We start from the raw sequence: 59,211 nt of genomic DNA on the forward strand, positions 1-59,211 counted from the left end.
CTGATGTCACTGAGGGATGACGCCCCCGCACCTTCTCTATACTGGCAGCTTGCCTGGGCTCTGCTGCAGAAGTGGTGTGGAGAGGTAGCGATTATGCGTTTCAGAACTGCTCAGATAGATGACACTGTGTTTCTCTGCAGCTTACTGACTTTTCAATAATATGAGATACAGACAAAACACCAAAAAAGCTTTAGAAGTTAAAAAAGACTAGTTTTCATTTAAAATAGATTGAATTTTAACTATGGAGTTTTCTTCTTAAATTTCTTCTATTTGTTAAGTGGAAGGACATATAGATGGAACTCTTTTCCTGAAGAACTCCTTATATATTCCTTATGAATTCTGAAAGAGTTGTCTTCTTTCAAAGGTCCTTATCTTTCGAAAGTGGTATCTTTTAGTAGTTTATATAAAGAAATATTTTTGTTTCACAGTGAAGCCTTTGCTTATTTTTATAGGGTATTCTTAGTGGACTAAATATTATAACTGTGACAAGTCGTGGTCTAGGTGTCAATATTACATCATAAAACTTCAGAGAATGTGAGAGTACGGTCTAGCAGTAAACAAGAATATCAGCCTTTTATAATTTGGATTTCACCTAAATCTTAAACGTCTTAAAATATGCTATCAAGTTATTATAATATAAAGAGTCTGGGGCCGGCCCCGAGGCTTAGCAGTTAAGGGCGCGCACTCTGCTGCCGGCGGTCCAGGTTCGGATCCCGGGCGCGCACCGACGCACCGCTTCTCCCGCCATGCTGAGGCCGCGTCCCACATACAGCAACTAGAAGGATGTGCAGCTATGACATACAACTATCTACTGGGGCTTTGGGGGAAAAATAAATAAATAAATTATAAAAAAAAAAAAAAAGAGTAATGAGTTCTTAAAAAACATTGTTTAAAAGACATGGTGTAGTAATGGGTATAAAATGACTTTAAGTATGGTGCAATCCCAGATTCTTAGATTTACTGATTTTTAAATATAAGTGCCAACATCCAAATATTAATTTTGGAGTATTAATTTTGGAGTAGTATCAATCAACAAAAAGAACTGAGCATATTCCAAGCCCTACAATCTTAAATCAGTCTGTCTTATATTATCACACTCTTCTGATACTTTTTTGTTGTATTCCTTGAAAATCAGTGGCAAGGTATGGCAGAAATAATAGACTAGAATTTTTTCAAACAAATTTCCTTACTTTTATGGTCACATTTCCATTTTTCTGTTATGCACCCTTAATGCAAGAATGGTAAAAAGCAACAGCACACCAAGTCAGACAACTCCTGCTACTAATATAAACGCACACTCAGGAAACCACCTCAACTCACTCGGCAATGAGAGTCACAAGAAAGCACATGAATGCTGTACAGGTGGGCCCACTGGCTTTCAAGTAAATGGAAGACATCAGTTGTCGCAATCCCACGTGACTCTGAGGTTGAATCTCCTGAGCAGTGAGCAACAGGGATGCTGCCAAGTCACCACCTTCAGTTCTGGGAGCATGAATTTACATGTTTCCAACATGGCACAAGTCTCATGCGAAAACAATCCAATGAATCAACAGACACTTGGGAAATATTAATAATGAAGTTTTTATGAACTATTACTACAAAGAACTTCAGCAAGAGGGGAGATAAAGTTTCGTGATCTTTTAGTAAACATTTTTAGCCTAACAGTCTTTGCGACCAAATATTTTAAAAAACCAAGCTTATAAACACCATTGGTTCTGTATTCAACTGGTGTACACTAAAAATAGGATGAATGGAAATACGTGTTCTTATAGCATTTCCACAGGAAATGTTCATAGTTTTCATGACGTTCTAAATCATTTAGCAGTTACATATGCTACATTAACTAAAACACAGGTATTTTTTTATTGCACATTTCAAAGTCGGAAGGAGGCTCTAGCTTATGAGGTGGTTTCTATTTAGGGGGGAAAATGATATTTTTTAATATTTTGGCTCAAAAATGCACACTGCCAGGGCAGCTTAGTTCTAAAAACAAACCTTCGAAAATAAACTTTTGGATTTTGAAGCCAATAAAATCCTTTACTGTAACGAATAGTGCACAGTCCACTTTCTCTCAGACTAAACGTCAGACGTCATAGTTAGGGGCTCTGTTTTAAAGCCGGCGAGGAGTCCTGGCTACTGCTCTGAGAGGCGGGTGGGGGCTCATCTCGAGAGCCGGAAGGCAGTAAGTCTCTCGCAGCAGGTGAAGGCGGATAATCCTGGGGGCCGTGGGCTGGGGGTGGTAATCGGGTGCCAGGAATAAAGTACTCTCTTGGGACAAAAGAGCCTAAAGGTCTAAAAGGTGCATGTCCTGGTAAAAACTCTCGAGGGTCGACAGGCAGGTCCCGCTTTCCAGGTGGAACGCCTGGTGCATATTCTCTGATGCCTAGTGGTGGACGCGGACCAGGACCTGGAAAAATAAAAATTAAGTCATGTAAATACATATGAACATATCTAAATTTAGACGATTCCAGGTATGTTCAACTCCTCACAACCCTAGGAATCAGGCGGTGGCATCCCCACTTTATAGATGACGCAAACTCAGGCTCAGCAGGTTTAAGTCACGTGCCCACGGCCAGCCAGTCATGGAGCAACACAGGCAGGATTGAAACATGGCTCTACCTAGCTTATGTATTTTCTACTACACAACTCTGCCATCTTTATCTCACAAGAGCTTGGTTCTTGGAAGTATATATATCATACCAAGATGACACATTATGAAATAAGGGCTTCACTGCAACAAAGAAATTTTGACAAAGGAAATTCCATTGTCTACTGTGTATCAATTAAAAATTCATGCAGTAGCTCAGCATGGACCTAACACATGCCACCAAAATCAAGGTGCCTGCCTGGCTGGGAGAGGCCCTCCAGCTCCACCCAATGACATTCACTCATTAGGTAGCTAATAAATTCCACCTTCTCTTTCACACTTCCTTCCCGTTTATCCCCAAGGTGGGGGGGTGAGGGTTTAATCCTTCCCTCTTCTATACTCTCTGACCCACTGCGTATGCATCCATTATGGTCATTACAAGCTTTATGTTGTGTAGTGTATGTATCTGTGCCCTAGAGGACACTGTAAGCTCTTGGAGTCAGGAGAGTGAGTGAGTTCTATCCATTACAGAGCCTGGTACGTAGCCACAGACGTTCAATACACATGCGCAGAAGGAGTATTTCTAGCTTTCTATAAACAGTCCCTTTCTCCTGTCTACAGAGATACCTACCGTCCATCTCAGTAGAGGGACGTTATGCAGTACCCCATGTATCTCAAGAAACTTGAGGAAAAGTTAAAATGTACTCAGCCAGCTTTACCCTTTCACTGACTAGCCCTGCAACAGCAGCTGTTAACATTTTAGCAAGAAACAGGAAAGATGAATACACTTTACAAGTCAGTCACCACTGTCCAATCATCATACCAAACTGTGGAGGAAGTGGCCGAGGCCTGAAAGGCCCGCAGAGCTGGGGAGGTGGTCCATACTGAACGGGTGGAGGAGGCCCGACGAGCTGGGGAGGTGGTCCGTACCGAATGGGTGGTGGCAGAGGGCCTCCCACAGGGGAGTTCATGAGGGGCACCCCTGGGAATCGAGGGGGTCCTTTTGCAGCCACATTAACCTGCAGAGCAGAAGCAATTACAGTTCTGAAATACTTTGGTATGACAGACAAAAGCACCAACACCAGTGGAAGCTGAAACCAGTGAAGCAGACGTCAGGTCCCGTCCAAAGAGCAGAACCAGTGCAAGGCAACCTTACTCCCGTTTGTGCCCACCGACAGACAGCTCAGGCAGGGGCAAGGATGGCACGGGAGTGAAGAGTTTCACCACAGTCATGTTATGCTTGGATATGCAAGTGGAAGGGAAAGCAAGAGGACTGCAAAGGTTATTAATGGAGGTGATTCCCGACTAATACAAAAAAAATCATACATACACGGTGTCGTCTATTTCTAGGGCAACCTCTCCTTTCCCATAACCCCCCATCACCACAACAGCTCATTATTTCCATACTGAGAATGGAGAGAATGAAAAACCCATTCTCTACAGATGTAATGATAGCTACTATTCAGAGTACCTTCAATATCCTTTCACATATTGCCTCTAATTCTCAGATCTCTAAATCTCTAAGTATGATGAGCTTGTTTTACACATAAGGGAACAGAGACACAGAGAACATCAGATGATGTGCTGATGTCACACAGCACGTAAGAGGCCAAGCCGGAATTCAATATCAGGTGTGATCCACACCATGCTCTTCCCACCTCTGCCTCCCCCTCTAACAAAGGCGGCTCAAGTCTTCTATTTCAAAGGGGGCTTGGGTCTTAACCCAGCTGCCCCTGAATAAAAAGATCTCTCAAGAGAGGTGTATTCCTGGAGTCCTGCACCTAAACGTGTAAGTACTTTCCAACAGAAACAATGTTAAATATTCGAGTTAGGCAGGCAGAGCTCTACTATTTACCTTCACTCACCGGTAGTACTGTACCGTGTATTACAAGATACTGACTAATCCTTTCCTACAGGAAATTGTGTTGGAAACTCTAAATAATTAAAATTCACATATTTTGATTTCAACATAGAGAAGCACTGTGAGGTATGATCAGAGGACTTACCAGCGACAACAGCTACACAAGTTACAAGAGAATACGCTTACGTGAACATAATTGAAGGTTACTGCTGGGAACTGGCGTAACAGGTAATTACAGATTTTCACTACTCAGTATTTTACCTCCAGCAAACATTCTCCTGTTACCAATCTGTAATTTTAGATGATTCAAAATAGGGTTTGTCCAGTATACAACTGGAAATATTCTTAAATAGCATGCTTCCAAACAAATATATAATAATGATGAATTATGCAATATATCATGAATTTACTTTGCCTTACAGCCCTTAACACTGAAGCACACAATATAAAGTTGGGGTGACAACTTTTCATATTTTTCAGTTAATTACAACAGATGTTCTAAATAGGTTAATCAGCTAACCAAAACAGGCAAGAGGAGAAGACAACCAACCAACCAGTCCGACTTCAGCAACCCAGCAACACATCCAAGTCAAAGCCAACAGTAAGATCCATAATGCCACGCAGGTTAAAGCAAAGCAGATTCGTGCCATGCTCTTCACATCCGTTCCAGAAATACACCAAGTGACCAGTCCAGTCCTCAACCTCTAAGTACTTACTGCTACTGGATGCTCAGCCAAGGATGTACTGTTGGGAACTGAAGGGCCTTCAGGCTCTTGGGGAACAGTTTGCTTTTTTAAAAAATAAATGAGATAGTACAGATATAACAGAACACACAAACCAGAGATAGATGAGGGAAAGAAGACGGTGTTGCAGAAAAAGTTAAATGTTTCCTGAAATACCTAATTACAACCCAAAGGGACTGCAGAATTTACCTTGCCCTCATCCCTCATCTTGGTAGGGGAAGAACTTCTTGAGCTGCTGTTCATTGTGGAAGGTGCACCAGATCCGGGATCTGCTGAAGGCCAGAGAACTGATTTAGACTCATTCTGACTTAGATACTCTTCCAGGAAGAATAAGAAATCCTCTACCCACTTCCTCCACGATTCAGACTCTGTGAACACACTCAGGTCCCTTACCAGAGGCAGAGGGTTTCCCAGATGCCTCAGATGACCACCGAGGACGAGGGAGCGGCCCATCCACTGACCCTTGAGAAAGACATAACAGAGCCTTTGCACGGATCTTTCAGAAGAAATAGAACAAGTCTGGACAGGTCAGGGGTCAACTCTACCTCGAAAACAACATTAAAAACGGGTCGCCCAATACATACGAGGGGAAATCACAATTTATGCACAAACTTAAAGAATTAAAATAAAATGGATTGAAAGAACGGCAATAAAACCTACACATTGATATAACTGGTCAGGTACTTTAAGCCACAGGCTTGACACAACTGTATAGGCTGATTTCTTTCAGTCTATATGTAAACTTTCATGTCTTATCAAGTATTACAGATGTATTTATGATTAGAGATAGACTTACAGCATTTCATATCATAATACTGAGAAATCGACGTATGCTGCATAAATTATAAAGTCTTAAGGCTTCTTTTATAATATTTAAGAGAGAAACTCCACAGAAATTTAAGGATAAAGCCTTATACTTTGCAGTAAGAAATTAAGAAGAAGGCGCCGGCACTGTGGCATAGCGGTTAATTGCTCGGTCTCCGCTGCTGGCGGCCCAGGTTCGGATCCCGGGTGCGCACCGATGCACCGCTTGTCGGGCCATGCTGTGGCAGCGGCCCACATAAAGAGGAGGAAGATCGGCCCAGATGTTAGCTTAGGGCCGGTCTTCCTCAGCAAAAAGAGGAGGATTGGCATGGATGTTAGCTCAGGGCTGATCTTCCTCACAAAAAAAATAAACAAATTAATAAAAAATAAAAAAAAGAAATTAAAAAGAAGCAAAAACAATAATAAATATTTATATATATACTCATATATACATTTTATTTGTATATATTTATATATAAGTAATAATACTACTAAATAAATAAATGCTTTCTGTTCTAAAGCAGATCTTACAGTAGACTATTTATTCACCAAGACCAATTAAGACATTTTCTTCTCTATACAGGACAGACCCAAATTCTAAAATGTTGTTTACATTTGAGTTCTCAAATAAAAGAGAAAAAGAACTCTTGAGACAGTTTAGTGCACGGTAACATGTGGATGCTCACCGAATTCACTTCTTGGCATCTCTCTTCGACTGAGCGTGGCAGAGAGAGGTCTTGCCGGTGCCGGGGGGTCTGCTGTCGGTGGAGGGGAGCACTCTCCACCACTCACAGGAGATGGGCCAAAGGAGCCGTTCTGGCTCAGAGGACCTGAGGACCACAGTCAACTGTCACCGCTTCAAGGCAACCTTTGTTTTCTTTAGTAAGTTCCTAGCATTATTTCTAGGGCATCATAATGATTAACTGCAGAAATGAAAAGTCATTCATATACATTTTGCACTAAAAAATAGACTGCTGCCCTTTAAAGGTGCCCCTACCTCTCCGGGGAGGGTTTTGAATGCTGGGTCTTCCTGGCATTGGTTTTACAATCACAGGCTCTTCTTGCAGCATTGCCATCTTTTGGGTTATTTCCAATAATCTTGAATACAGAGAAAGAATGGACTTAAATATGAGACAGAAAATCAATTCCTTATTCGATACCATGCAGCACAGCTTAAAAGACTTTCAAATGCACTGACAAAACACGTATTGAAATCCCATACTTGTGCCTCAAGTTGGCAGCTTCCCGTTTCTCTTCAGCTATGGCTCTTTCTGCAGCACGAGCTTTGAGCTATTGGAGGAAAAAACATCCCAATTCAGTTGTGGTAGACTACGCACAAAATAAAGGAAAGAAAAAAAATCTTACCCAGTTATCGTGCGCTTTCTTCTCATGAGTAGCAATCTGAAGAAGACAACACATCAAAATATATGTTTAGGGCTTCATTATAATAGCCATTATTATAATAGTCTGTATGAGATACCAAAGAATTGTGCAGCTGAAGGGCAGCATAATCATTACCTGGTTTTTAAATGAGCGCTCTGTTTTCTGTAATTCATCCTCCATTTCTTCAATTCTCCGCCTAGGAATTACACTTGTTTTTATCAATCAAAGCACAACTGAATAAAATTTTAAAAAATCTCACCACATTACGTTTACTCTAACAACTGTACCCTTACAGACTTCATCCATACATATAAAACATATTTTACCTGGTTATAAGAGTACAATATGATCAAAACTAATACCACATAATTTTCTTTTTATTTAATGGCTGAAGAATCGAAGTTGGTACGTTATAATTCCTGAACAGTTCTTCAGCAAATTCTCAAATAATCCTCCTATGAATATCTTCCTCCATAAGGCTTTTTCTTCCTTTAATTACATCTACAGAAAATTTCCCAGAGCTATGACATCTGGGTCTCTCAAATGGTACTATCATTTTAATGGTTTTTGATACACCACACAGCAAACTGCGTTCCTAAAAGAATTACTCCAATATATAAAACCACTAAGACCTCACGGTATGAACCAAGTTCCCTTCTAGTCTTGGGTGTAAGGAAATTTTTGTCAATTTAACATTTTTTCTTTTGTTAACTTAAAATTTATTTTCTGTTGTGTGAATTAAGTGTATTCATGCCCTTTGACCATTTATTTATACTTCTGTGCTATTTTGTTCTACACAATGTAAAAAGTGTTTTTTAAAAAAAGCCAACAGCTGTTTCATCACCCGCTGAGAAGCTCTTCAAAAGCTGAGCTCACTTGTAAGTTTTCACTTCCTCGGCCGCCAGAATCGCCTTCTCGTCCGCCGCCGACAGCCGCTGCTCTCTTTCCTGCCGCTCATACTCTTCTTGACTCAGCTTCCTAAGATAAAATCAGTTGTCAAGTGAAAGCGTCTCTCTCTCTGCCCGGCAGTCTGTCTGAACACCTTTATTCAAACGTCACTTCCCATCCTCTCTAAAAGCACGGACACACACAGTCAGAAAGGAACTCAAATCTGCCATGTAGGGGAAAAAACCAATCTCTGACCTATTGGCAGATCACCTGCATTTTCTAACTTCTCATAATTCTCTACTAACTAGTAAATAAAACAAATAAATGTAAAAATGCTATGTGCTCCATGGGCAAGTTTCTTGTGTTTGAGATGATGAAAGCTTTTTTTAACTGAGGTAACAGTGGTTTATAACATTATGTAAATTTCAGGTGTACAACATTATACTTCTATTTCTGTGTAGATTACATCATGTTCACCACCCAATGACTAATTACCATCCGTCACCACACACATATGGTTGATCTCCCCTTTCACCCTCCCCTCTCCCCACTTGCCCTCTGGTAACCACCAATCCAATCTCTGTCTCTGTGTGTGTGTGTGTTGTTTTTATCTTCTACTTATGAGTGAGATCATAACAGTATTTGACTTGCTCCCTCTGACTTATTTCGCTTGAAAGCTCATTTTACTTCAATGTGGAAAGCCAGGGCCAACCAACGTAACACAATTAAGCTCATTTGGATAAAGAGGGGATAATTATTTCTACCATGGAAAGACCTGTAATTACTTCTGTTAGTTCTCTCATGGAAGGAATGTTTCCCAATCCAAGACTCGTACCGTGATAAAGACAGTCAACCCAGTAAAGAGCTTTCAGAACATACTCCTAACTTACATACGCTGCCTGTAACTGTGTGTCTGTATATAACTCTATATAACTGTACATATGCTGCCTGTAACTGTGTGCCTGTATATAACTCTAGATAACTGTATATACCTTCTGACCTTGCAATCACCCACAGAACATTTCCACACTTCAGATACAGAGCTCCTACTACCTATTCTCAGTGGAACTATGATTAAGGAAAAAGAAAAATCTTAGAATTGGCAAAGGCCTATTGAACAGAAAAAGAATCTGAACTGTCTCATATTCAGGGGGGACCTAATAACCTTCAAGCTCAAGATTTCAATTTACTGTAACACAGACTGCAATGGTAGCAACATTTAATGGTTTAAAAATGCTCTTTTCTTGTTACCCTTGTACTTCTTTGCTCATAGGTCTGATTCAAAAGATACTTAAAACTTAATTTTCTATGAATCAGAAACAAAATGAGAAGAGCTACAGTAAAAGGAGTTAATAGCACCAAAGAGAAAAAAGTTTACATATTCTTTTATAACTGCCCATTCAATACTTTAGCAAATATTTTTATGGGTGGCTATAATATGCTGGGTACCCAGTAAGATGCTAAGATAAAAGTATGGGCAAAGCACTCTCCCTGCACTAACAGAGTTCACAGTTTAATGTAGAAACGACGCACTTTAACAACAGAACAATCCCTGACTCTAGCCTGGGGAAGAGATGTGAGAAAACTGAGTTCTGAAGAAAGATCAGAGAGAATCCTGCTTCCAGTATTGGATGAGTTAGTCTGAGAACACCGAGAACAACTAGAACACTGGACAAAAATATAAAGAATGTGCTTGAAGGCATCAGAGAGCTGATATATTAGCTAACAAGTTAATATATGAGGCCAAGATCCAGTCGAAAAAGGAATTCCAAAATTACAAGTGAGCCTGGCATCTGAAGCCACTTTTCCCTAGGTTCATTGATGCATTGAGACGTAAGGAGGCTGAGCAGAGCTTTCAAGAGACCATGGGTTCAAAGAAAAGTGAAGTGGAGTTCAAGGCTGCCAATGAGGGGGACCCCTATAAAAGCCCTAGGCTTTGGGTTGAGACTAGAAAGAGCTGTGCACTTGACATACCAAACAGGCAATATACTGTGCTTTAAAGGGACAAAGCCATTTCTGAATGATCTTAATTGCTGACTGGATTAAAGTTAAGGCCACATGCTAGAAATAAACTCAAAACTTTTCTGTAGGAAAATATCACCCTAGGCCTCTAATGTCCTCTACAATTATCACATACAATGTTCGCCACTCAATCAAAACTGACCAGGCACTCTGCAAGACACTGTGATCAACAGCTAAAAGACAAGAGAAATGGACCCATCAGGCATCCACCTAATGCAATTATCACACAAACTTTAAAAAAATTGTGCTTTATATATTCAAGGAAATAAAAGTCAAAATTACGAATTTTAGTACAGAAATAGAAACTACAGAACTGAAATTAAGAACTCAATGAATGATTTTAGCAGCAGATGTGACAACAGACGTGAATTTTAGCACACGAGAAGATAGGTCAGAAAAAAAAAATCCAGAATGAAGCAAATACACACACGAATGTAGGAGACACAGGGGAAATAATAAAAAAATGTTTAAATGGGATTCTACAAAGGAAAAGAGAGAATGAGGCAGAATCGATATATGAAGAAAGACCCCAAAATTCAAGAGATGCTGATGACCCCAAGCAGCATAAATGCGAAAGGGATATTGAGGAGGAGGGGAAGAGAAAAAATAAAAACACCCACACCAAGGCACCTCCCAATAAAACTGCTGAAAAACCAAAAAGAATGACTACAGGCAGCAAGGGCAGGAGTGAGACAACTGAACAGGGAAAATAAGAGTAACACTGGATTTCTCAAAGAAACTTTAAAATCAGGAAGTAATTATCTTTAAAGTGCTGAAATTAAGAAAACTGTGAAATATAGCCAGCAGAAAGATCCTTAAAAAATGGAGTCAAAATAAATGTTTTCACACAAAGATAAACTGATCAAATCTGTTACTAAAGGATGCTCTTCAAGTGGAATGAAAGTGATTCCACAAGGAAGACTGAAGATGGAGAAGAGAATGAAGAACTACAGGAACTAGAAATATGTGTGTCAATCGAATGAATATTGGCCAGAAAGCACTGTAAGAGACGATAAAAATAGCTTGTGGAGTTCAAGTACACAGAGAATTATAATACATTACCACAACAGCGTCTAAGGCAGGAGGGAGCTAAAGCCCAGAAAGACGTAAATCTATTACTTCATGTCAGACTTGAATAAGTCCAGGGAAGACATGTGGTCTTCAGGGTAATTACACGAAGACAAGTAAAGCAACCTCTAACTACCAAGCTTAAACAGGGGAAAAGCAGTATTAAAAATATTCAAACAATCCAAAAGACAGAAGAAGGAAGAAACAAAGGAACACAGAACAGGCCATCAAACAGAAAGCAAATACCAAAAGGCAGCTGTACCCCTAAATCTATATTTAGGAGTCAGAAGAAAAAAAATGAGTACTCACCCAATCTCTATGGCTACCTATTTATTTATTTATGCCACAACTCACTCCGGGAAGATTAAAGGACCATAAACATTTGAGTAGGCAGGAGACTGCCAGGAGGACGTAACGTAAAAGGACCCCTTCACCGCAGAGAAGGCAGCGTACACAATGACAAAGAGGCTCAGAGTGGCCTGAGGAACTGCGTTCAGTGGGCTGCAGATCAGGAGGCAGCAGAAGGAACTACAGACAATGCACCTGGAAAGGCAGCTCAGGACGACAGAGGGGAAGTGCCTCAAGCACCGCTGAAGAGTCTGGGGTTGACCCTGAAGGGAGTGAAGAATCCTGGGTAGATTTTAAGCACATGACATGGAAGAGACTTGTATTTTAGAGAGTTCACTTGAGCAGCTGCAGAGAAAAGTAACTAGAGTTTGGAAGAAAGGGTATAAGAGAGGGAAAGTAGAGAGAGGTGATTAGTCAGGGATGGCAGAAAAGACGACATGGGCCTGAACTAACGCAGTGGCTTCGGGGAGGGAGGGCAGGGTACTAACCAGCCATGGTGACTGAGTGCATGTGGAGGAACTGAATAAAATAGTGCCACAACGACTGCATCACGAAGACAAATAAATGCCATTTCGGTAATTCAGCTTACTATGGTGGCAGAGACGTGCTCTTTAAAAAAAAAAAAGGTAATGAAATGAGAAATACTTCTTCAAAGCAGGCTAGGCATTTAGAGCTTGCCTGAACAAAATTTGGAAAATCTAAACTGATTGTGTGGTGAGCGAAGAATTAAGAGAAAAAGTTAGAGGTATGGTTTCAATGTTGAATGGCATCAGACAATAGCAGCCTAAGCATTTTAAAAAGATTAAATTTGCTTAGCTAGATAAGCCTCCTCACAGACTGCCAGACATGCCAAAGAGTAAAGTACAGGGGCAAGTACAAACAGCAACTGCCACTGACAACCTATTTTTAGAGAATGCAGGTACTTTTGTGGAGAAAAAAACTTAAAATATTCTACAAAAGTGCATCTTTCAAAAGGTACCTAACTCCAAATTTGAGATGTATATTTCAGAAGATTAATACCTAAATATACACACCAAACGGGTGTTTCTGTATCTAAAATTCCCAACACCCTTGCTGCAATTACATTATGTAATGTTTAGTCTGAGTGTCTGATTGTATTAAGGCCCAAACTCGATCACTTCAATATCTAAATATTCCTTTTGAAGTATTTATTCTGCTAAAAACCGTCATACAAATGACTGAGGATTTTTAAAGGCTATATTAAAAACTAGTAGAACACATGCAAGACAAGTCAGAATTACATAACTGACCACAAAGAAAGAAAAGTGAAAGTGGTTGAGCCATAAGTGGCTATGAATCCTCCAAGAAAAGCCCTGCCACAGTAACTCTTAGTACCAGTAAACCACTCCCCTCTCAAATAAATTACAGGCGACAATTTCTGACAACTGGTTACAATGGAAAGAAAAATGCAAGTTACAGGAAACAAAGCAGAAAGGAAGAAAGACAAATCTACACTAATTATAGATGGAAAAAACTGTAAATCATCTTAAAAAAAAAGACACAATTATCTATAGTAGTACACACATTTAGGTATATGACAATATTGTTAACAATCAACCATGAAAATCTTACTTTTGCAGAGCCATCTCCTTCTGCTGATAGAGTTCATTCAGAATCTCCACTTTCTGCCTCAAGGTTTTGCACTCATCTTCCAGTCCAGCCTTGGCAGACTGCAGTGAATTGCGATCATCTTCTAATTTCTTTATTTGGTCTGTGAGGATAAAACATTTGAGCTTCGTGTGTGTGCACAAGGACTTAAGAACATGTGGGTGAGAAACATGAGAACAGGAAGCCATTCTTGATCTTCCCAGCACAATACTGTATCTTTCCAATATACGGCAATTTCTTCTCAAGAAGCAACCTACCTTCCAGGTTACATTTAGTGGACATCGAGGCTCTAAGCTTAACTTGTAAAAGTTTTAGATCCTCTTCAACTACCGATATTGCGGTTTGTGTCTAAAAATTGCAGGAGAGAGAGAAGTATTCTTAAAAGTGAGGCACAGTAAGAATTCACAGGCACTTATGGTACTCTATAGAAAGGATTATACCCGAGAAACGTCCATCATCTGCTTAATCTGGTTTTTCATCCTCTCACTCCGGTCACCTAAAAGATAAAAGGTTTTAATTACTTTTTCCTCTCTTGCTTTTTAACTATATTTTCTTGACTTCCCCAAAATTAAACAATTACCATGTTCAAAGATTCAAAGTAAAAAGAAATGAACCAACAGAACTGATTAGGCTACTTGACCTTTAAGAGAATTACAAACTTAGATTAAAACGTGAATTCCCAGTTCGTGCAATAAAAATGTTACCCATGTGGTTCTTCAGCAAGAAGGGATATGTGAGGTAAAACTCTTTCTTCTCTCCCAGATCTACCTCCCCGTGGTCAAGTATCTTATTTAGAAAGACTCCCCACTCTGTTCTTCCCTTGAGTCTGATACCAGGTGTGGTTTACAACCCCCACTATGCAAGCACTATCCAACTTGGGAACTACTGTCTAGAAACATTTCCCTCACCAGTAAACCCTGCTACCCTTTAGCCTCCGCTCTCACGGCCTTAGTTAATGGCTCCCACCACCTCAGGACTCTCAAAATTGGCTGTGGGCCTTAAAGCCACAGAGCTACAGAGATGATGAGCATTCAACTCAAATGTCATCTCCAACAAGTTTCTCCTATTGAATAGCATTCCGTACTCAGAGGTATAAGACACGACTAATGTTGCTCTAGCTTCAGTGAATACATCTAGTTCTCAATGGGAGGAAAAGCAAAGTCAGTTCTCACTGCATGCCTATTACTATACCACAACCCAGCGACCCACCTCAACCCAGTGCACAGAGATGAATATACAAGTCCAGTGATATGCGTCTACAACTCTAATGCCTATGAGGAAATTCAGTCAGCCAAAAAGGAGCATCAGTGTACTTAATTAAAGAAAGGAAGGCAAAAAGAGGTCCAACTTCCCTGAAACCAATCTTACCTCCCACTTCTCCGTTTGCTAATTCATCTGACTCATTTCCTCCTTTATTCTGACCCTTAGATTCAGACTCACAATCTAACCGATTCAACTGTGTAATGCAATTAGTCAAAGCCTAGAAAAGAAGCAAAAGGGTATTAGAAAGAGCCTCTCAATTTTAACTAAGCAGATTTCACGAGACTTAAACATGTATTCAAGAGAATGAACTTACATTAATATTATCATCTTTGTGAGTGAGAGCTACCTCCAAATCCTTCTGAGACTTCTCAAATGACCTGATTTGCTCACTGAGCTCAGCATGTGATTTACTCCAGTCTTTGATTTCCTGCTGCAACTGAAAAGTTAAAACACATGAATTTCCAAAGGTTAGGGCTTTGGCGCTAGAGACATCAGCACCATGTGAATGAGACAAGGAAGAAGGGAGCCATGGTCCTCTTTGGCCTGTCACTATAGGCTAAGGCCTTGGTTAAGGTAGAGGGGAGAGGGGCTCCAATCCTCAAAACTGCAGTGAGATTATAGAAAGAAATCAATGATGACATAAAGAAATGGAAAAATATCCCATGTACATGGATTGGAAGAATAAACATAGTTAAAATGTCTATATTACCTAAAGCAATCTACAAATTCAATGCAATCCCAATCAGAATCCCAATGACATTCTTCACGGAAATAGAAAAAAGAATACTAAAATTCATATGGGGCAACAAAAGACCCCGAATAGCTAAAGCAATCCTAAGAAAAAAAACAAAGCTGGAGGCATCACAATCCCTGACTTCAAAACACACTACAAAGCAATAGTAATCAAAACAGCATGGTACTGGTACAAAAACAGACACAGAGATCAATGCAACAGAATTGAAAGCCCAGAAATAAAACCACACATATACGGACAGCTAATTTTCGACAAAGGAGCTAAGAACACAGAATGGAGAAAGAAAGTCGCTTCGATAAATGGTGTTGGGAAAACTGGACAGCCACATGCAAAAGAATGAAAGTGGACGATCTGCTATCGCCATTCACAAAAATTAACTCAAAATGGATCAAAGACCTGAAGGTGAGACCTGAAACTATAAAACTCATAGAAGAAAATATAGGCAACACACTATTTGACATTGGTCATAAAGGAATCTTTTCAGATGCCATGCCTACTCAGACTAGGGAAACTAAAGAAAAAATAAGCACATGGGACTTTATCAGATTAAAGAGCTTCTACAAGACAAACGAAACCAGAATCAAGATGAACAGACAACCCACCAGCTGGGAGAAAATATTTGCAAAACATATATCTGACAAGGGGTTAATCTCCATAACATATAAAGAACTCACACACTGAACAACAAAAAAACAAACAACTCGGTCAAAAAATGGGCAGAGGAAGTGAACAGACACTTTTCCAAAGAAGATACACAGATGGCCAATAAGCGCATGAAAAGATGTTCAATATCACTAATCATCAAGGAAATGCAAATCAAAACAACACTAAGATATCACCTCACGCTCGTTAGAATGGCTATAATCACCAAGACAAAAAACAACAAATGTTGGAGAGGATGTGGAGACACAGGAACCCTCATACACAGCTGGTGGGAATGCAAACTGCTGCAGGCTCTATGGATAATGGTATGGAGATTCCTCAAAGAATTAAAAATAGAAATACCCTATGCTCCAGCTATCCCACTACTGGGAATCTATCCAACGAACCTGAAATCAACAATCCTAAGAGGCTCATGCACCCCTGTGTTCACTGCAGCACTATTCACTATAACCAAGAAGTGGAAGCAACCCAAGTGTCCCTCGACTGATGACTGGATCAATAAGATGTGGTATATATATACAATGGAATACTACTCAGCCATAAAAAGACAAAATGGTCCCATCTGCAACAACATGGGTGCAACATAATACCCCTCCATGTATTTGCAACATAATACCCCTCCAGGGTATTATGTTAAGTGAAATAAGCCAGAAAGAGAAAGACAAACACAGTATGATCTCCCTCATATGTGGAATATAAACCAACACATGGACAGAGAAAACCACAGTGTGGTTACCAGGGGCAATGGGGGTAGGGGGCAGGCACAAGGGGTGAAGGGAGACATGTATATGGTGATGGACAAACAAAAATGTACAACCCAAAATTTCAATGTTATAAACTATTTAAACTATTAAAACATCAATTAAAAAAAAATTGCAGTGAGAATATAAGAGCTGTCAAGGAAGTTGATCCAGTTTATTGTATCCTTCAGAAAATTACAGCCTATTCAAATAATCCACTTCCAGTAGGAAAAAAAGGCACATGTCATTGTCTCCCGAGTCCAGACTCCAGAGCATGTAATGCTCCCTTGGTCAGCAAGGCAGTAACTGCTCAAAGGACAGTTATAAATACCTAATTCTTCAGTCTAAGAAGCAATCCATCGCCCACTTAAGGCTATTCAAGTTAATTGGCGTTTGACAAGACAAAGACTAAACAACACTCTGATAGCTACAAGAAACTGTACAGAAGAACAGAAAATCCAGAACAGATGGAGAATGTACACAAGCACTCAATTTAGGGAGCATGGTTTAAATTTTGCATATCTAAGAACAGAATCCTGCACACACATTTCATTTCCTTAAAAACAGATCTGAGAAAAGATATTCACGAGGTAACGATATTCGGTTCTCCAGTTTACATAATCTATGATGTTAACTTTTCTTTACCTGCTCCTTCTTCTTCTTAAGTCTAGCATTTTCTTCTTGAACCCGAAGGCATTCAGACTTCACCTTCTCTTCACTAAGTTTAGCCTCATTAAGGGCAATTTGAACCTAAGGCAAAACACTCCTATTAGTGAATTAACTCCAACGAAAAACAAAAAAAAGTTAAACTTTTCCAATTACACATCATATGGTTTTCATTTTTTGCATATTCTAGCACACGTCAAATGTTCGCTCCTCAACAAAACTAAGACATCATATTAATATTTTGCAGGAATTGTAGGTTTTACCTCTGAAAATTCTGAAGCATTCATTGAAATAACATCCTTTAACTTCTCTATAGATTTCTTGTTTTCCAATATCTGTCATGTGGAAAAAGGACAAAAAAACGTATTAGCATTTCAGTAGAAACACTGCGATATAAGCCAACAAGAAGAAACATTAACAAAACATATCCCAGAGCCAGCCCCTACATATCAGGTAAAAGCAGATGATCCAGTTTTAGCCTAAAAGTCAAGAATGGAAAGAGATGAGGAAAGAAGAAAACTGGAGGCATAAATATTTCATGCTACCCACAACTTTCCTAGCTATGAGATAATGTGGCCGATGACCAGACAAAAAGGTGAAAGCAAAGAAAATGACAAAACTTTCAAGTAAACCAGTTCAAATCAATGGTTTTCCTTAGCGGTAGAGAAAAAGAAAATCCCAAAGTCACTTTAAAAATTCTCTTGCCTAAACTAAAAACGGTTGGACTTGAGGGAGAATGGACAAATCTCACATTTAGAAGAACTCCAAATAATTTATGAAAATACTGCCTCCTCAAGGAGGTGGAGCATACTCTTCACTCCTTCACTGTGGGTTGTGCACAGTAACTTCCTTCCAAAGAGTACAGTGTGCAAAGATGGAAAAGGAGTGGTTTTACAGTGGAGAAACGAGGCAAATACAACCTCACCAGGTGATCAAGCTTAACTGGCTGTGTGACATATGGGAACCCTGTCTCCTACTGTTGCAACTCTTATATAATTCTAAACTGTTCTAAAATTAAAAGTTTATGAAAAAAAAGAACCGTGCACAACAAAACAAAACAAAGTACTAGAACTGTTCAACTGGGTTACAGCTTCTTATTGTTCTACATGTTTCAGAGGGCAGAACGAAGCAATATGAAAATTACCCAGGGCTGAGGACAAAAATACTTCCTAGGATCATAAAAAATAATAACTTGGGGCCGGCCCCGTGGCTTGGCGGTTAAGTGTTCGCGCTCCACTGCTGGCAGCCCGGGTTCGGATCCCAGGCACACACCAACGCACCGCTTCTCCGGCCATGCTGAGGCCACGTCCCACATACAGCAACTACAGGGATGTGCAGCTATGACATACAGCTATCTACTGGGGCTTTGGTGGGAAAAAAATAAATAAAATCTTTAAAAAAAATAATAATAATAGTAATATTATTATTGTATTGCTTGTATTATTAGCATTTAAAATTCCCTAAAAATGGACAAAAGTAGTTTCAACTTCCCTGACTCCCAATCTTACTCTAGTTACAGCATGGGAAAATGCAGAGTTCAACTCATCTAATCTACAAAAGAGTAGGAAAGCCAAATTACAGTAACACTTAGCAGCAAAACTCTTACCAAGTCCTGATTTTTGGCATTCTGTTCTCTCTCAGATTCTAACATAACATGCAGACTTTTAGCTGTCTCATCCAGAATTCCATTAGTTTCTTCAAGGTTCTTGATTTTATCCTATTAAAAAAATATATTAAGATTAATAATAATTACTCATTATTTTGTTTTTGTTTTTGTTTTTAGAATATAATCTCAAAGAGAGAAGGGATTTTTACCTTAAACTTAATTGCTTCATCTGAGAGAATCATATTTTGTTTCTTGGTTTCCTGAATATGCTTCTTTGATTCCTTGATCTATATAAAATAAAGCATTCAGAATTCAGAAATATAAATTATAGTGCTATCGAAACTTTATCTCTAGGTAGGTGACACATGAGAAAAGAAAGCAGTACTTCACATATATGATGACTGTTTCACATTTGGATGGTTTCTAGGAAATAATAAAATGAAAAAATATGATTTAAAAATACCATAATAACTCAACTAAAGACAAGAGGAAATAATTCAAGCTGGAACCATAGAGGAAAACACTAAAAGAATAATTATACCTTCTGTTCATAAGTTGACAATTTTTGTACAAGTTCTGTGTTTTCTTTCATGATATTCTTCAACTTCTCAGAAATTTGCTGTTCAGTGACTAAAAAAGGGGAGAAAATCCATAAGATTATTATGATCACTAAATAAAACTGAATTACCCAAGGTATTAGCAGCTAAGACACGTTATCTGGCACTATGAGGGAAAAGAACTTCTTAGTATAACTATTATGATTTTAAAAAGCAATCTCTAGTTAACAGCAATAACGGTGTAAAAATATTATTAAAATTTAAGAAAAATATAATAAGAACCTTATTTCAATGAGATTCCAATTTAAATTTATTTTAAAGATAGTAAATACAGTAAAATATTTTAGCTCGATATCCTTCCTTTCATGAAGCACTTTTCTCAGAAAATGTGATCACTTCAAATATATGTCATTTGCAAAGAGAAACACAAAACATAAGTATGTTGATTTACATCTCCAGTCCTCAAATTATCTACTTAAATAAATATATATTGTATTGGTTAAACTATTAGCTCAGGAACACTGTGTTCACATGTAAAAAATGTGCATTACATCAACATTCAAAGCCAGTCTGCCCAAAATTAAACTAATCACCTTCTGCCTACTTCCACAATTTGTTCTATCTCATCTCCTATTTCAGTTGGTAGCATCACCATCTACTCTTGTCATCCAAGCTAGCAACCTAGGATAGGTAAAATGCTCAGGGGTCAGTAAGTCAATCAGACATCATAAGTCGCTGTATCTACTTCTAGCTTACATAAAACTCATATCAAACACCAATACTGAGGAAATAGTATAAATAACACAATAAGCCTAAATATTTACCTTGATATACTCTATTCTTTACCTAAAAAAAGAGAAATAAAATTAAATTTGATGTCAAAACTTTTAAAATAGAAATAGTATAGTTTCTAATGCAACAAACTCTAACTAAATAAATTGTAACTAAATTGTAAATTTAATCAGTTTGGTTCAGCATAATGACCCATAGGATTAAAAAATAAGGTTTAAAAGCATTTCAAATGTAATTGGTGATACTTCACAAATAGTTTCTGATAGATAAAAGCACTAAGGTAAATACCTCATTTTACAACTAAAGATATGTTTATATATCTATTAAGTGAGCACCAATCTTATTAAAAAAGTGCTTAACTTTAATAAATGCATGTGAGGCCGGCCCTGTGGCCTAGTGGTTAAGTTCAGCTCACTCTGCTTCAGTGGCCTGGGTTCGCTTCCCAGGTGCGGACCTACACCACTCATTGGCAGGCATGCTGTGGCTGCAACCCACATACAAAATAGAGGAAGACTGGCATGGATGTTAGCTCAGGGTGAACCTTCCTCAAGCAAAAAGAGGAAGACTGGCAACAGACGTTAGCTTAGGGCAAATCTTCCTCAGCAAAAAAAAAAAAAAAAAGAAAAAGAAAATGGATAATATTTTCGTATTAAATATACTAATGCCTCATTTACCCAAAATTTATTTGACAACCCCAAATAGCCAGAACGATGTCTAGAAACAACGATTGTTCAAAAAGACTATGAGGAAACAAAATTAAAAGCATAATTTTTGTACTAAGATGTGCCTCTTTCTCTATAACCAGAAAACATCTCAGAAATCCTATTTAAAGTTGGCTATTGGCTGAATTTAGAAATCTACTAAGCTAGATCTTCTGGTTTTCCCCAAACCCTAAAAACAGTGGTCATCAACCTGGAAGGGAGAGGAGACTGCTAAAGGAAAATTCACAAGAAACAAGAGAAATGACAGCTAACACCTAAATCATCTCCTGAAGACAGCACTGAATTACAGGATAATAAAATCTAAGCAGTACTCCATTAACAAAAGTGTTTCTAAACGTCTTTGTAACCCAGAATTTACTTCCCCTTTCAAATATTATATATGGTGATGAGATACTCAGATCAGTCCACAAATCATCCATGACATCTCGATATCATTACAGTATCTAACACCACTTATAACAATGTTGTCATAGGAAAAATGCACTCCAAGTTCCCGCAGGGAAAGAAATGACTATTTCTCTAATGTCACAGCCTTGCTAATGAGAGAGTAAGCTTCCTTTGCCCTCCTTTCACGCAGGTCAACCAGAAGGCGAAAGCAGGAAGAAGCAAGAAGCAGGCAACTGAGAGTGGTGACCAGGGTTCTACACGCCAAGTGCTGAGGCTGAGAAGCAGCAGTCGTGACATAAAATCTGCACAACCTTGTGAAAATCTAAACAGGGGCCAGAGTTTTCCAGCTGGAGAAACAAGAGCAAGAAATGGAAAGCCTTCCCCTCCCACTCAGCCCTTCTAGTCTCCCTTTCCCTTTCACCTGAGGAAAAGCCCCATGAGCTTAGAGGAGTCTTCACGGGAATCCAGGCAAAAGACCCTTCTTTCTCAGTGATTTTACAATCACTTGTGCAAGAAAAGAAAGCTTACTAACAATGATATGTCTGATAAAATTAAGAAATCAGAAAAAGAACACTCACTTTTAGAAAAATATGCATCTAACACTACTGGCCACTTTGTTAAGCTTCAATCGAAACTGAAACCTTTTCATCTGCAAAGCTCATTTACAGTGAATAATTTTTTACTCAATTACGTTAACCATGAAACAAAATGACATATAATATAATCATAAGTATGAATATGTGAGTATACATACCTACATACGCACAAAAGAGAAATTCTGCACAAAACAGACTCTAAAGGATAAAAATTTTAATGGTGTGTCTTTGGATACTACATAATCTGTATTTCCAAATAAAAAGATATTTTCTGAGCACAACAGCACATGATCAAATTAGAAAATCCGTGAAACATATATGAAGAAAAAGACTGAAAAATTACCTCGTCACCTAGGTATTTTTACCATTTTGTTGTATTTTCTTGAAGCATTTTTTCTGTGTGTGTGTGTGTGTGTGTATATGTTTACATAACATACAGATTATCTATACTTTTAAAATCTTGGTTTCTACTTTTTTCCACTTAATATTAAATTGTGAGCATTTTCTGTGCCCCAATGTCTTTGAAATATATAAATTTTAAGAGTTGCCTAATATCCCATTATATGGATGTACAATGATATAACAATTTCTCTACTACGGATCATTTAGGTTGTACCAAGTTTTCACTCTAAAAAATAATGTTCCAATGAATGTCCTTTTACAAGATCTTTAACGCATGATTGGTTATTCCTTTAGAATAAATTACTAGACACAGTATATAATATATAAAAAGATACAAACATTTTTAAGACTTTTGATACATATTATTATACTGCTTTTCAGGAGGGCTGTAAGAGCTCCTAATTCTACTAACAGTTCCAAGTGGGCACATATATACTTAATCCTTAGGCTTTGATATAACAGATTTATATATTGAAGTTTTCCCCAAGATAACACACATGTCGTCTTGTTCACTTAAGTCTTTACCAACAAAGACTACCCTGAATATTTTCCAAGGTTAGCTTAGATTATAAGCATTAATTTGTGTTCACGTTATTAACTGAAAAAGAAACAACAAAAGGGCCAGCGATTAAAAAATATCCCTGTATTCTGAGTCAAGGTATAAGTTAATTTAATTTACTCACAACAAGGATAGTTCTCCAGAAGAAAACAGCAAATGAAACAATTCCCAAGAAGGCAGTGATAAGTACAGGCTTCCATGGCAAGCCATAAAAATCCGGCCCAGGCTGAACATCATCAGGCAATGTAGCAACCAGCTGAAACAGAAATATTTGAAATAATGGGAAACCATAAAGAAGTTTACAATAAAGCAGTCACAAAGAATCATCCAGAGAAATTCTCAATCAACCTCCATCAGATAACTGCTCCCTCAAAACTCTTCAATAGCTTCCACTGCTTCAATAAAGACATGATCCTGGCAGCCTCACATTTATTTGGCTTGAAGTGTTTTTAAACATTGACTCTAAATGTCTTTAAGTTGAACATATATTTCCAGTTTGCAGTAAGTCCTACCACATCATGTTGTCTAATACATGGCTAGAATCCCTCTGCATCATACTTTTAGTTGATTTTTATGGCTTAAAAAGGCACAAAAAACAGAAAACTGAAACATACTACAGAAGTAATCAACTTTTAGGACTGCAAGTAAAACCGAAACGACGATAACGAATAACACAAGTAATGTGCTTTTCCCCGAAGACTTTACATCTTAATACTATTCTACTCTTACAAAAAGACAAGTGCTGAGTAAATTCCGACATCTCCTGGTAACTAGCCTAGACCGCTCTGGATTTAACTGTGTTCTATAAAACTCAGTGCCTTAATTTTAAACGCCTCTTGGAAGACAGTGCATTGGACACCTGCCTCCTACCACGCTGTTTTCACTTCCCTCCGCAAGTACACAAGCAACGATCACACTGGCCCCATCCCCCATCAGTGCCGATCGCTGAAAAAGGACCCGTAGAGACGTGATGCTCGCTGTTCTGATCGAGACTGCACACCAGAAAGTACCACAGTGCCTCGTACATCGTGAGTGCTCCACAGAAAATTAACGAGGGACGGAACCTCAAACGCACCCCCGCCGGCCTCGCTAACACTGCACTCCGTTCTCCCGCGCCCGGTCCGGCCGCGCACCCACTCGGCTCAGACTCGCCCACCCGCCGCCAGCGCCGGGGTCCCTCCCTGGGAATGGGGGCCGTCACCTCCAGCAGCTTGGCTATGAGGGCTGCGTACAGCACCGACAGGGGGCCCAGGAGCTCCGGGTCCCCCGGGGAGGCGGTGACGGAAGGCACCGTGGCGGGTACTGAGTCCATGGTGTGGGCACAGCCGAGCGCAGGCGACGCTTCCCTGTGGGACGGCACTGGAGGCCCCGCGCTTGCTCCGGTTCCGCCTTCGGAAGGACCCGGCGCGGCGGGCGGGTACCGGGAGTGAAGTTCGCCTCGCTCCGCCGGTGGCCCTTGCCTCCCTCCGCCTGCCGTGAAACACGTCACCAGACACGGCCCCCGGCGGACGTAAACGGGCCTCCGCAGGCGGGCCCGAGGTGGGCGGGGCCAGAGCGGAAGGAACCAACGGCGGAGCGGGGCGGGGAGAGGAGCGGAGAGACCTGCGCGGAAGAAACCAAGTGAAGAGAGATTCCGCTGCCGCAGGAAGCCGGAGAGCGCGCGCGATTTAAAGGGCCCCGGAGTGAAGAGAATGGGCGGGGGCTGGGGGAAAGGAGCAAGGCCGGCCGCTCACGCCCGCCCGGAGCTGGACCCTTTCATCACAGCGCGCTGAGACCCCAGGCACCTGCCCCGAGTGCCCAGACAGCAGAGGTGACGCCTCTCCCTCCCGCTGGAGGACCACCGCTCTGCCTGGGCGCCGTCTCCTGGAGGCCCTCCTTCCCTGCCCACTGGTCCCCGCTCACTCTTCCCCTCCCTGACCTCCAGATGCTCACACCGCCTCACGCCCTTGCAGACGCCCCTTTAAAAACCCTTCTTCTCTGGAATCACGTCATCACTACGCCTATGCTAATGGGTTCAGTCCCACATTTTATGTTTACATGACTTGTGGAAAAGGACGAGGATTATGAATAGTCTGGAAATCACATGCCAAAAGCTGGAGCAAGGGGGGACATTTAACCTGGGGGGAAAAAAGATATTTGCAGATCTTTAAAGGTATGTCTTCCAGTTGAACATAAAGACAATTCAGAAAAACAATGAAGCAAGAACAGGCAGAGAAATCCTGAAAAAGAAGAGCAATGGAGGTGGGGTGGGAGGCGAGGCGAGGGCAGGCTCTGTAATTAAAACAGTATGGTACTGACCCAAGAACACAGACAGACCATGGAACAGAACAGGAAATCCAGAAACAGACCCAAGTGCACTGGAAATTTGGAATACAAGAAAAGTCAATTGGGGAAAAATAGACTTCTTAATAAGTGATGCTGGCATAACTAAATAACCATATGGGAAATGACAAAATTGGATCTTTTCTTCACTGTTCACAAGGATAAATTCCAAATAGATCAAAAACCTGAATGTAAAAAACGAAAACAAACACGTACTAGAAAAAGTATGGGTGAATTTCTCAATGTATTATGAGTGGGCAAAACCTTCCTAATTATGTCTCAAAATCCAACGGAAAACATTTGTAAACTTTATTACTTAAAAAATTTGTCCAGCCCCTGCGTGCAAAACATGCAAAATAAGCAAAGTTTGACAATGACGACCTGAAAAAATATTTGCAATATATTACAAAGGGTTAATCCTACAATATAAAGAACTTTACAAATAGAGAAGAAAACAGCCAGCAAACCTATAGATAAGTGGGCTGAAAAAATAAACAGTTCTCAGGAAGCTCACAAACATGGAAATATGCTCTGCCTCACTCATAATAAAAGAAATGCAAATTAAACCTACTCTGAGATACCATTTCTCACTTATACTGGCAAGATCCAAACATATGATAACATACTTTGTTGGTGAGACAATGTAGGGGAAACAGGTACTCTCATACATCGCTGATCATTACACAAAATGATACAATGCCTACGAACAAGAATTTGGCAATATCTGCCAAAATTACCTGTGTATTTACCTACTGACACAACAGTTCCACTTCTAAAGATCTATCTCAAAGATACTGGTGATACAACAAATGTTGAAAAGATATATGCACAAAACCATGTTATTCCAGCATTATTTATAATAACAAAAGACTAAAAATAACCAAAATGTCCATCAATAGAAGAGTTGTTGAATACACTAAAGTATACCATGAAAACTGGAAAAAAAGAAATCAAATAATTCTATATACTACTAGGGTATGGTTTCCAGAGTATGTTTTTTAAAAAAAAGAAGAGTGGAAAAAGTATAGAATACTACTTTTATCTATGAAAGTTAAGGAGAGATGAATATATTTTTTGCATGGCTTTGAGGTAAAACTGACATGCAATAAACTACACATTTTAACTGCAAAATCTGATAGGTTTGGACATATGAATACATCTGTGAAACCATCATTACATTCAAGATAATGAACATATCCTTCACCTCCAAAAGCCTCATCATCTCCTTGGTAAATCCCACCTCCTGCCACTTGCCCTCCAGGCAGAATTTCTGTCATAACAGATTAGTTTGTATTTCCTAAAGTTTTATATATATGGGATAATACACCATGTATTCTATTTTCTCTGGCTTCTCTCACTCAGGACAACTTGAGATTCATCCATGTTGCCACATATATCAATAGGTCATTCCTTTTTATTGCTGAGTAGCATTTCATTATATGGATATATCACAATTTGTTTATCCATCTGTTGATCAATATTTGGGTTTTTTCCAGTTTTTGGTGTTTTCAAAAAGAGCTTCTATGAACATTGATATACAAGTCCTTCTATGGATTTATTTTCTCATGGGTAAATGCTTAGTAGAGGGATGGCTGGATCATTTGACAGGTGTGTGTTTCCCCTTTTAAGAAAATAACAAACTGTTTTCCAAGCTGGTTGTACCATTTTACGTCCTCACCAGCAGTGTATATTTCCAGTTCCTCCACATCTTCTCCAACACTTGGTATAATCAGTCTTTTTAATTTTCCTCAGTCTAATAAGTGTGTAGTGATAACTTGTGGTAGTTTAAATTTTCATTTCCCTGATAAGTAATGATATTGAGCATTTTTTAAATGTGTTTATTTGCTATCCACATATCTTATTTGGCGAAGTGTTATTTTACTGGTTGTTTTCTTACTAATGAGTTTTGAGAGTTCTTTATATATTCTGGATACAAAATCCTTTATCAGACATATGCTTTGCAATGATTCCCTCCTAGTCTGTGGCTTGTCTTTTCATTCACTTAACATTATATTTTGAAGGGCAGAAGTTTTTATTTTGATGAAGTCCAAATTATCAAATTTTTCTTTTATGAATCATACTTTTGGTGTCAAAACTAAGAAATCTTTGCCTAACTTTTTTCTAGAAGTTTTATAATTTTAGGTTTTACATTCAGGTCTATGAACCATTTTGAGTTAATTTATGTTTATGACATGAGATACAGATCAATTTTTTTGCAGAGATATTTCCAATAGTTTCAGTACCATTTGTTGAAAGGACTTCCCTTTCTCCACTTAATTATCTTTCTAATTTTGTCAGAAGTCCATTGTTATATAGTATGAATCTATTTCTGGATTATCTATTCTGATCCAATGACCTATTTATCTCTCTCTATGCTGATACCATGCTATGCTAATTACTGTAGCTTTACATTTTGTCTTGAAATCAGGTCGTGTTTGCAGTGTTCTAGGTCCTTTGCATTTTCTATTTGAATTGTAGAATCAGCTTGTCATTTTCTACAAAAAAAATCCTGCTGGGATTTTGATTGGGATTATGTTGACTCTAGTGATCAAACTGAGGAGTTTAACAATATTTGACATATTGTTTTTCATAGTGATAATATGACAGCTTAATCTTTAGTCTTTTGACTCATGAACAATGTATATCTCTCCATATATTTAGGTTTTCTTTAATTTCTATCAGCGATATTTTATAGTTTTTAATTTATACGCCTTACAGTTTTGCCAGATTATCCTTAAGTACTTCATATTTTTTGATGCTACTATACATGGAAGTTTTTTTTTTGTTTCAATTTCTGATCGTTCATTGCTAGTATAGAGAAATAAAATTGCTTTTAGATGTTAACCTTTATCTGGCAACCTTACTAAACTCACTAATTAGTTCTAATAGCGTTTTTGTAGATTCCACCAGATCTTATTCATAGAACGTTCATGTTGTCTGAAAATAAAGACAATTTTACTCCTTCCTTCCCAATCTGGATGCTTTTTATTTCTTTTTCCTGCCTTAGTGCAGTGGCTTTTGCCTTACTGTGCCCCATTACAATGTTGTATAGATGTGGTGAGAGTGGACATCCTTGTTTTGTATCTGATCTTAGGGGGAAGCATTCAATCATGCACCATTAAGCATGATGTTAGCTGTAAGTTTTTCATAGAGGCCATTTTAAGTCACCTTCTATTCCTAGTTTGCTTAGTTATTTTTTTAACATCAATAATCAATGTTGGATTTTTTTTCAGATGTTTTTTCTGTGTCTATTGAGCTGAACATATGGATTTTCTCTTTAAATTTTTTTAATATGTGACTTACACTGATTGATTTTCTAATGTTTAATGAAACTTGCATTCCTGGGATAAACCATACTTGGTCATGATGTGTTATATTTTTTATATATTGTTGGATTTGATTTGCTAAAATTTCATTTAGAATTTTTGTGCCTATGTTCATGACAGATACTTGTCAATGGTTTTCTTTTCTTGTTATATCTTTGGTTCTGTTACCATGTTAATGCTGGCTTCATACAATGAGTTGGGAAGTATTTGCTCATCTTCAATTTTCTAGAAGAGTTTGTATAGAATTGGTATTATTTCTTCCTTATAGATTTAATTGAATTCACCACTGAAGCCATCTGGGCCTGCAGTTTTCTCTATAGAAAGGTTTTAAACTATAAATTCAGTTTCTTTAATAGTCATAAGGCTATTGAGGTTATCTGTTTCTTCTGGAGTGAGTTTTTACAATTTGTGTCTTAGATGGAATTTCTTCATTTCATCTAAACTGTCAAATTAACTGGCATAAATTATTCATAATATTCCCTTTCTATCATTTTAATATCTGTAGAATCTGTAGTGATGTCCCTCTCTGATTGCTGATATTAGTAATTTGTGTCTCCTCTTTTTTCCACCTGTTCACTCTGGTAGAGGTTAATCAATTTTATTAATCTCAAGGAAGCAGCTTCTGTTTTCATTGATTTTCATTTTGTTTTCTATTTCATTGATTTATGCTCTTATCTTTATTTCTTTTCTTCTGCTTCTTAGAGATTAATTTGCTCTTCTTTTTCCAGTCTCTTATGGTGGAAACTGAGGTCACTGATCTGAGACCTTTCTTCTTTTCTAATACAGATAGTGCTATAAATTTCCAAGTAGTGCTTTAGTGGCACTGCACAAATTTGATATGTTGTGTTTCATTTTCATTCAGCTCAATATACTGATTTCCCTTTGATTTCTGTGACCCATAAGTTATTTAGGAGTGTGCCATTTAGTTTACAAATATTTGGGGATTTTCCAGAGGTCTTTCTGTTATTGATTTCTAATTTAATTTTATTGTCGCCAGAGAACATACTTTGTATCCTTTTGTATTTATTGACATTTGTTTTATGGCCCAGAATGTGGTTTGGCAGATGTTCCATGTGTACTCAAAAAGAATATGTATTCTGCTCTTCTGGGGTGGAGTGTTCCAAAATGTCAATCAGGTCAAGTTGGTTGTTTATGTTGTTCATAGCTTCTAGATCCTTACAGATGTTCTATTTGTTCTATCAATTATTAAGAGAAGAGTATTGAAATCTCCCATTGTAATTGTAGACTTATCTACTTTTCCATGTAGTTCTATCAATTTTTGCTTCATATATTTTGAAGGTCTGTTATTAGCAGCACAAACATTTAGGATTGTTATGTTCTCTTGATTAACTGACTCCTTTATCACTAGAAAATAACTTTCTTTATCCCTGGTAATATAGTGCTTTGCACTGGAATCTCCTCTGTCTGGTATTAATATAGCCACTCCAGTTTTCATTTGACTAGTATTAGCATGGGATATCTTTTTCAATCTTTTTAGTTTTAACCTTTTTGTGTCTTTTTATTTAAAGTGTGGTTCTTGTAGGCACCCAGTGGGATCCTGCTTCTTGACCCAGTCTGACAATCTCTGCCTTTTAATTGTGGTATTTTGGCAATTTCCATTTAAAGTGATTATTGATAGGGTTAAGTTCAAGCCTAGCACCTTCTTTTTTTCTCTTTGTCCCATTTGTTCTTTATTCCCCTTTTCCTCTTATTCAGCCTTCTTTTGGATCAACTGACTCTTTTTAATGATTCTAATTTATCTCCTTTATTGGCTTATTAGCTATAACTCTTTATTTTATTATTTTAGTGGTTGCTTTAGGGTTTACAGTATACAGCTTTAACTTATCACAGTCTACCTTCAAGTGATGCTATACTACTTCATGTGTGTAATAAGAACTCTACAAGTTATTACCATTTCTCCCTCTCCTGACTTTTATACTATTGTTGTCATACATTTTACTTTTACATATTTTCTAAACCCCATACTACATTGATAATATTTTTCTTTAAACAGTAAGTTAACTTTTTGTTTGTTTGTTTTTTGTGCGGAAGATCAGCCCTGAGCTAACATCCATGCCAATCCTCCTCTTTTTGCTGAGGAAGACTGGCCCTGAGCTAACATCCGGACCAATCATCTTCCACTTTATGTAGGACGCTGCCACAGCATGGCCTGACAAGCGGTGCGTCGGTGCGCGCCCAGGATCCGAACCCAGGGTGCCAGCAGAGAAGCGCAAGCACTTAACCGCTACACCAAGGGGCCGGCCCCCCAGTAAGTTAACTTTTAAAGATATGTTAATAATAAGATAATGGTTTTTATATATTTACCCATGATTACCATTTCTGGCATTCTTTACTCCTTTATGTGACTCCATTATTTCCATCTGTTGTCATTTTCCTTATGCCTAAAGGTCTTTCTTTAACATTTCTTACAGGACAGGTGTGCTGGTAAATTCATTCAGCTCTTGTATGTTGGAAAAAAGTCTTCATTTAATCTTTGTTTTTGAAAAATATTTTGTTGGGTATGATATTGTAGGTCAACAATATTCTTCTTCAAATATATTAAAAGACATTATTCTACTGTATTCTCCCATGCCTTGTTTCTGACAAGAAATCTGATGTCAACCGTGTCTTAGTTTCTATGTAAAATGTCTTTTTTCTGACTGCTTTTAAGATTGCTCTTTATCACTTATTTTGAGCAATATGATTATGATATGTGTTGGTAGTTTTCTTCATGCTTCTTATGCTAGGGTTTCATTGAACTTCTTGAATCTATGGGTCTATAGTTTTCATAAATTTTGGAAAAATTTCAGTCATTATTTCTTCAAATATTTTTCTGAATACCTCTTCTATCCTCTCCTCCAGGGATTCCAGTAACATATTTATTAGGCTGCTTGAAAATGTCCCACAGCTCACTGATGATCTGTTCATTTTTCTTGAGTCTTTTTTCTCCGTGTATTTTATTTTGGACAGCTTCTATTGCTATGTCTTCAAGTTCACTAAACTTTTCATCTAGTCTAGCATTAATCCCACCCACTATATTTATCATCTCTGGCACTGTAGTTTTCATATCTTGAAGTTTGACTTGGGTCTTTTAATTTTTTTAATATCTTTCATGTCTCTACTTAACTTTTTTAACATCTGAAATATAGTAATAATAACTGTTTTAATACCCTTGCCTAATTTGAACATCTCTGGGAGTTCTTGGTTGGTTTTGATAGGTTGATTTTTCTCTTCCTCATGGGTCATATTTTCTTGCCTCTTGGCATGCCTGGTCATCTTGGATTAGGTGCCATACATTATAAACAAATGTGATGGTTAATTTTATGTGTCAACTTGACTGGTCATGGGGTACCCAGATTAAACCTTATTTTTTAATGTGTCTGTGAGGGTGTTTCCAGATGAGATTAGCATTTGAATCAATGGACTCAGTAAAGCAGATTGCCCTCCTCAATGTGCGTGGGCATCATCCAATCCCTGGAGGGACTGAACCGAAGAAAATGCAAAAGGAAGAATTCACCCCTTCTTGCCTGATTGCTTGAGCTGGAACATCGATCTTCTACCCTTGGTACTCCTAGTCCTCAGGCCTTCAGACCCAGACTAGAATCTACATTATCAGCTCCCTGGCTCTCAGGCCTTTGGACTCTGCCTGAATTACACGACCAGCGTTCCTGGGTCTCCAGCTTGCACATGGCAGACTGTGGGACTTCTCAGCCTTTATTTGTGCATATGTCAACTCCTTATAATAAACCTCTTCCCATATATGTCTTCCCATATATGTTCTATTGGTTCTGTTTCTCTAGAGAACCTTGACTAATACAACAAACATTCTTGAGCGTTGTTCCAGGTAAATTACTGAGAAATAGTTTGATTCTCTTGGGTCTTGCTTTTAAGATTTGTTAGGCAAAACAGGAGCAGCATTTAGTCTGAGGCAAGACCCTTCTGAGTACTCTACCCAATTCCCCTGGAATTATAAGGTACTATTCTTGGCCCTGTCTCAGGAGCTCTTTCCTCTAATCACTTAGAGGGTTTCTCTGTCCTTGAGTAGTTTGGTCACACTCATGTGCTGATCAATACTCTGCTGAATACTCCAAGGGGACCTTCCACAGGTCTCCACTTCTCTCTGTGTAGCTCTCCCCTCTTGGTACTCTGCCCTGTGAACTCTAGCTGCCTTGCTCTCCCTGGACTCTCAGCTCCATCTCCTCAACTCAGGGTTCCTCGTTTCTGTGCCACAACCTGGGAACTCTCCCAATGCAGTAAGCTGGGATAATTGTAGAGCTCATGGCACTTGTTTCCTATCTTTCAGGAATTACCGTCCTTTGTTAACTGATGTCCAGGTCTTGAAAACTGCTGTTTCATTTATTTTGTGTTTTTTTTTTTCTTTTTAGTTGTTTCAGTAAGGAAGGTAAAGCCGGTACCTATAAATCTATCTTGGCAGGATGCAGAAATCATTTGCTTATTCTTTAATGATATGATAGATAATGAAATTAATTTTAAAAATTACCTGCAGAGAAGGGTAACAACAGGTTGGATGGAATTGGGACAACAGCTAGACTTCTCTGAATGGACCTGGTTTTACAAATTCATTTTGGCTCTTGTAAATATATTAGATAATTATAAAACAAAAAAATGTTTAAAAGTAATCCCTAAAAATTGAAAGCAAAAATGAAACAACCTAACTGTGTATCAAGTTGGTAGCAGGACAACAGAAAGGAATTATTTCAAGCATACCCTAGTGGGATAAAGCTTAAAGACAAAAAGAATTGTAAAACATCCTTAAGATATTTTCATACTGTTGTTTCATACAATATTTTTAATACTGTTGTGTTAATACTGTAAAATAAGGTAAATAAATACTGGTGCTGATGTCATTGAAAATTGGGATTTCCAACACTGGAGAAAGAAAATACAAATGTAAGATAGATGAGGTTAAGTAAAATCCCTCTAGCATCCTGAATTTTGACTGGGAGTATCCATATGGCATCACGATGAATATTCACACAAAAAAATCCCCAAGTATTTCCTAGCTTTGTTCCCTGAAAAGGTCTAGAAATGATGACCAACTCAAAAGCAATAAGCAATCGTAGCACTCAGAATGTAGTCTCTAAATACCATTTGCCATTAAAAGGAACCAGGGCTTCTTAGAGAAATAGCTCCTTCAAGATCTGGGCAGGAAATGTACAAGACGAGCTTGGAACATCTTGTCACACTAGAAAGCAAGGAAGGTATCAATGACCACTAACCAGGTGGTGTCAAAAGGGCCCAGGAGCCAAGTTGAAGAGGCTCCCACTAGCCAAAAATGGAAGAAATTGAGCATCAATAAGAATAATAACTACATTGGCCTAAAACACACCAAATATTTTTAAATCCATGACATCATAATGATTCTTAGAAAACAGTGAGAAGAAACACACATGTTAGAAGAAAAAGACATGCCCTTTGGGCATCTTGGATAATGCCAGGAAGACAACTTACTATTTTAAAAACTATTTAAGTAGAAAGAATCAAATATTCATACTGCCTTAACTACACAAACCAAATATCAGTGTAAAGAATACTTGATTTTAAGTTTCTCTTTGTAGAACTACCCTAGCCTTTAAACGATGCAGGAACAAAATAATCAGACTATCACCATTTTGCAGCCTATAATATATTAACAGATCTAGTCTACGTCACCCATGACTAGTAACATCAAAAAGAGAGGGACATCTAGACATTAGATCCCTCCTGATGGAAGTACACAACATCGCCTATTAAATATTCTTGCCAAAGAAAATTGAACCTGAATCTGATTACCAATCTGACTACCAATTCCCAGGAAATATATAAGAACCAGAGAAACATGTTCAATTATACCAAGAAGATGTAGTTAGCAAATCCAGACCATGACACACCCTAGAAGCCAAACCAACCGGTTTCTTCAATGCATACATTGCAACAACAACAAACAAATAAACCAAAGGAGAAATCTATAATCAGAGTAACTGGTAAGAAACTTGCCCTACCACTGAAAATAAGTAGAAAACTGGACAAAATATAGGAAAAAACTGTTTTTCAGATAGAGAACAATAGGCAGCACACAACTGTGACTCCTGAAAGAAGGGAAATAAATGAGGTGAGCGCGATGATCACCCAGCTTTCTACCTGGAGGCACTTTCTAGGCCTCAGTACAGGGAGGGAGAAGCCAAGCAGAGTACCCCAATCTCACAGAGAAGGTGGAGATCAGAGTTTGGGCAGACGGAGGTACCTGAAAGGTGCAGGGAAAGGTACCAGAAAGATGGGAGCTACAAAGAAAAAGAGTTCCAGAAACCTGCAAGAGGGTCTCCTTCAATCTTGGGCTGAATTCAAGGCAGCACCTGTGTAAGGTAAGATTCCTTGAGGATGGGCAAAAAACAATGGCAGACAAAAAGAACTACTACTAGGAAGCTGGAAGCTGAATGATTCCCAGAGTTAACACAGGACTGGGAGACATTTGTATTCCAGCTAGTCAGAGTGAGCTGAACTTGCTGAATGCTCAAGGTATTCAGCAGATTCCAGGAGAATCACGCCTTAGGAGTAGGGCTACACTAGCTCAAGAGTAAAGACCATTATGTGCACCTCGCTAACAAATCTTAAAAATAAGATTGGAAAGGATCAAGCTGATCCACAAGTAACTTAACAACCTAGCCACACAAATTTCAACACTTTTTAAAGGAAGTCACTACAATCCAGGCACTCAATGATGTAACATTCACAGTACCTAGCATCCAAAAAGAACTCACTTAGACATGTAAAAAAATCAGGAAAATGTGTCCCATAACTAGGAGATAAATCAATCTATAAAACAGATCAAGAAACTGCAACAGAGATAACAGAATTAATCAGCTTAGAGGGACTTTACAAGAATTATTTTAAAATATACTTAAGAGTTAAAAAAAAAAAACCCATGACCATAATGAGGAAAGAAATGGAAGATATAAAATAGGACTAAGCAGAACTTTTTGTGTGTGTGTGTGAGGAAGATCAGCCCTGAGCTAACATCTGATGCCAACCCTCCTCTTTTTTGCTGAGGAAGACTGGCTCTGGGCTAACATCCATGCCCATTTTCCTCTACTTTATATGGGACACTGCCACAGCATGGCTTGCCAAGCGGTGCGTCAGTGCCCGCCCGGGATCCGAACCTGCAAAGCACGGGCAGCCAAAGCAGAGCGTGCGCACTTAACCCCTGCACCACTGGGCTGGCCCCCCAAGTGGAACTTTTAAAGCTAAAAAATAAAATATCAGAAATGAAAAATTCACTTGATGGGCTTAACATCAGATCAGGACTACAAAAGAAAACATCAGTGAACTTGAAGACAGCAACAGGAACTATCTAAACTGAAGCAAAGACATAAAAACAACAACAAAAAACAACAGAGCCTCAGTGACCTGTGGAACTATATAAAGTGGACTAACACATGTGTAATCAGAGTCCCAGAAGGAGAAGCAAGAGAAGGGGGACAAAAAAATTTGAAGAAATAATGTGAAAATTCATAAAACTGTACATAGAAAGGGTGAATTCCACTAGATGTAATTATGCTTTAATTAACCTTTTAAAAAAAGGTTATTCACAGTTGACACAATCATCTACACAGAGAATCCTATGAAATCTACAAAAAAACCCACCCTAGAACTAGTAAGTAAATTAAGTAAGGTAGCAAGACACAAGGTCAATATATAAAAATCAATTGTATTTCTATATATCAGCAAAAAACAATTGTAAATAAAATGTAAAAAAGATACCATTACAACAAGATCAAAAACAGTGTAATACACTGGCATACATAAACAAAATACTATGCATAAAACCCGTACACTGAAAACTGCAAAACATTGTTGAGAGAAATTAGAGAAGATCAAAATGAATGTAGAGATGAACTTAGTTCTTGGATTAGAAGCCTTAATATTTGTTGATATCAATTCTTCCCAAACACATCTAGAGATTCAACATAATAACAATCGAAATCTCAGCAAGCTTTTTTGTAGAAATTCATAAGGTGATTCTAAAGTTTATATGGAAATAAAAAGGAAATGAAATAGCCAAAACAATTTTACAAAAGAACTACCCAATTGCAAGACCTACTATAAAGCTATAGTAATCAAAAAAGTGTGGTTTATCTTAGGATAGAAATATAGATCAATGGAACCAACTAGAGTCCAGAAATTCACACACATGGTCAATTGATTTCAACTCAAGGTGCCAAGATAATTTGAAAGAGAAAGAAATGCTACGGGAGCAAGTGGATATCCATTCTAAGAAAAAATGAAACTTGACACCATTCACAAAAATTAACCCAAAATGGAACATAGACCAAAACATGAAAGATATAACTGTAAAACTTCTAGAAGAAAACATGAGAAAATATTTGCATTGTTGGACTTGCCTAAGATTCCTTAGGCAGGAAACAAAAAGCACTAACCATAAAAGTAGAAATTAATAAAATGGTGTTCATCAAAATTAAAAATTTTCTCTTCAAAAGACAATGTTAAGAAATTGAAAGGCCAGGCCATAAACTGGAAGAAGTTATTCGCAATATATATCTCACAAAAGTGTTGTATCCAAAACGTATGAAGAACCCTTAGATTTTAATATTTAGAAGGAAAATACCCAGTTTAAAAAAGGGCAAAAGATTTGAGGAGCTCTTTCACACATGAACACACAAAAAAGTACGGCCATGTGAAAAAGTGTTCACCATCATAAATCATCGGGAAATACAATTAAAACCACAAAGGCATGCCCACTAGAATTCTAGGCTACAATTTAAGACTGATAATAGCAAATGTTAGCAAATATGTGACCAACTGAAAGTCTCATAAATTGTTGGTGGAAGTATAAAATGTACACTCACTTTGGGAATTGTTTCCCAGTTTCTTGTAAGACAAAACAATCTTAGTATATGACTGGGCAGTTTCACTCCTGGGTATGAGTTCATTTATAATTATAATTCTACAACAGGAAAAACTAATCTACAGTAAAAAAAAAGGTTTGATCAGTAGTTGCTTGGAGCAGGTGGTGAGGAGGATTTACTGGGAAGGTACATGAGGAAACTTTTGAATGAAGGAAATGTTCCATATCTTCTTACGGTTGTTTCTACATAGGTGTATAAATTTGTTAAAACTCACTGAGCTATATTCCTAAAATGGGTACATTTTATTGTATGTAATTTATATCTGATTAAAGTTGATTTAAGACATATATCATCCTATTATAACACTTGGACCTCAACAAGATCCTGATTTGAACAATTTTTTGTGTGTGTGTGTGTGAGGAAGATTGGCCCTGAGCTAACATCTGTGCCCATCATCCTCTATTTTGTATATGGGACGCCACAACATGGCTTGATGAGCAGTGCGTAGGTCTGCACCCGGGATCTGAACCTGCGAACCCTGGGCCACCGAAGCAGAGTGCGCGAACTTAACGACTCCACCCCTGGGCTGGCCCCAGGACAAGAACAGTTTTTAAAGGGAGGGGAGGGGATTTTGAATGTGCCAAATATTGGGTGATATTAAGGAATTACTGTCAAGCTGGGTGATGGGCCCAGGGGTTCATTTTACTATTCTTTCTGCTTTTGTATGTTTGAAATTTTCCATGATAAAACACTTAAAAAAAAATTAAAGCATAACTTCAAATATTTAAAGGATTACTATGTAGAAAAGGAATTAGATTCTATGAGAAGAAATCATATAGAGAAAACTTTGGAGTCAGTATAAGAATGAACTAGCCAAGAGAGCAACATGTAGCTTGTAAGGCAGGTTGCTCACAACAGGAATTGTTGACACCCAGACCTCATAACTACTTATCAGGGCTACAGGAGAGGAAATTACTGCAATTAGTGCGAAGCTGGACTAGGTCTCTTTCAACCCTAGGATTCCATTAACTGTTGATCTATGAATCTGACTTTTGGTGCATTTTTCCCAATCAAGTCAGCAGCCCATTTCTCTCCAGCCCTATCAAATAATTACCTATACTACTTATTTGATACTTCACAAAACCTATTTCATATATTTTCCATTTTTCTAATTTCCATTCGATATGCCCTTTTCTTAAGACTTTCAGAAACCAGAATTATGCTTTATACCTCTTAGAATCTTTTATTCCTAACACAATACTCTGTACGTATTTAGCCATCAAAATGCTTTCTTGACAATACCTTTCAAATCAATGTTACTTTGTAACACTGCGCCTTTTTCTCTTGCCATTCATGTCTGTGTCTTCTCCCATCATACCTCAGGCAGACAACGTATCCTATACCACATCTGTGTCCCCCAACCCAGGGCTAGAACAGGGCTCTGTGCACATCTACAAATAAAATGAATAAAGAATTCCTCCCACATCGGGAGGCTGTTAAATTTTTTGCAGTGACGATCCATTCTGATAATCAGATTCGAATTCTGACACTGCCTTAATCACTGAAAATTTCATTATTTGAACTGCAGGAGTCAAACACACCTTCCCTCAGGTGGCTGCCACCACCACAACCATGGATGGAGAAAACCAAAAAACGGTTTGGTTTTCCTCCATCTTTCTCATCCTGGTGGCCTTTCTCCCGAATTCCCCAGGTATTGCATGTCTTTACACGGCCCTCTGACCATCCAAATCAGAAGAAGGCAGGGGATGAGAGCCTACAAAATGCCAGGCACTTTACATTATCAACTCATTTAACTCTTACAACACTTGGAGTAGGTATTATCTGCATTTTAAAGATAAGGAAGCTGAGATTCAAAGTCTAGTAATTTGCCCAAGCTTCTAAGTGATGAATCTGAGATCTGAAATGCTCAAAACTCATGCATTTTAAGGAACAAAATATAACCCTCTTTCCTACACAAGTCTTTAAATAACAGAACCCAGAAGAAAAATATTTTTGTTGGGGAAGATACTTTCTCTACAGATCCAAGGGCAACTTGGCCTCCAACTTCTGAAACTCGCTCATTCCCATAATTCACCAAGAAAAACGTCCAGTTTCAACAAATACCACAAGGGGGAGCTAAGTCCTAAAAAGCTTAGATAAGCTTCTAGACAGATGAAAATGTCTCATTTGGATCATGACTTCCTTTAGAAAGATAAATCTGAATATTCTGCCATAAGTGACTCTTTCTAAGAAACAAATCTGACCATATTCCTTCCTGCTTAAAACTTTCAAAGGATGCCCATCCCAAACAGCCTAACATCACTTATCTTGATACATAGCTTCCTTTACAATTGCCATCTCCATCCAGAAGACCACCCCCCTCTAACTCTACACTTCAACCACACCAACAACACTTCCCTAACTTCCTTAAATAACTTTTTCTTCATGCCTCCATCTCTCTGAACATGTTTCTTCTGTCTGGCTGCACACTGCTCCCATTTCCACCAGCCCTTCTATTCAACAACAAACTTCACATCTAACCCTACTGGTCCTTCAACAGCTCAAAACATGTCTCAGCTAACTTCTGACCTTCTCGGATCATCCTCCCACCACAATGAATCAATTTACTCAACATATTGTTCTACCATCAGGTAAATACTTTTCTTTCTGGCCGTATCACATTATGTTTCAAGTGGATGTCTCTATCGCTCTGCTAGACTGAAAGGTCCTTGAACTGAAGAACCACATTTACAGGTGTGAATGTGCCCAGCTCTGGCACGCAGCAAATCCTCTTCAAGAGCTGAACTGAACTAAGAACACATCAGAGCCACACACCTGTGACTCATTTCAGAGGCTATCCTCAAAGGATCAGGAGTAATTTTCACAAAGACATTTTAAGTCCTTCGCCTCATGCTCAAAATCAACTTAACCACTGTAATAATCAACACTCTCACTGAAGAAACTATATACATCAAACTTACCGTCTTAGTTAAATAAAACATGAATGAATATATTAACAGAATTGCATTTTCCAAAGGTGTGACACTCGTTGGTTCTTCAACCTTTGTTTCTAGTTGCCTTCTAGCATCAACAGCATTGACAGGAGTGCCTTCTGTGGTAATTAGCCCTAAAATTGAGGGGGGAAAACTAATATTTTATTTTATGCTTTAGAATAGGAATTGTTTCTCTTCGTATTAAATATTTATTGAGTGCCCACTAAGTATTAGTCACTGGGCCTGGACATGTGGTTCTCCTGAAGACAATTATATAGAAAAAAATTCAGAATCCCCATTAGAGCCACCACAACATCCTTCAATTATAAAATGAACATATCTCCAAGCCACTCTACCCCCCACCAATCTCTTCCATCACGTCCCTGGCAATGCAAATGCTATCTGAACCTTATTTACTCGTGGGAACTGAGAAAGTAGAACTTTATGCTTTTTCCATATACTCACAGTCACATTTAAGAAACATTTATTTAGTGCTGGTGAAGCAGTGTACTAGAAACTTCAGGCAAACAATGAGTAAACAAGAGCGAGTGTCAGTCTGCAGGCTTGCAGGTGTGCTGCACCAATGCTTAGCACAGCGTCTGGCACCTGGCAGGATTTCAGTAGTTGCTTACTGAATGGATGAACGACAGCAACACAAAAGAGAATACGGTAAATGCCAAGAGGGACTAAAGGGAACTATGTACAGGGTGGGGCCCGGCTTGTAACTCTGTGAAAGAGGTAGGATTCCAGCTATAATACCTGAAAGGGTTTGCACAGGAGGAGGTGGTAGGGAGGGGATTTCAGTATGAGTTCGTTGGGTCTGGGGCATGTCTTATACATAGCTAGGAGTTCAAGAAGCAATTAGTGAGAAGTTGGACTGGTTCCCTCTTAGGTCTCTTCCAACCCTGAGATTCCATTCACTATTGATCCATGACTCTGACTTCGGGTGAAGTTCTCCCCATCAGCACCTCAGCACCTGAGACGCACGAAGGGCCAATTGGGAAGATCAGCCTAGTTGACTAGGTAGTTGATGCCATTTTGTGGCAGAACTTAAAGGACAGGGCAAAAAATCTGTTTTCAAGTCTGCAAGCAGAATTTTTCCTAACCCTGAAAGTTTCTGAGCAAGAGAATAACAAGTCTTAATGGTGTATGACTCATTTTGAACAAGGAGAACCTTTTTGAGTTACAAGAGTTTAGAAGTACAGAGTATTATATATGAAGGCAATACCTTCTGGAACATGGGAGATCTCTGATACGTCTTTCTTCTCAAATTGGCTGAATTCCTCTCCCTGCAGTGACTTCTATATTTGGAAGCATGCAAAGGGGACAGCCCAGTGGTGCCAGGCTTTATGGTATCACAAGGTAATGCTATACTTATGGTTATATGGCACAACCTCTAAAAACACAATAGTAATGATGCCAGGTCACCATATTGGATAGACAAAATAACAGTCAGCTGTTCTTCCAAGTTACTGGTAAAATGAGTGGGCTGCACAAAAACTAGAAAGCTTGTTGATACCATTATTGGGGTTGTATTTTTTTAATTTTATTTTTAAAACATTTTGCTCAGTTCAAATGAAATGAGTTGCTTTCCCACTGGATGTTTACTGTGCTCTGTGATGAGGTACTATTCACAGGTCTCAGTCTATACTGGACTATTACATACTGCAAAGTTCTGCAGTTTCCTATAACCTTACAGTATCAAAGATACCTAGAAATAAATATCTCCTTCACTGTTTTAAAAGTTTTTACCTTGTCCAGGTAGCAAATTAACAAAAGAACTGAGTCACATTGTATTCTACTGGGGAGGGGGGAGTAGTATGGGGGGAAACAGAATTTGCCAGTTTTAGAGCAGTGGTTCTCCAACTTTAACTTTCAACAGATCAGAATTTCCTGGAGGGCTTGTTAAACAGATTGCTGGTCTCCACCCCCAGAGTTTCTGATGCTTGTTGATCTGGTTGAAAACTACTGTTTTGGAGCATAAGGCTTTTAAAGAATAATATTTTAGATTAAGATTATTTGCATAAGCTAATGACAGCCAATCACTGGTTTGTAGTAGTTACAGTCTCTGGCCTGTTGCCTATTACTGATCTCCATCTGTCTTTACTCCTTCTTTTCTCTCACTTAGTTCTGAGATGTCATATTTTTTAAACTTGTTCATATCTGTATTATTCTCCCCTCTATTTCCTATCTTGAACAACAAATCTCTAGAAGGTCTTCTTTATGATAAGCCTCTACTTTGTAGAGAAAATTAGCAAGCTTTACCTGGATCTATGTCCTTCTCAGTATTCAGCTTCTGTGACACTTCTGAGGTACCCACGTCACTAGTCACGTGTTGATCCAAATGGCTGGGCTCTTCAGGAATCTGCATTGTAAGGTCTTCTGTGTTCTCTTGTGGGAAATTATCTTCAAGTGGTGGTGGTATCTCTACAGGAAAGAAGAATGCATTGGGCTGGCAAAGCTTGACGACACTCCCCATTCAGCTACTCCACTGAGCAACACCCCCTCATCATATAAGTCCAGGGCCCCTCACCACTGCCCATGGGTGCTGGCAGCCCAGGGAACACAAATGGGCAGGGAAATAAGGATTTAGATTCCTTTTATCTCACTTCACACATGGCTAATCTACATAATAAAACTTACAGAAAAATACTTATTCTAAAGTATTTCGTAAATAAATATATTTATGGTAGGGACTTCAATAACCTAACTTCCCTTGGCAAACCAACATAACGCCCACACAGATAAATGTGCAAGAGAGAATTCCACCCAAGAGCAGAAATAGAAAGCATCTATTCTACACAGAAATGCCATGAACTCTTTCTTGTACAAGCATGCTGGTCTCACAGCTAGTAGAGAAGGGCATGACATACAAAAGCACCTTGCTGAAGTGCCTGTCAAATATTTTCAAACTACCTCGAAGAGTCAAAAAGTGTCAACCCATTTCCGTCCCTAAGAGGCGCAGGGCATAGCCCAGTGAGGCCCACAGCAGACAAATTTCTCTTAAACCACACAGTTTACCCTGAAAATTCATTTGAGCTTTGTGTTCTAATCCAAAATCTATCTGCTTTGATTAATGCAAAAAATATTCCCTTCCCCAAATTCTCAGGCAAACTGGGCACTCTTGGAAGAAACATTTATTCTGTGGCTGTATGTCCCCCTGGTACTCTACCATCAGTCCAAATACCTGTTTGGAAAGCACGAGGACAGAGAAAAGAGCACGTAAGGAGGAATCAGCTCGCGTTAGGACACTGGCTTGGGCTCAATTCAATCCTTATTGACTGAATGGCTTCTATGTGTCACGTGCTGTGTGAGAAGGCTCTGCATCCTGGTTCGATCCTTCATTAATCTGAACGCAAGAACCCTAGGGCCCAGCAGAACTTAACTGACCTAAGTGACTGCCCCAAAGAGGCAGAAAAGAACACGACATCCACAAAAGACGAAAGCTGGGGGGGATGAAGAAACTCCGCTAAGGCATCAATTTAAAAGTTGTGCCAGTCAATCCTTGGTCAGACAGCAGTTATTTTATGGTTAAGAAATGGTTTTCACATAAGCCCTTTCATAATTTTACATGAATTGTACTTTGTTAACAGGTCTATTATGCACACCATTTTCTTGTTTATATCTGTTTATCTTTTTATAAAGTTTCCTTTTGAAAATGCTACCAGTCTCAACTGTCCTAAGGGGAAAACAGGGTAAGAAATCCTTATCTGTGCTCCAGCCTAAAAGAAAGAAGGCAGGAAGGGACCTGTGGGTGTCATTGTCCTGTCTCTCACCTTTGGGTACACTGTAAACTGCAGACAGAGCTTTATGAAAAGGTGTGAGGGACTTCAGCTAAACCCCCCCAACCTGTTTCTCAAGCCCAACCCTAGAAGGCCATAGACAGGTACTCTACCTTCCATCGGTCCATCCCAGCCTTCCTCCTGACGCTGTGCCACTCCCAGCGGCACAGTCTCCTCCACTGTGGAGTGTGTGTACCTGACAAAATAGATCAGGTCTTGAATATCATCTAGCACTGCAGCCTCTTCAAATATGTTACTTTCCTTCATTCCCAGGTCTCTATTTTCACTCACACGAGTATCGAGCATTTTCTCTGCCTCACTCAGAATGTGTGACTCAGATGCACGAAAAACCTTATCTAGGACTTTTTCCACATTATAGGGCAGGCTCTCCTGCTGGGCAGCCTTCAGCTTTAGTGACATTTCTTGGAACATGGCTTCCAGCTCGTGGACATCGAAGTACTTCTGGAACCGCTGCAAAGACTGCTGTTCTTTGAAGAAGCTGCTTATTATAGGCAAGTCCTTCATCTTGTCACCACGCCCCGCCTTTGCAGTGGGATGGGGAGGCCAGTGGAACGTGTCATCCTCATGTTCCTCAGAAGCAGGCCCCTGGCTCTCTATGTCCAAGAATTTCTCTAAGTTCTCATGGTGCTCTTTTGAGACTTCTTCTCCCCCAGGCTTTTCTGTGAGCCCTGAGGTGTTCAGGTGTTCCTCAGGGGTGCTGTCTTTAAAATAGTCAGAATCTTTACCCTGAAACTCTTCATCTAACTCTGGAATCTGATTTTTTTCCTTGTCAGGAAAGTCGCTGACTTCAGAAGGCCTCTGTGCTTTCGTATCTGCCAGAGGGCTTTCTTCTTTTTCCACCACCATCACACCAGGTTTCCTGCCTACTGCGTCCACCCCTTTGCCCACAGTTTCACTTTTTCTTTCCATTTCCAAAATACTACTAGTTTCCTCTTCGTTGTCTTCAGATTCTGGATGACTATGAACGACGCCTTCAATAGCTCCCTCAGGGACTTGGGGATGAACGTCTAACTGCCTGTCCTGAGTCGCGAGGCTTTCTTCTTTAGACTGTTTTGCACTGACGGCATTTTCATCCTCCAGTAGTTCTTCAGGAGTGTAATCATCATCCTCTGCTTCTGGCTCTTCGCTACGGAAATCTGGAACTTCCGTGCTATCGTTTTGGCCTGCTGTTTCCACTTCCTGCGTGCCCGGCACTGGCTCGTGATGCACAAAGTCTTCCTCCGAGGGCTCCTCTCTGACCTCTTCCTCAGAGCGCTTTCTCTTCTCATTCGCTTGCTTATTAACTGCAGCAGCCACCTCTCTTTCTTGTTGCCAGGAAAGATTTCTTCCCAGAATGGGACCCTCTTCCAGTTCTCTTGGCACACCAATTTCACTTGGAGAGGAGAAGCTAGGTTGGTTTTGAGTTTTAAGACGACTTTTCTCTTTAAATTCCTCACGTGGATGCTCCACTGAAAGTGTATGTGGTTTTGGTCCACTTACTGGAAGGTCCCCATCCTCCTCACTGTCTTTGGATGCATTATGCTGATTATCTCCCGAGAGTGGTGCACTATCCATGGACTCCTGTTCAATCTTTCCCTCCTTCATTTGATTCCCTGCAGCTTTATATCTTGATTTACTCTCTGAGCCACCTTCCAAAATCTGCCCTGTAGGCTTTTCTTCATGGAACTTTCCTTTGGAGATATGAACAGCTGCTCCTTTTAGGTCATTTTCTTTGTTATCAAAGGCTGACTTTAATGTGTCTTTACCCTTTTCAGAAGCTGGCAAGGAATTGAGGTTACCGCTTTGAGGAGCATTACGCACGGTCATGCCTTCTTGCTCGGCATCCTCTAATCCTGTCTCATCCTGCACCAGGCCCCTCCTGGAATCCTCAACCTTCTTCCTTTTTTCTTTAATGTGAAGTTCTGTGTCCATTTCCAGGTCTTTCTCATTATTTGGTTTAGGGAGTTCTATAATCAAAGAACCATCTTCTGCCTTTACAGGGTCAATATAATCTGTTGCTGATCGTGGTTTGACCCGTTGGCTCTCTGGGACTAATACATCATCACCTTCCTTTTCTTCCTCTGAATTAGAACTCTCTAAATCCATGCCTGTTTGCTCTTCACCCTTTGTGACAAAAGAGAAGATGGTATCCTCCCAGGTTGTTAGTTTATTTTTATCATCGTTTTTGATGCCAGGGGGCTGAGTTACCTTATGCTCTTCACCTGAATTCTGCTCTTTGTCTGTTGAGTATTTCTCAGCTCCAGATTTCACTGGAGTCTCTGTATCTTCTCCACTTGCAAAGGTTAGTAATGGTATCTCATCCAAGTTTTCTTTACTCTCCTCTTCTTCCTTCCCCACTGTGTAATACTCAGCATCCAATTCCTCATCAAAATCATCTTCTAATGAGGTAACAAGTCCGGTCGTCTCATCATCGGATACCAGTGCGTCTGCAGTTGAGCCGAATTTGGTTTTCAAGTCCAGGGTCATTTCTTTTTTCAAAAGTTTATAAGCATCAATCTTCTCCTGTTCGTTTGAGACCTGAGAACTATTGCTGGTTTTGTTGTTTTCACTTTCTGGCACTTTTAATTTATCTTGCAGCATTTCTTCAAAGGATTCAAATGAAGATGGCTCTCCCTGGGCCTCATCTGTTTGACTGTTTACATGTGGGTGGTTTTTCTGCACCTCAGGTCTTTCCTTGAGTTCCTTAGTGTTTTCTGAGAATATACTTTCACTGTCCTCTGAGTTGGATTCTACTGGGTCAGCATCAGGGTCACTTTCCTCAGATACCTCAGGAGGTTTTTCCACATGCTGGGAAGTTTTTTCTATAGCTTTTTCAGAATCTTCAGGTGCAGAATCATACAATTCCAAAAATCCCAAAAGTTCTTCTACATTGTAATTATCAAAATCATCTCTTCCCCCATCAAAACAAACAAAATCCGTCTCCTATAAGGGAAAGAGAAACATCAGTGTGTCACTAACCAAGTATCACAAGAGAAAACTCTTACCCATGCCAATGACAGACAATCTCAAACCCCTGATTGGCTCTAGAGGGACTTTTGTGCCAACCTTGGGCGATGACTGTTCTTGGGCAGTTGGGACAAGGAGGCTGGAACCCACTTTCCCCTGGCTTCCTGCTTCCATGAAGAAGGATCCTACCTGAGTAATACTCCTGGCTACCCTTCATTCTCTCTTCCCCTGGGGGTAACTGATTTATGTGGCTAATGAGTTCACTCTGCACCATCCTGTTTTCTGTTTGGGATCCAATGGAAGGAACACACATCCTCTCTCCTCCATGCTGTTGGTTTTATAAGGACATTCCCCTTGGGGAGGCTGCCAGTTGGCTAGCTCTGCCTGTGTCTGGGTAAGTCTGTCTTATTCCAGACTGCAATGTTAGAAAGCCTATTATTTCTGCACACTTGAGCCATGTTCTCCAAACACTTTATCAATAAATAATGGTGACATTTCAGTCTCCATCTGCCTGACTCCTGGGTCTCTCAATTCATTCTGAGCCTAAGTCAGGTATCATTTATTGGGACCCCCAACTTCCAATATCTATGCCTGATGTTCTGGGAATTCACCTCATAATAATTTGTCCAGGAGAAGCTGGAAGACCACCAGCCTTTCTATCATCCTGCCCTCTACAGTGTACTTCTCTGCTTATCCATTTAGAAAAGGCAGAATTACGTTGCTCTACGGCACTAGGTCTACAGGGATTTTGGACTCATATTTTCCTTGGATTGGGAAAGATAAACCAGCTTAAGAAGTATCTTATCGAAAGACAGGTGCAGAGGAGGTAAAAATTTAAAAGGACAATGAATGGTGTCAAGGGGGTTCTCCACTTAATTATTACCACGACTATAACTTGAAAACAAGACTCAGGAAGGGATATACTCTACTCTAAATCAGGGTTCTGGGTGTCATCAAGATGTGCTTTCAGGACTATCCGTAATCTATATTCTTCCTTTTCTCCACTAATAAACAAATTGACATAAAAGGGTCCACAAACAGAGAGAAGAAAAACCCACAAAGATAATTTTCTTCTCCTAACTAGACTTTCACAATACTCTGGGGAGACCTGACCCATGTAGTAGGGATGAACGATCCCGCTTTTCATCATGTGCATTTCTAAGCCATTTTCTTGAATCAAGGGAAGCATGCATGCAGTGGAAGATGCAAGAAGACAGAATCCCAAATAAGTGAGACCTCTGTGACCAATGAACTGCTGTCTCACATGTATATCCTGGGCGGTCTCTTCACTAGGAGTGACGCCAAGCAGGCAGGAGGGCTGATTTTATGACCCTGGAGATTATCAAGACATTTGAAAAACAGCAACGGCTCTGAGACTTCATCCATTCTGCCAAGCTCATCTAAGAATTACCCTAGGCCAGCAACTTGCACACTCTGCAGCAACTCCAAAGAGCTGCTCAAAGATTTCTGAATGAAGTGGGTATCAATTACTACAATTTTTAAAACTCTGAAAATGATCAGCTGGAATGAGAATGCCAGAACATAATATCCTTGTCATCACAAAGCTACTTCAAGTCGGTGGACTCTGGATGAATGCTTTATAGAATGTACAGTCGGGACCTTGCAAATTTGGGACTGGACCTCATCTGAAAATCTCGGGTTCCCTTTTCCAAACCTATAACATAACTATAAACCCTTAAATCACTAAAGAGTCAATAATTAGAAAACTCTTGTAAATTTGCATTTCTGGCCAAGGAAATAATTTAGGGTTTGATTAATTTTACCTGATTTCTACACACTTAAAATGTCTAATAGCTATTCAATGAGTAGTTTTCAAATTCAGACACCTTCTCCTTTAGCTTGTAAAAAGAATTATTAACCTCTCAAACTTAATAAGAAATACAAAGATATTTAATTCTTAATTTTTTCCTCATATAAAGCAGCAAAGAAAAAACCCTGTACAGTCACGAGTCGCTTAAGAACTGGGATATAGTCTGAGAAACGTGTTGTTAGACGATTTCATGGTTGTGCGAACATCATAGAGTGTACTTACACAAACCTAGATGGTGTAGCCTACTACACACCTAGGCTATATGGTACTATTCTTTTGGGACCACCGTCGTACATGTGGTCCATTGTTGACAAAGACATCCTTATGCTGTGTGTGACTATATAAGAGTACACAGACTTGTATAAGAATACCTGCTTTGATGTATTAGATAACTATCAGATTATGATATAAAATCTACTGTAAATTCTTTTCAAACTTCTCTCTTTCTTCTATTTTTAAAGGTAGTTTGATTCTAAATTAAAATCTGCTAAATGTTAACTTGGTTTTTTTCCTGATGAAAATACGTTCAAAGACTTTCAAAAATAGTTAATCGAATATAACTGATGAATTTATAAGCCAATTTATAATTGAGAACAAAAAAAATCTACAACTTACATCTGTTGGAACTTGTAGCTCTTCTTTAGTATATTCATGGACTACTTGGATTAAATCCTTTGGAAAATATCCAAAAATACGCCCAACCTATATGAAAGAATGAGCAAAATAAACAAAATCAATTAAAATTCTGTACAAGCAATATAAATGAGATACTTCTTAGTAGTGAGAGGAAACAGACAGACAGACAGGTAGATGTAACCACAAGAGATAGATAGTTGCTATTATGATTATACAGATTATTATTCCAATAAAAATTAAGTACAGAATAAAATTAAGTACAGAATACTGTAAAGCCCACTTTTCTAAAACCACTGAAGTTTTCTTTCAACATTTAGCTTAATTCTAAACACTTAATTCTAATAAAGTTAGATTTTTGAAGTAGATAAAAGATTTGCATAAAAAAAGATTATTGTATAATATATGATTAAAACTATGCAAATCAAAGCTGGTTAAAAACAAAATTCCAAATAACCTCTAGCAAGAACTAACCTACACATTTCAGAGCACTGCTCATAAACCAGCTCTTAAACCAATAAACAACACCCATGAAAATTAGTAAGTAAAATGAATATAAAATTTCTGAAATGCATGACCACTAAAATAAAAGGCAAATGTTTATCGATATTATGGGCTATACTAGCTTTTTCAAAAACTAGATTTTCTGGGGCTGGCCCTGTGGCATAGTGGTTGAGTTCGGCACACTCCGCTTTGGCGGCCCGGGTTCTAGGGTTCAGATCCCAGGCACAGACCACCACCAGTTGTCAGCCATGCTGTGGCAGTGACCCACAAACAAAACAGAGGAAGACTGGCACAGATGTTAGCTCAGGGCTAATTTTCCTCAAGCAAAAAAAGAGGAAGATGGGCAAGAGATGTTAGCTCAGGGTGAATCTTCTTCAGCAAAAAACAAACAAAAACAAAACTACATTTTCAAGTGTTGTAGGAGAAAATAAAATTCATACTAATCTACACATCAAGCTTTAGTTTCATGCAAAAGAAACCTCTATAGAAAATAATCCCACTTATCTACAGAACTAACAGCTAAGTTATTCTAAGTGTGTTCTCTTGAGAAACATACTGTCTTTTACTAGCTACAGTCTAAAAGGGAGCAAGCAGATCTCTTTCCAATCATTACAGAAGGAGATTGATATGCAAATCAAACACACAAGAAGAAAAAGAAAAAAAGGCTATCTTATCACTAACTCCTAAAATATCCCCATTACAATTGCTCTTGTCATATCTGGCAACTATCTGACAGCCAGTATTAACAGCAGAATACTGCCTTGAAGATGAGATAAGATGGGGCAATTAAAAACGGCCACATTGGCAGTTGAAGTCTGAAACTTTAAGAAACCAAAAAAGAGTGGAGGATACAAACTAAGAAACAGAAACAAGAATCATTCTGAAAGCTAAGGAGAGAGAGTTTTTAATTTCGTAAAGTATAAAGTTTAAGAAATGAGAGGGGAGACTAAGAGAAAATAAACTTTTTTCCTTCTCAGGAAAATTTAAAGAGAGAATCTGGAAAAGTGAAAGAAATCAGAGATATGTGGAGAGAGGAAACACATTTATCTTTGTGTAATCTTTGTCAATTGAGACCACAGTTCATATAAAACTCCATACTTTTTACACTGCGTGGTATCTCATTTCTCATGACCTGACAAAAAAATGTTGCAGAATCATGGGCCCTCATGACTGAAAGTAATCTTTCTATCTAATTTTGCTTCCATATATCATCTCTGCCAAGGAACTGCTGATTCGATTTGAAAAAAAAAAAAAAGAAGTAGAATATTGTTTCAAGAGAACAAATTCTGCATAAGTTACTATCAGGACAAATGTAAATAAGTACCGCTGCCCTGGAAGGAAATATTCAGAAAGAGGATGGGTAAGACAGGGTCCTTCCATTACAGCACCCTTGACTTTACAGTAGCTAAGACAGTACACAAAGTAACTAGAATACAAAGCGGTAAAAGCAACGCCACGTGAGCCGTGCATATGAAGTGCCACCCAAACACTTATCAGACAGCAAAGATCCCTTGTGGGTGGGAGCTGAGGGCAGCATTTCCCTAAGAAGGCAGGATGCGAGTAGGCACCCAGAAAGATTGGCAGGCTTTCTAGAGGTGAACATGGTTGTGAGGTGAACATGGTCATGAGCCGAAGCGTGGAGAAGGGAAAATGCAAATCAAGTTCACTTCTCCAAATGCTCCAACTTCACCATGATATGAAAAATGCAGCCTAGGTACACGGAAAAAACTCCCCAAGAGTAAAGATTAGCAAGAAATCTCACATGGTTGACTTGAAAGCAACATAATAGATCCTTCTTTGTATGGAGTGATGCAAATGGGATTCTGCCTAAATACGAGGGTTGTACCTGGCCAGGTGGCCTTTCAAGATTCCTGCTTAGGAATCTGGAATGCCAACAAAATGAATCTAGGTGTCCCTATGGAGGCTTCTCAAGCCTTATTTTCTGTTGTCTGTTTGGTGTTTAACTGAGAGAGAAAGTTTTCACAGCTGGGACTGGGTATTTCTCTAAGTTTGGACAACCCTAAGAACATCAAGGACCCACTACTTTCAGTAAATAAACAATCCATACATCATACTTTTTAAAAAGGAAAGGACAATGACTCATAGCCCTCCATCAGATCACTCCTAGTGAATCTCCTCATTAAAAACATCCAAGCACGAGGCATTCATTGATTTCCACGTCTGATATCAGGGCACCCACAGAACCGCCAGGGAAGAGTGCTGCTGGGGGTACCTCCTGAAAAGCGGGGAAAGGATGACCCAGAAGTCGCAAACACACACATGATTAGGTAACTGTTCCCAGAGCTGCCAGTTTTTCACAAATATTAATAATTTAGAAAAAACAAATACACGTAAAATCACCTTTAACCGTGAATGTCTGAAATGCTATTTTGCACACAGTTTACAGGATTAAGTCTAACGCCCATGAATCCTTCCTACTCGAAGCAATGAAGTTAAGAATTTTCAGGTTTCACCATTTCAACCTTGGCTATGTACAGAGCATCCATGGCTGATGAAGCCTAGAACGTGATGCTGAGGAGCAACAGTCAAAAGCAGTTCAGTTCTGCTTAAGAAACCTCTGCTGTGCGCTTACTCTGTGCCAAGCCTGACACCCACTGGGGACACAGAGCCATCTTCTTTTTTCACAGTCTAGCAGAGAGGACAGGTTAACTCCACCAAAGACCCCAAGAAAACAGTTATTTAAATCTACAGTGCTAAATAAGCCCATAAAACATAAGAAAATAAAGGATGTGAACTTTTTACTTACACTTCCAGCCCAAACTTCAGGCGATCCCCCTGCCAGTTTATAGTAGACATATACATGGTCACCTTTTTTAAAATTCACAAAACGACAATCTGGGCCCGTGAAATCTTGTAGAGCCTCACCCCGGTACATTAACACTGTATATAAGAGACAGAAAAAAATAACCAGATATCAGGATTCAACTTGCACAGTCCATATTGATTTATCAGGAAATCTAAGAATCCACTGTAAACAACAATCAAGTTTCTCCAGTTTCTACTCCCGGGAATCATCACTTTCAATTCATAGGCTCAAAGTATCTAAAATCTTTAGAGCTTTATCATTATAAATCATGACATGCCCAGTAGGCAGACAGGGGGGAGGGAAATTTCCCTGTTTTTCTCTATGTTTAATACTGAGAAACAAAAAACAATGTATCCACCACCACACAAGGCTGGTCCCAAGTGAAAGTCGGTTCCCTCTCTAACCTTCTAGCCCTCAATCTTTGCTGTTTCATAATCATACAAAGCTTCATTTTGTAATTGGGAAATTCAAGCACAGATGCCAACTGGCTGGGCTACATACAGAGATAACAGGGAACTGAGGAGAGCACCTGGGAACCCCCAAGGGGTCAATTAACTTGAACTAACTACTAAAAGGCACTATTTTTAAGTGGCTGTATATGCTACCACAGCAGTAAACACTGTCAATTTCATTTGCGATAAACATTGTCAGCAGTAAACACTGTCAGTTTCATTTGCCGCAAAGTGCCTCCCTCCACTCAGAATCTGGATAGGCTAACAGGAAAGGGTATCAGGCTCTACTATGGATCCAAACAGGTTACAAGGTAATATTTTCTCCGGTTACAAGGTAATATTTTCTGAAAGTAAATAATGTTGACTGTACTCAACATTAAGAAGGTTTCAAAACAAAGGAAAATTACACTTATTTATTTAAGCAAAATCAAGAGTAGACATCACATGTGGCAAGGACAAGCAAAACTATGAGAATTGTTCAGTAGTTACCTTCAGTCTTAAAATGCAGGATTTAAATCACACTTGATCTAGAAACTGGTAGAAGCAGTATTTTTCTTTTTGTTGGCCAAATACACAGTTTCTGATGTAAGACGAAATGGACAAGCGCAATTAAGTAGCAGAGAAAAAGAAGGATGAAATGGAAATAACACTTCCGGCAGCCCATTAACACTAAATACATGTATCTTTAAAAACGTATTTGAGGGACAAACATACAGATCTGCAGGGAGTTATTCAGATTTGGAAGCTAAAAATCTGATTATTTTAATACATGTCAGTAGCCTAATTCAGATGCAATCAGGTGAGAGGCCAGGTTAAAGGTGACGGACAATTTAAAATCAGGGATTCTATCAGCATCGAAAATGGCAATGTTGCTCTTGTTCCCCCTTAGAAGAGATCATTGAGGATTTATAATAATAAATCAGGTGACAACATAATGTACACGTGGAACTGCTATCTGAAAAGCACACAAGGACACCTCACGCACACACACCTTACTAAACACTTTATGCCACACAACATAGACCCAAAACCTGCCTCCGCTACTGTTTGCTGTGTTTGGTTACACCTGTTTGGACACAGGCCGTTTCTCAAGCTATGTGACAACTAAGGGCCCTTCCAACACCATGTCTCCCCACTGAGGAAGCATCAGCGATGTGATTCTCCAGGTAACTGGTTCTGAGGAACCCAGGTAGGAGAGAGCTTGAAAGCAAAGAATAGCAAACATTTTGTCAGAGCCAACCTGCTTGCTAATAACCCGGGTTTGCCCCGAGAAAACTGAAGGAGAAAATCGTGGAAGTTGCCCCGTTTTTGTAGTGTTTATTTACATCAGCCCTAAGGTTACCTCTAGGAATAGCTTATCACAAAGCAAAGACTGCCTCCTTTCTTTTCTTTAGCGGTGTAGCAGTGATACGAACTCTTCAAATTATGAAATGTGTTTGTGAATAACACCAATTTGAATATAAATAGCTAAACCGTACGGTTACGGCCTTTTCAGAAGGGACGTTTTCCTATGTGTATTAATTACAATATATGAACAACCGTTTCCGAAGCGATTATCAGTAAGTTACAAGGTTATCTGAGACTGGCCGGGAGGCCCTAAGAATTATCCTGGTCCAGCAAATACACAGCAAGAGATGCCAACAACACAAGTAACTAAGGCTAAAGCTGGCTGGGTTTATAGAACCCTTGGAATATTTATTATTACTACTTAATAATCCTTTTCATCTGAGTCTGGAGAGCTCTGCCCTCCTCACCGCCTACAGCCCACCCCCTCACCCCCAATCCCCGATTGGGGAACAATTCCGCTTCCTGCGCAAAGACGCGGAGGCTGCGGGTCCCAGGCGGCCGATGCAGATCCCCGGCCTCTTTCGAGAACGAAAGATTCTGGCCTTCCTGGTGCCCTCCCTGCCTGGCTGTCTGCAAGACTTCCAAGCACAGAAATGACAGGATTGAGGCAGAGCCGGGGCGGAGACCTTGGAATACACTGCATGCCTGGACTCTGGGCTCGTCCCAAACCTAAACTCCAATCCCTGTTCGAAAGGCGGTCCGAGCCCCAAATCCGAGTCAAGCGGAAGGGCGAAGGGGCAGCGCCAGTGCGCCCTTCCCGAGCCCCACCATCAACCTGCCGGGAATACGCCCACCGAGCCCTTGGCGCATCTGCCCCCGGACTGCACCCACCGGGGTCCCCGCAGCGGGGGCAGGAAAGCGCTCGGATGCAGCGTGGGGAGCCCAGGGCGCGTGGCGCGCAACCCCATCTCCTCTCGGGGCCAGGGCGGGCCAGGGATGGGGACGCTGTGAGCTGCCCCTGGGGAACCGCGGGCCACCTCCGACCCCCAAGCCCCCGCCTCAATCAGCAAAGGAGAAATAAAATGTTGGCAACAAGTGGGAGCGCAGCCCCCCACGCCCAGGGCCGGCTGGCCCGGGCGCCGGCAGAGCCGGAGGGGACAAGCGCAGGGCCCGGGGCTCGCCCACCCCGGCGCTCCGCCCGCCCGGCCTGCGACCCCCGGGCCGGCATGCGGGGCCCCGGAGCGGCCGCCCCCGCGCAGCCCCGCCGCCGCCCTCCGGCCACTCACTGCTGCATTCGTCGTCCGCGCAGAGTTTGTGCTCCGAGAAGCGCCGGCCCGCGTCCAGGTCCGGCTGGCCCGGCACCCGCCAGGGCGGCCCGAGCAGCAGCAGCCACAAGAGCAGCCCCGGCGCCGCAGCCATGTTGTGGTCACCCGGGGGGAGCCGGTGACGCGGAGGGGGCGGCCGGGGCGGGCGGCGGGCGGGGCCGCGGGCGGCGCGCGAGGGGCGGGGCGGCGCCGGGGACGGTTTGAGTAGTTCCCGACCGACACGTCAGCAGCGGCTCCCGGAGGGGATGCAGGGGATGCAGGGGAAGGAGGCCACCTCCTCCGATCGCTGCCTTGGCAACCGGGACTCTATATCACCCCCCTCCCCCAGTCGCCAGCCTCTGCCCCCATCTCTTCGCCTTCGACCCTCCGCGCGACTCCTTTCCTCGCTCACCCGTCTGTACGACCTCTGATCCCCCAACCTCGCGCCATCCCAACGACAGGTCCTTTCTGGCGCCTTCTCCCAGCTTCTGATTTCCGGTCCGTCCCAAACCAGCCCACTCCCCACCCCCATTCTTGGTACCTTCTTCTCCGAACTACCAAATCCCACCCACGATTTGACACTGTTAGTCTGTGGTTCCAGGCCTCCCTCTCCTGCAGACTCCCAGGGGTTCCTTGGGGTCCCATCCCGTGATCCCCTTTGATTAGTAGGGGGTGTGAGTGGGGCGGTGAAGTAAATTAGAGCTGGTGGCCGGCTTGGTCTTTTTTGGAGCCCTGGGGGATGGAGGTGGGTAATGGGTCCCCGTGCCGACATCTTCAGATTCTTGGGTCTTGATGCATAAGGGAAGAAGTAATTTAATTCAACACAAATGTGTTGAGCTTCCGTTTATGCTACCATTTCGTGCCAGAAACTGGACAAAGCACTAGGGTGGTGTGGGGAAAGACTAGGTCAAATGGCAAGATATCTGGCCCTTGTCTAAAGAAGCCCACAATTTAGTGGAAACCAACTGATAAATGTCAGAGTAGAGAAAAGCTAATTAATTGCAGCTAACATTTATTGAGTGTTTTCTGTAGGCCCTGGTGGGTGTTGTAGCTCCAGCTACACGCACAGCTAGTGCGTAATGGAGCTAACATTCAAACCCAAGTAGTATGCTCCCTTTTAATCAGAAGTCTGTAAAGCATCCGTCAAGCAACGTACAATTTTCGTACTTTCTTTCTGACTAGGGGAAGCAAAATCTTGTTTAAATCAAAATATAACTGAATTATCTAAAAAAAAAAAGGCCACAAGCCTACAGTCAGCCCAGAAAAGAGTGGCTACAATGTTCTGGCCGGGGTTGGAGAACGTCGTGTATGACCGGGGCTTCTCACTGGAATCTCTGCTAAGGTTATTCATCAACCTCCAACACCAGTCAAACCCACCAGTTGGTTTCCCAAACTCACTGGATTCTTTAAGTGCAAGCGGAAAGAAAGTGGCCTGTCCATGCAATCCATAATGTTGAATAAAGGAAAAGATGGGATGTTCACAAAGATGTTCACAGTTGTTTGTCTATAGGGGCCATGAGATGTGCCATTGGTCCAGCGTAGTTCCCACGCTATTGGGAGAGAATGTACAATGGATAGGGTCACCAACCATCCAAGGAGTAGTGCCCTTAGGAATTCTTCATTTCTTTTCTACTATGTGTTTGTTTGTTTTAGAATCTTAGATGTATCTAATAAAGATTTTCAACTTAATATGTTAAAAACCAAACTCTTTCTCTCCCAAACCCTGCTCCTTTCAGTCTTCTTTATCTCAATAAGTGGCATTTTAATTCCTATCTTGCAGGTGCTCAAGTCTAAAACTTACAAATCGTTCTTGACACCTCTTTCTCCCACACCCTAAGTCCCCTCCATCAGACAATACTGTGCACTCTTTGTTTTAATAGCTTTATTGAGGTGTAATTAACATATAAGAAACTGCGCACAAAGTGTACACTTTCATAAGTTTTAACATGCGTATACAGCCATGAGACCATCACCACAATCAAGATAATTAACATATCCATCACCTAAGAGAGTCCTCATGCTCCTTTATATCCCCTCCCTCCCCTCTCCTGCCTGCCTCCTAACAATGTTCTGTTGTTGTAGATTGGTGTGTAATTTCTAGAATTTGATATAAATGGAATCACACAGTATGGTTTTTTTTTTAATCTGACTTCTTTCACTCAGCATAAGCGTTTGAAGTACATCCAGAATCTGACCACTTCTCACCATCTCCTATGCTGACACTGTAGGCAAAGCCATCATGATCTTTCACCTGAAACATCTGCAATAGCCTTCCCACTATTCTCCCTGCTTCTGCCCTTGCCTTCCTAAACTCTATTGTCTCAATAGCCGCCAGAGTGATTGTTTCATGATATAAATTTGGTCATGTCTCTCCTCTGCTCAAAACCCTCCTATGACTTCCCACTTCCAAGTAAAATGCAATGACTTTATTATGGACTGCACTGCTTTATTTGATATGACCCCACTCATCCCTTTTACCCCCATTTCCTATCACTCTCCCCTTGCTGTGTTAGTTCCACTCAGACTCACCAAGCCCACTCAGCATCAGAGCCCTTTGCACTTCCAATTTTCCCTTCAGCTGGAGCAGTTCCCCCAAATAGTCTGCCTGGATAACTAGTTCCCTAATGTTATCAAGAGTCTGTAACGACACATATCTTATGAGAGAGGCCTTCCCTGATCACCCTACATAAGATAGGTCTAATCCCTCCATGATTATCCAGCCCATCATCCTGCTGTATTTTTCTTTAGAGCACTTACCACCTGCCTTACATTTGTTTATCTATTTGACTTCCCCTCACCCCAAATGTGAGCTCCATGGGAGCAAGGAATTTGTCCATTTTATTCACTGCTGTAACATAAGAGCCTAGGAAAATGTCTGGAATGTATGAGTACTCAACAAGTGATTTGTTGGATGAACCCATGATTCCTCACATATTATAAATATATTACGCTATTAACCTACATGGAGCCTCCACATATACATAATACCAAGAAGGAATATGCTACAAGAGCAAGGCATTTTATGTCTTCCCCTAAACAGCATCCTCAACACTGGGAACAGATCCTGGAATATATTTAT

At 39.9% G+C, this 59,211-nt stretch overlaps 1 protein-coding gene across 9 annotated transcripts; it reads right to left on the bottom strand.

Moving 5' to 3' along the window:
* Window positions 1-1,562: 1,562 nt before the first annotated feature.
* On the bottom strand, window positions 1,563-56,247 carry MIA3 (MIA SH3 domain ER export factor 3). Of its 9 annotated transcripts, none has more exons than XM_058533653.1 (29): window positions 56,115-56,247; window positions 53,030-53,163; window positions 49,741-49,827; window positions 44,441-47,270; window positions 42,811-42,972; window positions 40,534-40,679; window positions 23,165-23,296; window positions 20,407-20,428; window positions 19,567-19,655; window positions 19,235-19,312; window positions 19,026-19,136; window positions 17,683-17,754; window positions 17,399-17,503; window positions 14,910-15,032; window positions 14,702-14,813; window positions 13,774-13,829; window positions 13,591-13,681; window positions 13,298-13,436; window positions 8,255-8,356; window positions 7,514-7,574; window positions 7,361-7,396; window positions 7,218-7,285; window positions 6,993-7,093; window positions 6,682-6,825; window positions 5,585-5,653; window positions 5,381-5,460; window positions 5,165-5,236; window positions 3,411-3,606; window positions 1,563-2,407 (listed from the first exon to the last, which is right to left on the bottom strand). In XM_058533653.1, exons 1-29 carry the CDS (start codon window positions 56,245-56,247, stop codon window positions 2,097-2,099), a joined length of 5,862 nt encoding a protein of 1,953 aa, XP_058389636.1. In that variant the 3' UTR covers window positions 1,563-2,096. The 9 variants fall into 9 exon arrangements, with proteins under 9 accessions (XP_058389636.1, XP_058389635.1, XP_058389642.1 ...); XM_058533652.1 differs by having other exon boundaries at window positions 5,381-5,463; XM_058533659.1 differs by lacking the exon at window positions 5,165-5,236 and adding an exon at window positions 54,031-54,121 and having other exon boundaries at window positions 56,115-56,179.
* Between the last annotated feature and the right edge of the window lie 2,964 nt (window positions 56,248-59,211).

This window comes from Diceros bicornis, chromosome 38 (genome assembly GCF_020826845.1).
Source record: "Diceros bicornis minor isolate mBicDic1 chromosome 38, mDicBic1.mat.cur, whole genome shotgun sequence".
Lineage (NCBI taxonomy): Eukaryota > Metazoa > Chordata > Mammalia > Perissodactyla > Rhinocerotidae > Diceros > Diceros bicornis.

What these genes read in the sequence shown, in the direction of transcription:
- MIA3 (XM_058533652.1), bottom strand. Translation starts at nt 56,247, where the DNA reads ATGGCTGCGGCGCCGGGGCTGCTCTTGTGGCTGCTGCTGCTCGGGCCG. An exon ending in ATGAAGCAATTAAGTTTAAG is followed by an intron (nt 19,137 to 19,234) that starts GTAAAAATCCCT and finishes TTTTTTTAATAG; the next exon opens with GATAAAATCAAGAACCTTGA. An exon ending in TCAAAACCCTCCCCGGAGAG is followed by an intron (nt 6,826 to 6,992) that starts GTAGGGGCACCT and finishes TGTGGTCCTCAG; the next exon opens with GTCCTCTGAGCCAGAACGGC.